Consider the following 69,377-nt stretch of genomic DNA (forward strand, 5'->3'; position numbering starts at 1 on the left):
TCCTGCTGGTGGAAAACGAGTACTGCAGGCGGCCGTGGGGCCGTGCATGCGCGTTGCTTATTACGTCGTTGTTTTTTTTGATGTGTAATTTCCTACGCTCCTAGGTTTTTCTTCATATGTAAATCACACAGAATCACAGATCTTCTAGGTTGGAAGAGACCTCAAGATCATTGAGTCCAGCCTCTGACCTAACACTAAAGTTTGAGCTAATTCCCGTGGAAAATATTTCATTTACTTTCTTGGTTGTATTGTCCTTTCTATGTTCAAAGCTGAGGCATAAATACGGTAAATTTTGCTTCTAGAAACACCCCAGTTCTTTTGTCTGCACTCTGCATGCTGTAAACTAGGGATAGGCACAAAAAAAACCCAAATAAATAAATAAATAAAAGAACACAGCTGCTGCTGCTCCTGCTCTCTTTCTTGTGGTTTGCCCCCTCCCCTTTCCCAGGTGATTGGGTTTGGGTGCTGGGCGGGGCCAAATGGTATAGGAGCCCCAGGCACGGCATCAGAGAGCTCCTTCTGCCTGGGCTGCTCTTTGGGGTCAGTGCTTTGTTGATGCTTCTGTTAGCTACATGCAGGGTTCTGTTGGTGGGTCAGGGTCTGGTACGATCTTTTAGAGGAAACCGATCTAGTAGTATGTGCATTTATTGCTTGAAGCTCTTTGGAGGTGATTAATTGTTATAGCACATTTATGGATAGGATGTCAATGTTATTTTGTGCGTTTGCTTTGTTGTTCTAGGTCCCTCGTGATTTTTGCAGGGTTACAGGGCAGATGCCACCAGATCTACCCCTTTTGTTGTTTTTGTTTTGTTTGATTTTTCTTTTTCTTGATTTTTCTTTTTCTTTTTTGGAAGGGGGTTTGGGATTTGAGCGTCCTATTTTTTTGGGTTTGGGATTTGAGCATCTCAATTTTGCGGGTTTGGGATTTGAGCGTCTCAATTTATTGGGTTAGGGGTTTTAGGCATAGGACTTCAGGGGTTTAGTGTGGTAAATAATTTGGGTTAGGTCTGTAGGGGTTTCGAGGATGTTTAGGGCTTGAGGCTTTTTTGTGTAAGGGCGGGAAGGGCTAGGGTTACAGTGAGTGCTGTTAAATGTAGTTCTCGAAAACTCGGCCTCTGATTGGCCGTGCTGGCTGTCCAGGGAATTCTGGTAGGTGTAGTTTTCCGGCACCAGGCTTCCGGTAGGCCGTCTTGACTGCCCAGAGCATGCCGGGAGATGTAGTTCTGGGACTCCGAACTTCCGAGAGGCCATGTTGGGTGCCCAGAGCATGCCGGGAAATGTAGTTCTGGGACTCCGGACCTCCGGGAGGCCATGTTGAGCGCCCAGAGCATGCCTGGAAATGAAGTTCTCGGGAACTAGGGTTGGGGTTAGGGACTAGGGCTGGGGCTAGGGTTAGAGTTTAGGGTGCGGGTTGGGGTTAGGGTTAGGGCTAGTGAATGCTGGTTCTCTGTGTTTGCAGATGACGGTGAGCGTGTTTAAACTAATTCCAGTTGAAGAAGTTTCAGTTACTTGCTTGGTGCCGCTATCAGTTCAACATTAAAAGCTGCAGCAAAAGCAAAAGGGGATTTTTGCTTCTAGAAACACCACAGGTCTCTTGTCTGCTCTCTGAATGTTTTTGAGATAAAACAGATTTTAAAAAACAAAGGAAAAAACAAAACACAGCTGCTTCTTTTGCTCTCTTCCTACTTTCATGTGCTTTGCCCCTCCCCTTTCCCAGGTGATTGGGTTTGGGTGCTGGGCGGGGCTAAATGCTATATGAGCCCCAGGCATGCCATCAGAGAGCTCCTTCTGCCTGGGCTGCTCTTTGGGGGCAGTGCTTTGTTTTTCCTTCTGTCCGTTGCAGGGTTGTTTAGGCAGGCTGGAGTCTATGGATTTCTGGATTTTAAGTGCTTGGAATTCACTTAGTAGAGGGATGTTTAGTAGGGGCTGCTGGCTCAGTTTGGGGCGCGGTTGTCACTGCAGTTATTTTCCTACAGCCAATAGAGTAAAATTCCAGTTTGCCTTTTAGAGGTGCTATAAGTGGGTAAAGAGAACAGATGGAAGCGTGTGCCACGTGGGGTAGGCAAGCGGCTGAGGTACAGGAGGGGATGAGAGTATGTGATTTTTTTTCTGGGGATGAAATGGACTCAATTTTGTTGGTGTATAATCTGTTCTGCTCCTAGATTTTTCTTTCAATGTGAAGAAAAGTTTGAGCTAATTCCAGGTAAGAAAGTTCCAGTTACTTGCTGGGTCGTATTGTCCTTTTAATATTCAAAGCTACAGCAAAAGCGTGGGGATTGTTGCTTCAAGAAACACCCCAGTTTTCTTGTCTGCCCTCTGCATGCCGTTGAGCTAAAGCAGACTAAAAAATAAATAAATACAGGAAACACACACACAAAAAACAACAATAACAAAAACAACAACAACAAAAAAAAAACACCATTGGGTGATGTGTTGTGAACGCAACGATCGTTTAATCCCTTTGTTTTCCCAGGTGGTGTGGATGATACTGGTTGCACTGTTGGAGCTTGGATTTGGAGAGGAACAGGTGAGCATAGTTGTATGTTGCATCAGCAGTAGTCAGCGTTGTGGAGAAGGTTGGGCATCATGACCGGCATGCTAGTGAGTGCTGGTACTCTGTTTTTGCAGCTGATGATGAGCCTGGCAATTGCCTAAGATGACGACCAGTGCCTGTGTATTTCTTGAGGCGGAGGGAATTTACCATGCAGCAACCTGAGAGCTAAGTTGGGGGGCACCTGGTATTTGCATATCTGGGGTGGCTAATGGGAGCTGGGAGCCAGAGGAGCATGGTGCCTGCTGGCTGACTAGACTTGGTGCCACGGAGAGGGTGGTTCAGGCTGGGTCACGTTCAGGCTGCTTGTGGCTGGGTCACCAGGCTAATAGAAGCAGCGGGATTATTTTGTAGCGTGAGTGCGTGCGCCAGGCAGGACGGTTTCCTTCTGTTCGTCTGTCCTGTAGTGTTGCTTCTGCAGCGTCTGTTCTGTGCTTCTCGGGTCTTGATATCCTTCTAGCTTTTTACACTGGACTGACCAGACAGGGGACTTGGTAGCGGTGCTGAAGGGCCTCAGTGCTTGTTTTGTCATCGTGGCTCTGATCCGAGCACTTCTTGTCTTGCAGTCGCTGCTTGAAATGCAGTTCTGTTTCAGGTCTCGTGCATCGTATTCGGTTTGAGATGGCGTCTGTTTCCATCCTCACTCTTGCGGAAGTCATCTGGGCCGCATCAGGAGCTCTTGCTTGGAAATTGATTTCCTAAGCGTCGTCTTATGTGATTAAGGAGGTATTGGGGAGGCAAGGGCAGTCCCCTGACAAGGACTGTATATCTCGAAACAAGACACCGGAACTCACGATAAGGAAGCGGCAGACGGACAGAGAAACAAATGTAAGGACTATAAATCTCAAAACTGGACGTTGGAATTCATTATAAAGACACAACAAAGGGAAGAATTAGCAACAGCCAGCTCTTGCGATTAAGAAACATGCCAACTCAGCGGATTCCTGACCAAAGGTGAAAAGTACACTGTGAGGAAGACTCGGGGTCTTCCTCCCAAAGACCCCTGCCCATGTCCCAAAGGCCCCTGCCCACAATTCTTGGGAGGCTCTACGCAGGCGCAAGGTGCCAAAAGGCTAATTAGCATGAGAAGCGAGGGAAGGCGGGGGTAGGTAATGAATATGTATAGGCGCCGGTAGAATATTGATTGATTGTATAAATTCAAGACTGCTTTCTGCTTTGGGTATGCACGATAGGTGGAGAGATCCCCTGTGCATCCAGCGCTGCAATAAAGAATATACCGCTTAAAGGAATTTCGGCTTCAATCTTTGAATCATATGGGGTTTTCAGTCCCCATCCTTCTGGTCTCTTGCCTTGAAGGCAGGCTTTTTAGGCCTCCATCACCCCAGTTCTGGCAGTGTCTTCCAGTTGCGTGTCGTGACATTTGCGTCTCTCCTTGGGTCTGGTGCAGAGCACCTGTTCTGACTTGCTGTTGCCATAGGGCTTCCCTCCGGGGCTCACTTTTTCTTGCGCCTTGTGTTGTGTGTTTTGTTTGTAGTGTTTGCGGCGTGCCTGTGTGTGTATGTGTTTGGTCTGGAGCTGTCCTGCCTGGCAGTTAGTGATGACAGCTAACGTGGCAGTGCATGGGTGTGCTAATACATTGTCCGGACTGTGTTGGCGAAGACATCTGGTCTGCCTCTGCGCACGTACTGAAGGGCAGCAGGCACAGTCATCTCTGTGGTGTTTGTCAGATGTGTGTGTGGGGGGGAGAGTTGAGCTGCTTGTGAGCAGCTGCTCGCATAGTGCTTGAACGGTGTGCTTGAGGAGGAGGTCTGTCGAATCTTGAAAGCTTACAGATATGGGGTTTTGAAAGTTTTATTTTTATTTCTATCCTGTTCCCAGTACAGTGTAAACCTTTGGAGGAACCTGTCACAGGAAAGAGCTCCTTCCGGAACTGTTCAGCGCTCCGTAGGCAGCTCGGTGACTGGCTTGGTCTACTTCTGAGGTGTGCTGAGGCAAGGGGGCTGCTGTTTTGAAATGATAATATTGTAAACGGGGTCCCTTTGTGTTGTTGAGGGATGGGTGCTAATGCTGGCAGCTGAATGATTATCTTGTGACCGTTTTCATTTGTTAAAGCTGAAACACAGTGTACAACGCGGGACTTGACCGGAGCTGCTTTTGGCAAGGTGAGCGATGAACAGATGTAGCAGGTACTTTAGGGGTGCAGTTGTCACTGCAGTTACTTAACTGCACAAAGTACAGTAAAAATCCTGTTTATATTTCAGGGGTGTTGTAGCTGGCCTAAGAGAGCAGATGGAAGCATCTGCCTCGAGGGCAGGTGAGGGAGCAGAGGTTAGGGAGCAGATGAGAGTAACTGTCCCAGCTGTGCTGTGGCTTTGGATGCTGCTTCAGCCTATGCTTTTCTTTTTGTTTCACAGGTGTGTCGCACAGGCTGAGTGGGGCCAAGCTGCACTCTGAAGAGCAGCACGGGAAGGGCGGGCTGTTTGTGAGCTGGATTGGAGCAGAACTGCCAAGTAGCACGAGGTGACTGTGAAGGGTCTTGCTTTGCAGGTGCCATGGCAGGCTCTCCACAGAAGCGGTTGAGGATTTGAGAAGAGGTTGCAGATCATCGAGGAGCGACACGTGCAGGGACGGCTTGAAAACGGTATGGCTGCTTTCTCTTCTGTTTATCAGGTGTCCCAGGCAACGTGGGCTGTGATGTTAGCCTTTAGGATCGGAACAAAGCAGGCGCTGATGGCGGTCTTCTTTGGTAGGCAAAGAGGTGCCCGAAGCCCCCTCCTGTGCAGCCTGAGCACGCCTCGCTGAGGATGAAGCCTGCTTTCCAGCAGTTCTGGAAACTGTGTTGAGGCTGAAATGCTGCGTCTGTGTTCGGGTTGGGGTTGCACCTTGGTGAGTGTAGGGATGGGTTTTAAGTGGGTGCAGCGGAGGGCCCGGCCCCAGTGTCCTGTAGTGTGTTTTGACCCATCAGCATAGCCTTTTGGTTCTCAGGTAGCCTGCTGAAGTAAGTGATTTTTGCTGCGAGTGGAACGGAATTGATTTTGTTGGCGTATAATCTGTTCTGCTCCTAGATTTTTCTTTCTGCGTAAATAAAAGTTTGAGCTAATTCGAGCTGAAAAAGCTTCAGTTACTTGCTTGGTTGTGTTGTCCTTTCAATATTCAAAGCTGCAGCGAAAGCGTGGGGATTGTTGCTTCTAGAAACACCCCAGTTCTCTTGTCTGCCCTCTGCATGCTGTTGAGCTAAGCCTTATAAATAAGTAAATAAACCACAGCTGCTGCTCCTCCTCTTTCTACTTTCTTGTGCTTTGCCCCTCCCCTTTCCCAGGTGATTGGGTTTGGGTGCTGGGTGGGACCAAAAGGTATATGAGCCCCAAGTATGCCGTCAGAGAGCTCCTTCTGCCTGGGCTGCTCTTTGGGGGTAAGTGCTTTGTTTTTCCTTCAGTCAGTTGCCGGGTTCTCTAGGCAGGCTGGAGTCTATGGATTTCTGGAATTCTAAGGGCTTGGAATTCACTTCATAGAGGGATATTTAGCAGAGGTTGCTGGCTCACTTTTTTTTTGGGATGGTGGGATACGCTCCTGTGTTTGATCTGTATTTTAATCTCTAGATGAATCAACCCACTTGTGTAACTCTCCAGAGGACTAAAACCAGCTTGATGACATGCTACAAGAGGCTTGACCGCGTTGGTGCAGTATTACCAAGAGACTGAGCAGGGTCACCTTTTTCATCTGCAGAGGGTATGTCTGTCATTACCCCTGCCGGGGCTGCTATGCATTCATGGCCTTGTGGCATTTGTGGACTTCAGTTTGTTTGTTTGTTTGTTTGTTTTTATTTGTCTGGCTCTGGTCTCTGTGTTTGAGTCCTCTGCATGTGCGGCACTGTTTGCGTATCCATTGTGGATGTGACCTTCTCTCTTTGTTTCTTGTAGCTCAGGGCGTAGGCACGGAAGCTTGAACGAAGCATGAGGGTGAGTGGACAGCAGTGGGGGCCCCGAGTTGGTCGGTGGACTGTGTGAGTCTGCTTCAGCTGTCGGGCCGGCTTTGCAAGTGCCTTGCGACAGCAGAGTACGTCTCCTGCCACGTTTCTGACACGTGCCAGACGTCAGCGGTTCCAGGGTTCCAGTTCCTGAAATGCTGGAGATGCTCGGAGCACGAGAGGAGCTGGGGCGGCTTCGGGGGGCTGGGGGAGAGGGGACAGGGGAGAGGGGGGCGGCTGTGGCGGCGGGGGGGGGCAGAGAGGGCAGCAGGAGGAGGTGCCGTTGCGTGCGTGTGGCCGACGCCCCTCTGGGTTGGCTGGACTGCTCCGTCCCGAGGCATGCTGGGAGCTGTAGTTCTGCGCTGCCGGGCGGCCACGTGGGCTCCGGGCTGCGCGGCCGGGCCGGGGCCGGGGCCGGGGCCGGGCCGTGCGCGCCGGGGGGCGCAGGTTGCCGCTGGCGGCGAGCGCGGTTGCCGGCGGTGAGGCGAGCGAGAGCCTCCGGGGGTGCCTCCTCGGACCGTCGGGCCGGGAGGGGCGGGGGGTGTTGAGGCCGGGCACGGGTCCTCGCTGCGCTTGATCGTTGGGCTGCGCCGCGCCGCGCCTCGGAGGCTTTCCTCTCCCTGCGTCCTGACAGCCGGCTCTCTCCTTGTGCTGCGGTTCACCGGGGCAGAAGCAGCTCCCCGCCGCTAGGACCCCTGCGGGGTTTGTTGCCGAGCGAAGGTGGCGCACCGGGTAAAGCGAGGAAAGCCGCAGCTGGCGTGCTGCGGTCGCAGGGTTCTCAGGAGAGAGAGCAGCCCGTCCGTCCCGACTGTCCAGGTAAGTCGCAGCGACCTCGGGGTGGAATCAAGGCGTGCTCGTAAGCTTCCTGCAGCCCCGGCTCAAAGGCTTCATTGAATTTGCGGAAGCGCGAGCTGCTCGGCGCTGGGAAGCGCAAAGGGAAGGAAGGCACGTAGTGCCTGCCGAGTCGTAGTAGCCTCTTAGACCTAGAATGAATTGGCCTGTCAGGCTCTGTCTGTTGCTCAGTCTTTGGTACGAGAGGCTAAACTTTGTCCCGCCTCAGCTTTCGGAGTTGTCCTAGGAATAGACTGGTGCTTGCGGGGCTTTCCAGGACGCTGGTTGCGGTCAGTGAGGACAGACGTGAGAGGCAATTTCAGTCTGTCTGTCTGTCTATTGGTTATGTCCCAAGAGTTTTGCTTGAACTGTGTGCAATAAAGGAGGCCTTGGGCCTGTACTGAGCAGCGAGAGAGAGCAAAACTCTGCGTAAGCACTGGCCGTGGCAACGTTGCTTGGGAGTTGAGCGGCTGGGGGTCTTTCCAGAGGTGGGGGGTCTTCCCAGCGGAGCTCGGTACGCAGGCAGAAACGTGACCTTCGAGGTCTTTGTTTGTCTTGCGCTGCAGCTGTGGTATTTGACCCATAACTGTATGGAGTTGCTGAATTCTAGAGGGGATGATAGAGACGTCCCTGGTTCAGCCTTTTTTTTGCCGCAGTCCTTGCAGAAGTTCTGGAAAAATGAGTAGTATCCTTCTCTTTAAGTTCACCTTTTAAAGAGTTCTTCCTGCAGACTCCTGTCTCCGTGGTTTAGGTACGTGATTTGTGTGAAACAGAGCCAGACTTTCCTGTTAACGAGTGCCCTGACTGAAATTCCCTGTTGTTGGAGAACAAGAACCATCAGTGGTGCTTGGCAGTTTAAAACCTCTTGGCTTACGCAAAGGCTAACTTGCCAAAGCGAATGGGAAGTAGCCTAAAGTTCAGTAAATGCGCTGAATAGAAAAGGCCGTCTTCTTGACGGGAAAAGAGCTTTGCAGAACGTGAGCTTTGTTTCCCGTAGGGCTCCCTGCTTGCCCACCTGTTCAGCGATTACTGCAGGCTTTGACTGGTCCCCTCAGGCCCAATATCGCACACGTGCTGTGCTGCAGACGGTGCCTTAGCTTCCTTGCCGTCTCGTGCTGCGTTACTTGTACCTGCAGAAAACTTACTTCAGTGTCACAGAAACCCCGTGGGAAGCGTTCCCGACTCACGCTGGTAGGACCATCCCGTCGTGGCTGGTAAAATCCAGGAGCAGGACGATGCTTGGAAGAACGTCACCTATGGAGGAGAAAACAACAGTCTCCTTCCTGTTAGGCAACAGGTTTCCAAGACTGGTTTCCCCACCCCCCTGTGCGTTTTGAAGGAGGCAGTCCCTAAGCTGATGCAATCCAACTATCCAACTGCATCTAAGATGCTGGTTGTTACTTCCATAAGCTATAAAGGAACTTAATGTGTTCTGTGTGGTTTTTTTTTTTTGTTTGTTTGTTTTTTTTTGTTTTTTTTTTTTTTTTAGGTCGAGGCTTGTGTGCGTGAGTTTGGCTTGTCGCGATGGCCGGTGTAGATGATCGCTCACGTGCCCCAAAGCTCCTTGTGCTGATGCTGGATCTGCCCCACGGTAAAGGACCGCATGCTGTGTGTTCAGCTTTTCTTCCTTACCGTGTCATCCGTATGTATGTATTTAGTTCTCTGAAGGAAAGGGTGGATTTTTCGTGGGTCCCTCTGTGCGCGTGTCGAACCAGGCTGCAGTAAATACGCGTAAGCGAGTAGGCTGCTGCAGCGCGTCCTGGACAGTATCAGGGTGCTACTCTGCTAGCAGTGGAGAGCTGGGTGAAGGTGCCCAGGGTAAGGGCTTGTTCTGCCTCAAGTTGAACAGAAAGTTTCAGGAGTTGAGCATCCCAGGGGATGTTTGTAGGACTGCTGTTAGACGATAAAGGTTCAGATGGCTGTCGACGAAGGGGATTTTGTTGGTTCTTTCTCGATAGCTGTTCCTGCCAAAGATCGCGTCGGTCACAAAAGGTAGTAGTAACCTTGCGGTTTCTATGTTCTGTAGCGTTTGTACTAAAATACACTGGCAGATGAATAAATGAGCAGGTACAAATACACGTGACTCTATAGCTGAGACTAAATAATGTGCAGTTTCTTCTGTGTTTTATCTTTCAAAGCACGTTGTTGCTGAGCGCCTGAGCTTTTTGCTCGCATTACCGAGGAAAGGGAATGGCAGTGCTTCTTCCCCCCTCATCTCTCTTTTTTTTTTTTTTTTTTTTTCCTCCCCCCCCCTCTCCTCTTCTTCCTCGATGACAGGGACTCGAAATGTTTTCCTTGGATGTCCACGTGAAAAACGAAATAAATAAATAAATGCTGATGGTGAAGACACTGACAGAATTGGGTGACATTTTCAAGGTAGAGGAGGGGCGAAGAATGTGGAAATTCCTGGTACATTAGTGGTGCTCTGTTAACAAAACTGACGTATACGCCACTTGCTGTTCCTAGTTTTTTGGTTTGGTTTTCCTTTCAGTAGTCTCCCCGAAGGCTTTTGCGGACACACGGTGTATCTTTTCTGTTCTTCCAGTATTCGTTTGTCAGGAAAGACGACCATGCAATCCGAGGGCTGTGGACAACCATCTACCAGGTGGTTGTTGCAGCCTCCATCGGTCATGTTATTTGTGCTTTTAGCTCGCCCTCTCCTATATCTTGAGTTGAATTTTTTTTTTTTTTTTTTTTTTTGGCAACGCTATGTTTGCAGTGATAGCATTGCTGCCGAGGTATTTTTTGACTAAAAATGATCTTAACTGTAGTAGTGAATTCACAGAGTGTGGCTTTGTGTAACGACTCCCGCGATCACAACTTTTTTTTTTTTTTTTTTCCCTTTGTCACAGATAGGAGGAAAGCTCTTTCCAGAGAGATGGAAAGAAAGTTGTTTCAGAATACGTTCAGAATGTCTGAAGTTGTTTTGGAATTTTTTTTTTTTTTTTTTTTTTAGTAGTTAACGGTAGTACAGCCCACAGAGCAATTTCTTTGTGCGTGAGAACTCGCGGGTTAACTGAAAGTTACTTGTTTTATTATAAAACTAGGATTTGAAGCCACGGGCATTCAGAAATGCATATGATATGTCTTGTCACAGTCTTCTAGATCAGCTAACCGGAATGAGAACCAATCTTCTGAAAACACACAGGGATATCGTGGGGCAGGATGAAGGTAAATGGACACAATTATTTATTAATATTCTGGTACAGCTATTTAATTCACCTAAGTAGTGTTTCTGTCCTCGGTGTGGGAGAGGAAGTAGACTTTGCACCGTTTCTTGGGTCAGTCGTCCTTCCCTAGATTCTGAAGGAAAAGAATGAAATTTCTGCCTTCTGTCACAAAACATGTTGTGCGTGCTTGGAATTTGAAAATTAAGTTTCATGGGTGAGCTTTCCTGTGCAACAGGATGCAGTAGATGTTCTTATAGTGATGGTGAAAGGAAAGAGGGGCTTTATTTGCCTTTTGCTTTTCCTTTGTTTTGTAGAGGGAGGAAATAGTGATTTCTAGTTCTTAAATGCTAACACTGGAAATGGAAGCATGCGAGGCTTGTATTTCCTTAGTCTTAAGGTAGACTAAATTTAGATACCTTGTTCTGCTGCAGACTGCCTTCACGGCGTTCCTGTTGCTCAAAGGGGAAATCATCAGGAGTAGTTGAAAATGATGCCTTCACCCCTTCGGGAGATTGATCCAGATCAACCAAAAAGGCTTCTTCATACACTTGGCAGTCTGTTCAAACAGGATGAGAAGGTAGGAGAAGTCTTGCTATCTGCTGTATCATTATTTGAAAAGTAACTGAATTGTAACACGGAGGCAAATACTCTGGTAGTGAATTGACGAAGCAATTGTATTTTACTTATATTAAAAAAAAAAAAAAAAAGTCTTTTCAGGGTATGATGATAGATGAAGCAGATAAATTTGTTGCTGGGCCTCAGAATTAAGATCAAGCGTCCTGGAGAGCCCAATACTCCAGCATCACTAAAGAGAGAAGGCGTAGCATGTCGCCGCTATTGCGACGGCCACAATCACTGTTGTGACAAACCATGTTGGTGGGAAAGGGCCACCCTGTGCTGCTGGATCTCCGTCACCATATCTGAACCTCAAAGGCATGCCAACAAATAAAGGTATGTTGGAGTTGTTGTAGTACAGGAACTTGTGTGGTCATAAATGGACATAGTGTGCAGAAAAAAAAAAAAAAGTCTCAGTGCTTTCTGTGTTAATTCAAAAGGACACGTAAGTTTTAGAGTTAATTGGGACTGAATTTCTTTGGTCGGCTTAGACAAACAGGCTGTTGCTATAGGTAACGAAGTCCTGAATGAGCAATAATTTTGAACTGTTTCTAAAAAGTGCTGAAACCTTTCACCACGATGGTTTGGCGGTAGCAAGGATTTCATTTCAGCTTTTAATTCTCATTTGTGTATTCTGTAGTGGGGAAGGGAGAAGTGGGGAAGGAAAGTGTGTTTAAAAAAAAAAAAAAAAAATTAAAATTTCTCACAAATAGTAATTTACCCACCTGTTGCAGCAGAGTCGAAAGAAAAATTTGCTGGAACTGGGGGAAGGAGGGGAAACTTTAGTTTACTTTAGTCACTGAAATGGGAATACAGCAAATAACTTAACGACAGTCATATGAGACGGTAGCAGCCCAAAAGGAGGTATTCCTGTGGTTGCGTCAAAGGGTGAATAAAACTACTGAAGTGATCTGACAGTGCTGAGTAACTCTCTACACAGTACTTTCAACAAGAAGGGATGCAGAATAATGTCCTTCTGTGTTTTTTGATCCTGCAGTTATATGCACTACTAAGCTCCTTCTTAATTTTCAGACACTGGTATCAGTACTGTCCAAGATGGTAATGGAGAGAAGAAAGCAGAAAACTGTCAGTTGCTGGAAAAGCAAATTGATGGCTTGTCTGTGCAAATGGCTTCTTCGGTTCCAGCTGTTAAGGGAGAGGATGAAATGTCACCTGGTGACTTAGACTCTCTACATGATGAGTTCAATTGCTTAAATGATGCGAAGATGGCTTGGATCATAAGCCTGGTACCAATGCACTTGTTCGAGGGCCTCTAAATTACAGCGTGGCTGGAGATGACCAAAAACGAGTGATGGAGTCTACTTCTGAATCTGTGCCAAATTGATTTAAAATAACACCTACAATGTTGGAGGGAAGCGATGCTGGTATTAAAATCAGAGTGGTGAAAGAGGTTCGCAAACGTGGAAGAAGTAAGTTCTTTATTAGTGTATTAAAAATAGGCTAGGGGTACAGAAGACTTTTTCTTGAAATGAGGATCTATTTTGAAAATAAAACCTCAGATTTGGAATGATTTTTGATTACTCGTGTACAAGTAGTGGAAGAACAAGAAAGTAAGTACACGTATTCACAGTCCAACTTTATATCCTCACCGTCCTTACTGCAGCACTCTTAAGCAGGCTTAATCACAGCACCATTCGTGTTTTCATAGTTGGTTCAGAGAAGAAAACACAGAAACCAATGAAAAAATACTGTTGTTTCACATCTAAGGTGTCCGGTTCATTCTTTTGCGCTACTTTTTTTTTTTTTTTTTTTTGTTAAACTTTATACGAGACAATCGTGCTCATGCTCCGCATAGATCGGTCATCTTGTAAAGAGTAGTTATCTTAAACCTCTGCTTTCAAAAATGACAGCTCTAGGTTGAAACATGGCTTGGTATCCCTTTGTTTCTATTAACTGCTGATCATGGCAGCGTGTTCGTGGAGATACAAGGCTTCTCTGCTGATTAAACCTAGTCTGCATTTTCCAAGGGCAGGTGTTTCTAGATACTGCTCTTTTAAGAGAACAAAATTCAGCGTTACATTTGAATATCAGCTAATCGATATCACTTCAAATTATTGGCATGCTGGCTTTTTTTTCTTATGTGCATTACTGTATGCAGAAATGGGAAACTCTAGGCTGTGTTGTTTTTCCTTTTGGCTGTTGAGATTTACTGAAAATGCATTTACAAGATCTGTTTCTAATATCTGTTTGGATCTCTTCTTTAAGATCGTGAAAAAAATCTTCTCTCTTCTTGAGGAGGTACGTACAAGGACGGATGGAAACTCAGAAGTATTTCATTGAATTTGCTATAAGGGAAGGAGCAAGGTTTGTATAGATACGAATGATTCAGAGTTAAACGCTAACGTTGTTCATGATAGCAAATCTCAATCTTTTTCAAAACAAGTGTTTTGTTTTGACATACTGAAATTATTACAGTTTCAGCGGTCAAACTGCCGTTGTATTTTCTGAAGTAAATGGTCGTTACCTAGAGCTGAAGTGTGAAATAGAAAGATATGGGTGGTTATGGAAGAAAGACCCAGAATTTGCGTGGGTTGGGGAAAGATGGCTGTATCAAATTAAATTTGCCATTCTGATGTCAGAAATGAGGGAAGCTCTTCCATGCTGGAAACAGAGAGCCTCTGCTAATACTGTTTGTCGTGGCAAAATAATACTGAGTTATTTAACTGCTGTTTTTGGAAGAAGAAATGAAATTACTTCCCTAGGTTTAAAAATCGTGTCTTAATACAGCACTTAGAGAGAACGCTAGAGGAGCTAGAGTTCAACAGCCTACCCAACAGAGTTAATCAGGTGAACGGTAGATAATAGTGTACCAGCCAGAGGAATACGGACCGGGAATGAGTTTGCTGTGCCGCAGAAGAGTGGAAGAGGACGTAGCTGTTGCCCTCGCCATCCTGGCGGTCAAGTGATCTTACTGTCAGAGTTTGAGAAGAAGCAGCAGAGCTTTAACTTTACGAACCTCTATCGGCAGAAGCTGGGCTGTAACCTTAAGGACGTGCTATGAAAGGTGTGGCTTTTTTCCTGTGGAGGGTGCTCTTTGCTCAACAGGCTGAAAAAAATAACCATTGCTGCCCCTCCTGCAGGTGGTGAGAATTTACTCACTTGAATACTGTCATTAGCCGTTTTACGTGCAATAGGCAGTGGATCGCACTAAAATGGGGCACTGTCAAATGCACACAGTGTCTGCATTGTGGAGAGATCCCATCTGTTGTGTGTCGTGTCTCCCCCCCCCCCCCCCCCCCCCCAATAAAAAAACAAACAAACAAAAAAAAAAAACTCCCAGAAACACCTGCACTGGTAATATTGCATGTTGCCAGCACAGAGACGAGGGTCTTGTTCCCAAGAACTGCTAGCCATGCCTTTAAACTTGAGATTCAGCGTAGATCGAGAGTAAAGAAACTGCTGTTGTGTTAATGAAAGCTAAAGACAGCCCTGTGACTGTTACCACTTGGTGGTTACTAAACAATCTACCTCAGACTCTCTTCTGTTTTTATCTGCAGACATTATGAAAGCGCACCTGAGGCTTCCCAGGTCCCTGACTTCAGTTCTCTTTCATCCCGTGAGCAGGACGGAGATTCTTCAGGTGGCCTTGCCTTGGCACACGCTGTGCTTTGGAAGCACTAAAAAGAAATGCTTTTAAAAGTGTGCATTTATTTTAATGTTCATACAAAAGAGACTGGTTTTGAACAGTGTTGTTACCGGATCACTAATTTGATATTTTAACTGTATACAGTTTTTTGAACATAGGGGTGTGTGTGTGTGTATATGTGTATATATATATATATATGTATATATGTATATATAAAATGGTTTATTTTATATATATATATATATATATAAAAAATAAACCGTTTTATTAATTCTCATTAAGTGCTGATCTGAGGAGTCTGTAATGGGCAGCGCTGAATTCCTCGAATTGTCTGTCACCAACAGACCGCTAATATTTTTTGTGAAACCAGTCTGCATATCCTGAAACCCCACTTCTGGTAATAGCTGCGGAATGTGTTTGTTACTTACCTCCCGGTAGCACGTACCCTGGAGCACCTGCCTCATCAGTCAGCTCAGCCTGTACAGGGTGTACATTTTTGCTCCAAGGCTAAAGTGTTAAAGACACCAAGTTCCAGCTTGCCAAATCCTTGGTTACCCGAGTTAATATCCTCCCTTCCGTTCCTCTTACTCTTTTGTTCAAAGGTAATGTTGTGAATCACAGAAAATGCAACGAAGAGTGGAGCACCTGCACGTAATTAATATTTTCCTTTTAAACGGTAATGTGCCAGTAGTAAGTGGCTCTTCAGATAATTTTATTTTCGGTTGTTCTCATTTAAAAACAGTCTCCTGCTCCTTTAACAGCTTTCTTTTAAAAGACAAGTTGAAGTTGTGCTGGCGTTAACAAGCTCTTCACAAGGTACTGGGGCTGTCCTGAGGATTCCACTTGACCAGCCAGCAGAAGAGGCAGGGAAACATACTTACGTTGATGGCCTGAACTTCTCTTCCTCTTCCTCTTTTTAGTACTAGCCAGCGTGTGTGAGACATCTTTTCCTTCTCCTGTGAAGCAGGGGGCTGGTCTTTCTGGAAGAGGTTGTTTGACCATTGGAATTACACCAGTGAGATTCAAGAAGGAAATTAAATCCAAAAGCAGCAGCGTATCTTTATTACTACGTTAAGTGAGAAAGTGACACGTGGAACGAACTCGTTATAAACAATTCTGAACTCTTTTTCTTATCGGGAACGTACTTATCTGTACCGTTGAACGTACTGGGGGGGGAAAAAAAACAAAACAAAAAAACAAAACAAAAAAACCAAACCACAGTAGTACCTTGGAATACATAGGGCGATTCATCCCTTCAGGATCATTACACGGCAGCTGTATGTCACCACAATACGCCTCTTTTGCTTAATGGTGGACTTCTAAGAGGGAATTTACTTGGGTCAGGTATACTGTGTGTATGTGGTTTTGTGCGTGTAGAACTGCCTGTACTACGCTATCTCTTAAATAGGTGGTGGTAAGAGGAGACAGCTTTCTTCTAGTAGATTCTTACTTAAGTTTCTTTAGTGATTCCGGGGGCACTCACTTGACCGTGATGTGCCTGAGCAGGGCCTGTGACCTGGTTAGCACCTAAACCTCCTCCTCTGATGTGGTACAGCTGTCTGCTAAATTAGTTACAGAAAGATGGTGACTTTAACTCAGACAGTTCTCTCTTACCTCGCTATTGTATTATCTGGATAATTTGAATTTGGATTAGAGCGGCGGAGGGAAAAGATGCCTTACGCTGAAACGGACGCGAGTCTGTGAGAAGAAAGCCAGGCGTCCTTGGAGACTGTGCCAATGAAAAGGCGAAGAAAAAATGAGTGGAATAAATCTCAGTGCACGTAGTCCTGCATCCCGAAGGGAGCACAGAAGGAAGGTTGCTTGCTTAGAAGAGCAGTGGATGCTTCGTGCCCGCCTTAAAGAGAATATTAACAGAGAGAATTCGTTGTAAGACAAGCTGCCCCGCGGGGTGTGGGTAGCAAACACGTTGGAAAAAATACAGCCACAAGCTCCGAATGGCACAGTAGGCGAGCTGTGATCCGCCCGACAAGGCCTCCCGCGGGCGCCCTCTACCGCCACCTGCTGGTGTCATTCGGGTACTGCAGGCGGCCGGGGGGCGCGCATAGCGCGGTGACTCCCGCGGGCGCCCTCTGCCGCCACCTGCTGGTGGGAAGCGAGTACTGCAGGCGGCCGAGGGGCGCGCATGCGCGGTGCGGTCCGGTGGCGCCCTCTGCCGCCACCTGCTGGTGGAGAACGAGTACTGCAGGCGGCCGGGGAGCGCGCATGCGCGGTGACGCCCGGGGGCGCCCTCTGCCGCCACCTGCTGGTTTTAATCGGGTATTGCAGGCGGCCGGGGGGCGCGCATGCGCGGTGACGCCCGCGGGCGCCCTCTGCCGCCACCTGCTGGTGTGAAGTGAGTACTGCAGGCGTCCGGGGAGCGCGAATGCGCGGTGGGGCCCGGGGGCGCCCTCTGCCGCCACCTGCTGGTGGAGAAAGGATACTGCAGGCGGCCGAGGGGCGCGCATGCGCGGTGGCGCCGGCGGGCGCCCTCTGCCGCCACCTGCTGCTGTTATTCGGGTACTGCAGGCGCCCGGGGGCTGCGCATGCGCCGTGACGCCGGCGGGCGCCCTCTGCCGCCACCTGCTGGTGGAGAACGAGTACTGCAGGCGGCCGGCGTGCACGCATGCGCGGTGGGGTCCGGTGGCGCCCTCTGCCGCCACCTGCTGGTGGTATTCGGGTACTGCAGGCGGCCGGGGGGCGCGCATGCGCGGTGACGCCCGCGGGCGCCCTCTGCCGCCACCTGCTGCTGTTATTCGGGTACTGCAGGCGGCCGGGGGGCGCGCATGCGCGGTGACGCCCGCGGGCGCCCTCTGCCGCCACCTGCTGGTGTGAAGTGAGTACTGCAGGCGGCCGGGGGGCGCGCATGCGCGGTGACGCCCGCGGGCGTCCTCTACCGCCACCTGCTGGTGGAGATCGAGTACTGCAGGCGGCCGAGGGGGGCGCATGCGCGGTGGGGCCCGGGGGCGCCCTCTGCCGCCTCCTGCTGGTGGAAAACGAGTACTGCAGGCGGCCGTGGGGCCGTGCATGCGCGTTGCTTATTACGTCGTTGTTTTTTTTGATGTGTAATTTCCTACGCTCCTAGGTTTTTCTTCATATGTAAATCACACAGAATCACAGATCTTCTAGGTTGGAAGAGACCTCAAGATCATTGAGTCCAGCCTCTGACCTAACACTAAAGTTTGAGCTAATTCCCGTGGAAAATATTTCATTTACTTTCTTGGTTGTATTGTCCTTTCTATGTTCAAAGCTGAGGCATAAATACGGTAAATTTTGCTTCTAGAAACACCCCAGTTCTTTTGTCTGCACTCTGCATGCTGTAAACTAGGGATAGGCACAAAAAAAAACCAAATAAATAAATAAATAAAAGAACACAGCTGCTGCTGCTCCTGCTCTCTTTCTTGTGGTTTGCCCCCTCCCCTTTCCCAGGTGATTGGGTTTGGGTGCTGGGCGGGGCCAAATGGTATATGAGCCCCAGGCACGGCATCAGAGAGCTCCTTCTGCCTGGGCTGCTCTTTGGGGTCAGTGCTTTGTTGATGCTTCTGTTAGCTACATGCAGGGTTCTGTTGGTGGGTCAGGGTCTGGTACGATCTTTTAGAGGAAACCGATCTAGTAGTATGTGCATTTATTGCTTGAAGCTCTTTGGAGGTGATTAATTGTTATAGCACATTTATGGATAGGATGTCAATGTTATTTTGTGCGTTTGCTTTGTTGTTCTAGGTCCCTCGTGATTTTTGCAGGGTTACAGGGCAGATGCCACCAGATCTACCCCTTTTGTTGTTTTTGTTTTGTTTGATTTTTCTTTTTCTTGATTTTTCTTTTTCTTTTTTGGAAGGGGGTTTGGGATTTGAGCGTCCTATTTTTTTGGGTTTGGGATTTGAGCATCTCAATTTTGCGGGTTTGGGATTTGAGCGTCTCAATTTATTGGGTTAGGGGTTTTAGGCATAGGACTTCAGGGGTTTAGTGTGGTAAATAATTTGGGTTAGGTCTGTAGGGGTTTCGAGGATGTTTAGGGCTTGAGGCTTTTTTGTGTAAGGGCGGGAAGGGCTAGGGTTACAGTGAGTGCTGTTAAATGTAGTTCTCGAAAACTCGGCCTCTGATTGGCCGTGCTGGCTGTCCAGGGAATTCTGGTAGGTGTAGTTTTCCGGCACCAGGCTTCCGGTAGGCCGTCTTGACTGCCCAGAGCATGCCGGGAGATGTAGTTCTGGGACTCCGAACTTCCGGGAGGCCATATTGGGTGCCCAGAGCATGCCGGGAAATGTAGTTCTGGGACTCCGGACCTCCGGGAGGCCATGTTGAGCGCCCAGAGCATGCCTGGAAATGAAGTTCTCGGGAACTAGGGTTGGGGTTAGGGACTAGGGCTGGGGCTAGGGTTAGAGTTTAGGGTGCGGGTTGGGGTTAGGGTTAGGGCTAGTGAATGCTGGTTCTCTGTGTTTGCAGATGACGGTGAGCGTGTTTAAACTAATTCCAGTTGAAGAAGTTTCAGTTACTTGCTTGGTGCCGCTATCAGTTCAACATTAAAAGCTGCAGCAAAAGCAAAAGGGGATTTTTGCTTCTAGAAACACCACAGGTCTCTTGTCTGCTCTCTGAATGTTTTTGAGATAAAACAGATTTTAAAAAACAAAGGAAAAAACAAAACACAGCTGCTTCTTTTGCTCTCTTCCTACTTTCATGTGCTTTGCCCCTCCCCTTTCCCAGGTGATTGGGTTTGGGTGCTGGGCGGGGCTAAATGCTATATGAGCCCCAGGCATGCCATCAGAGAGCTCCTTCTGCCTGGGCTGCTCTTTGGGGGCAGTGCTTTGTTTTTCCTTCTGTCCGTTGCAGGGTTGTTTAGGCAGGCTGGAGTCTATGGATTTCTGGATTTTAAGTGCTTGGAATTCACTTAGTAGAGGGATGTTTAGTAGGGGCTGCTGGCTCAGTTTGGGGCGCGGTTGTCACTGCAGTTATTTTCCTACAGCCAATAGAGTAAAATTCCAGTTTGCCTTTTAGAGGTGCTATAAGTGGGTAAAGAGAACAGATGGAAGCGTGTGCCACGTGGGGTAGGCAAGCGGCTGAGGTACAGGAGGGGATGAGAGTATGTGATTTTTTTTCTGGGGATGAAATGGACTCAATTTTGTTGGTGTATAATCTGTTCTGCTCCTAGATTTTTCTTTCAATGTGAAGAAAAGTTTGAGCTAATTCCAGGTAAGAAAGTTCCAGTTACTTGCTGGGTCGTATTGTCCTTTTAATATTCAAAGCTACAGCAAAAGCGTGGGGATTGTTGCTTCAAGAAACACCCCAGTTTTCTTGTCTGCCCTCTGCATGCCGTTGAGCTAAAGCAGACTAAAAAATAAATAAATACAGGAAACACACACACAAAAAACAACAATAACAAAAACAACAACAACAAAAAAAAAACACCATTGGGTGATGTGTTGTGAACGCAACGATCGTTTAATCCCTTTGTTTTCCCAGGTGGTGTGGATGATACTGGTTGCACTGTTGGAGCTTGGATTTGGAGAGGAACAGGTGAGCATAGTTGTATGTTGCATCAGCAGTAGTCAGCGTTGTGGAGAAGGTTGGGCATCATGACCGGCATGCTAGTGAGTGCTGGTACTCTGTTTTTGCAGCTGATGATGAGCCTGGCAATTGCCTAAGATGACGACCAGTGCCTGTGTATTTCTTGAGGCGGAGGGACTATACCATGCAACAACCTGAGAGCTAAGTTGGGGGGCACCTGGTATTTGCATATCTGGGGTGGCTAATGGGAGCTGGGAGCCAGAGGAGCATGGTGCCTGCTGGCTGACTAGACTTGGTGCCACGGAGAGGGTGGTTCAGGCTGGGTCACGTTCAGGCTGCTTGTGGCTGGGTCACCAGGCTAATAGAAGCAGCGGGATTATTTTGTAGTGTGAGTGCGTGCGCCAGGCAGGACGGTTTCCTTCTGTTCGTCTGTCCTGTAGTGTTGCTTCTGCAGCGTCTGTTCTGTGCTTCTCGGGTCTTGATATCCTTCTAGCTTTTTACACTGGACTGACCAGACAGGGGACTTGGTAGCGGTGCTGAAGGGCCTCAGTGCTTGTTTTGTCATCGTGGCTCTGATCCGAGCACTTCTTGTCTTGCAGTCGCTGCTTGAAATGCAGTTCTGTTTCAGGTCTCGTGCATCGTATTCGGTTTGAGATGGCGTCTGTTTCCATCCTCACTCTTGCGGAAGTCATCTGGGCCGCATCAGGAGCTCTTGCTTGGAAATTGATTTCCTAAGCGTCGTCTTATGTGATTAAGGAGGTATTGGGGAGGCAAGGGCAGTCCCCTGACAAGGACTGTATATCTCGAAACAAGACACCGGAACTCACGATAAGGAAGCGGCAGACGGACAGTGAAACAAATGTAAGGACTATAAATCTCGAAACTGGACGTTGGAATTCATTATAAAGACACAACAAAGGGAAGAATTAGCAACAGCCAGCTCTTGTGATTAAGAAACATGCCAACTCAGCGGATTCCTGACCAAAGGTGAAAAGTACACTGTGAGGAAGACTCGGGGTCTTCCTCCCAAAGACCCCTGCCCATGTCCCAAAGGCCCCTGCCCACAATTCTTGGGAGGCTCTACGCAGGCGCAAGGTGCCAAAAGGCTAATTAGCATGAGAAGCGAGGGAAGGCGGGGGTAGGTAATGAATATGTATAGGCGCCGGTAGAATATTGATTGATTGTATAAATTCAAGACTGCTTTCTGCTTTGGGTATGCACGATAGGTGGAGAGATCCCCCGTGCATCCAGCGCTGCAATAAAGAATATACCGCTTAAAGGAATTTCGGCTTCAATCTTTGAATCATATGGGGTTTTCAGTCCCCATCCTTCTGGTCTCTTGCCTTGAAGGCAGGCTTTTTAGGCCTCCATCACCCCAGTTCTGGCAGTGTCTTCCAGTTGCGTGTCGTGACATTTGCGTCTCTCCTTGGGTCTGGTGCAGAGCACCTGTTCTGACTTGCTGTTGCCATAGGGCTTCCCTCCGGGGCTCACTTTTTCTTGCGCCTTGTGTTGTGTGTTTTGTTTGTAGTGTTTGCGGCGTGCCTGTGTGTGTATGTGTTTGGTCTGGAGCTGTCCTGCCTGGCAGTTAGTGATGACAGCTAACGTGGCAGTGCATGGGTGTGCTAATACATTGTCCGGACTGTGTTGGCGAAGACATCTGGTCTGCCTCTGCGCACGTACTGAAGGGCAGCAGGCACAGTCATCTCTGTGGTGTTTGTCAGATGTGTGTGTGGGGGGGAGAGTTGAGCTGCTTGTGAGCAGCTGCTCGCATAGTGCTTGAACGGTGTGCTTGAGGAGGAGGTCTGTCGAATCTTGAAAGCTTACAGATATGGGGTTTTGAAAGTTTTATTTTTATTTCTATCCTGTTCCCAGTACAGTGTAAACCTTTGGAGGAACCTGTCACAGGAAAGAGCTCCTTCCGGAACTGTTCAGCGCTCCGTAGGCAGCTCGGTGACTGGCTTGGTCTACTTCTGAGGTGTGCTGAGGCAAGGGGGCTGCTGTTTTGAAATGATAATATTGTAAACGGGGTCCCTTTGTGTTGTTGAGGGATGGGTGCTAATGCTGGCAGCTGAATGATTATCTTGTGACCGTTTTCATTTGTTAAAGCTGAAACACAGTGTACAACGCGGGACTTGACCGGAGCTGCTTTTGGCAAGGTGAGCGATGAACAGATGTAGCAGGTACTTTAGGGGTGCAGTTGTCACTGCAGTTACTTAACTGCACAAAGTACAGTAAAAATCCTGTTTATATTTCAGGGGTGTTGTAGCTGGCCTAAGAGAGCAGATGGAAGCATCTGCCTCGAGGGCAGGTGAGGGAGCAGAGGTTAGGGAGCAGATGAGAGTAACTGTCCCAGCTGTGCTGTGGCTTTGGATGCTGCTTCAGCCTATGCTTTTCTTTTTGTTTCACAGGTGTGTCGCACAGGCTGAGTGGGGCCAAGCTGCACTCTGAAGAGCAGCACGGGAAGGGCGGGCTGTTTGTGAGCTGGATTGGAGCAGAACTGCCAAGTAGCACGAGGTGACTGTGAAGGGTCTTGCTTTGCAGGTGCCATGGCAGGCTCTCCACAGAAGCGGTTGAGGATTTGAGAAGAGGTTGCAGATCATCGAGGAGCGACACATGCAGGGACGGCTTGAAAACGGTATGGCTGCTTTCTCTTCTGTTTATCAGGTGTCCCAGGCAACGTGGGCTGTGATGTTAGCCTTTAGGATCGGAACAAAGCAGGCGCTGATGGCGGTCTTCTTTGGTAGGCAAAGAGGTGCCCGAAGCCCCCTCCTGTGCAGCCTGAGCACGCCTCGCTGAGGATGAAGCCTGCTTTCCAGCAGTTCTGGAAACTGTGTTGAGGCTGAAATGCTGCGTCTGTGTTCGGGTTGGGGTTGCACCTTGGTGAGTGTAGGGATGGGTTTTAAGTGGGTGCAGCGGAGGGCCCGGCTCCAGTGTCCTGTAGTGTGTTTTGACCCATCAGCATAGCCTTTTGGTTCTCAGATAGCCTGCTGAAGTAAGTGATTTTTGCTGCGAGTGGAACGGAATTGATTTTGTTGGCGTATAATCTGTTCTGCTCCTAGATTTTTCTTTCTGCGTAAATAAAAGTTTGAGCTAATTCGAGCTGAAAAAGCTTCAGTTACTTGCTTGGTTGTGTTGTCCTTTCAATATTCAAAGCTGCAGCGAAAGCGTGGGGATTGTTGCTTCTAGAAACACCCCAGTTCTCTTGTCTGCCCTCTGCATGCTGTTGAGCTAAGCCTTATAAATAAGTAAATAAACCACAGCTGCTGCTCCTCCTCTTTCTACTTTCTTGTGCTTTGCCCCTCCCCTTTCCCAGGTGATTGGGTTTGGGTGCTGGGTGGGACCAAAAGGTATATGAGCCCCAAGTATGCCGTCAGAGAGCTCCTTCTGCCTGGGCTGCTCTTTGGGGGTAAGTGCTTTGTTTTTCCTTCAGTCAGTTGCCGGGTTCTCTAGGCAGGCTGGAGTCTATGGATTTCTGGAATTCTAAGGGCTTGGAATTCACTTCATAGAGGGATATTTAGCAGAGGTTGCTGGCTCACTTTTTTTTTGGGATGGTGGGATACGCTCCTGTGTTTGATCTGTATTTTAATCTCTAGATGAATCAACCCACTTGTGTAACTCTCCAGAGGACTAAAACCAGCTTGATGACATGCTACAAGAGGCTTGACCGCGTTGGTGCAGTATTACCAAGAGACTGAGCAGGGTCACCTTTTTCATCTGCAGAGGGTATGTCTGTCATTACCCCTGCCGGGGCTGCTATGCATTCATGGCCTTGTGGCATTTGTGGACTTCAGTTTGTTTGTTTGTTTGTTTGTTTTTATTTGTCTGGCTCTGGTCTCTGTGTTTGAGTCCTCTGCATGTGCGGCACTGTTTGCGTATCCATTGTGGATGTGACCTTCTCTCTTTGTTTCTTGTAGCTCAGGGCGTAGGCACGGAAGCTTGAACGAAGCATGAGGGTGAGTGGACAGCAGTGGGGGCCCCGAGTTGGTCGGTGGACTGTGTGAGTCTGCTTCAGCTGTCGGGCCGGCTTTGCAAGTGCCTTGCGACAGCAGAGTACGTCTCCTGCCACGTTTCTGACACGTGCCAGACGTCAGCGGTTCCAGGGTTCCAGTTCCTGAAATGCTGGAGATGCTCGGAGCACGAGAGGAGCTGGGGCGGCTTCGGGGGGCTGGGGGAGAGGGGACAGGGGAGAGGGGGGCGGCTGTGGCGGCGGGGGGGGGGCAGAGAGGGCAGCAGGAGGAGGTGCCGTTGCGTGCGTGTGGCCGACGCCCCTCTGGGTTGGCTGGACTGCTCCGTCCCGAGGCATGCTGGGAGCTGTAGTTCTGCGCTGCCGGGCGGCCACGTGGGCTCCGGGCTGCGCGGCCGGGCCGGGGCCGGGGCCGGGGCCGGGGCCGGGGCCGGGCCGTGCGCGCCGGGGGGCGCAGGTTGCCGCTGGCGGCGAGCGCGGTTGCCGGCGGTGAGGCGAGCGAGAGCCTCCGGGGGTGCCTCCTCGGACCGTCGGGCCGGGAGGGGCGGGGGGTGTTGAGGCCGGGCACGGGTCCTCGCTGCGCTTGATCGTTGGGCTGCGCCGCGCCGCGCCTCGGAGGCTTTCCTCTCCCTGCGTCCTGACAGCCGGCTCTCTCCTTGTGCTGCGGTTCACCGGGGCAGAAGCAGCTCCCCGCCGCTAGGACCCCTGCGGGGTTTGTTGCCGAGCGAAGGTGGCGCACCGGGTAAAGCGAGGAAAGCCGCAGCTGGCGTGCTGCGGTCGCAGGGTTCTCAGGAGAGAGAGCAGCCCGTCCGTCCCGACTGTCCAGGTAAGTCGCAGCGACCTCGGGGTGGAATCAAGGCGTGCTCGTAAGCTTCCTGCAGCCCCGGCTCAAAGGCTTCATTGAATTTGCGGAAGCGCGAGCTGCTCGGCGCTGGGAAGCGCAAAGGGAAGGAAGGCACGTAGTGCCTGCCGAGTCGTAGTAGCCTCTTAGACCTAGAATGAATTGGCCTGTCAGGCTCTGTCTGTTGCTCAGTCTTTGGTACGAGAGGCTAAACTTTGTCCCGCCTCAGCTTTCGGAGTTGTCCTAGGAATAGACTGGTGCTTGCGGGGCTTTCCAGGACGCTGGTTGCGGTCAGTGAGGACAGACGTGAGAGGCAATTTCTGTCTGTCTGTCTGTCTATTGGTTATGTCCCAAGAGTTTTGCTTGAACTGTGTGCAATAAAGGAGGCCTTGGGCCTGTACTGAGCAGCGAGAGAGAGCAAAACTCTGCGTAAGCACTGGCCGTGGCAACGTTGCTTGGGAGTTGAGCGGCTGGGGGTCTTTCCAGAGGTGGGGGGTCTTCCCAGCGGAGCTCGGTACGCAGGCAGAAACGTGACCTTCGAGGTCTTTGTTTGTCTTGCGCTGCAGCTGTGGTATTTGACCCATAACTGTATGGAGTTGCTGAATTCTAGAGGGGATGATAGAGACGTCCCTGGTTCAGCCTTTTTTTTGCCGCAGTCCTTGCAGAAGTTCTGGAAAAATGAGTAGTATCCTTCTCTTTAAGTTCACCTTTTAAAGAGTTCTTCCTGCAGACTCCTGTCTCCGTGGTTTAGGTACGTGATTTGTGTGAAACAGAGCCAGACTTTCCTGTTAACGAGTGCCCTGACTGAAATTCCCTGTTGTTGGAGAACAAGAACCATCAGTGGTGCTTGGCAGTTTAAAACCTCTTGGCTTACGCAAAGGCTAACTTGCCAAAGCGAATGGGAAGTAGCCTAAAGTTCAGTAAATGCGCTGAATAGAAAAGGCCGTCTTCTTGACGGGAAAAGAGCTTTGCAGAACGTGAGCTTTGTTTCCCGTAGGGCTCCCTGCTTGCCCACCTGTTCAGCGATTACTGCAGGCTTTGACTGGTCCCCTCAGGCCCAATATCGCACACGTGCTGTGCTGCAGACGGTGCCTTAGCTTCCTTGCCGTCTCGTGCTGCGTTACTTGTACCTGCAGAAAACTTACTTCAGTGTCACAGAAACCCCGTGGGAAGCGTTCCCGACTCACGCTGGTAGGACCATCCCGTCGTGGCTGGTAAAATCCAGGAGCAGGACGATGCTTGGAAGAACGTCACCTATGGAGGAGAAAACAACAGTCTCCTTCCTGTTAGGCAACAGGTTTCCAAGACTGGTTTCCCCACCCCCCTGTGCGTTTTGAAGGAGGCAGTCCCTAAGCTGATGCAATCCAACTATCCAACTGCATCTAAGATGCTGGTTGTTACTTCCATAAGCTATAAAGGAACTTAATGTGTTCTGTGTGTTTTTTTTTTTTTGTTTGTTTGTTTTTTTTTGTTTTTTTTTTTTTTTAGGTCGAGGCTTGTGTGCGTGAGTTTGGCTTGTCGCGATGGCCGGTGTAGATGATCGCTCACGTGCCCCAAAGCTCCTTGTGCTGATGCTGGATCTGCCCCACGGTAAAGGACCGCATGCTGTGTGTTCAGCTTTTCTTCCTTACCGTGTCATCCGTATGTATGTATTTAGTTCTCTGAAGGAAAGGGTGGATTTTTCGTGGGTCCCTCTGTGCGCGTGTCGAACCAGGCTGCAGTAAATACGCGTAAGCGAGTAGGCTGCTGCAGCGCGTCCTGGACAGTATCAGGGTGCTACTCTGCTAGCAGTGGAGAGCTGGGTGAAGGTGCCCAGGGTAAGGGCTTGTTCTGCCTCAAGTTGAACAGAAAGTTTCAGGAGTTGAGCATCCCAGGGGATGTTTGTAGGACTGCTGTTAGACGATAAAGGTTCAGATGGCTGTCGACGAAGGGGATTTTGTTGGTTCTTTCTCGATAGCTGTTCCTGCCAAAGATCGCGTCGGTCACAAAAGGTAGTAGTAACCTTGCGGTTTCTATGTTCTGTAGCGTTTGTACTAAAATACACTGGCAGATGAATAAATGAGCAGGTACAAATACACGTGACTCTATAGCTGAGACTAAATAATGTGCAGTTTCTTCTGTGTTTTATCTTTCAAAGCACGTTGTTGCTGAGCGCCTGAGCTTTTTGCTCGCATTACCGAGGAAAGGGAATGGCAGTGCTTCTTCCCCCCTCATCTCTCTTTTTTTTTTTTTTTTTTTTTCCTCCCCCCCCCTCTCCTCTTCTTCCTCGATGACAGGGACTCGAAATGTTTTCCTTGGATGTCCACGTGAAAAACGAAATAAATAAATAAATGCTGATGGTGAAGACACTGACAGAATTGGGTGACATTTTCAAGGTAGAGGAGGGGCGAAGAATGTGGAAATTCCTGGTACATTAGTGGTGCTCTGTTAACAAAACTGACGTATACGCCACTTGCTGTTCCTAGTTTTTTGGTTTGGTTTTCCTTTCAGTAGTCTCCCCGAAGGCTTTTGCGGACACACGGTGTATCTTTTCTGTTCTTCCAGTATTCGTTTGTCAGGAAAGACGACCATGCAATCCGAGGGCTGTGGACAACCATCTACCAGGTGGTTGTTGCAGCCTCCATCGGTCATGTTATTTGTGCTTTTAGCTCGCCCTCTCCTATATCTTGAGTTGAATTTTTTTTTTTTTTTTTTTTTTTGGCAACGCTATGTTTGCAGTGATAGCATTGCTGCCGAGGTATTTTTTGACTAAAAATGATCTTAACTGTAGTAGTGAATTCACAGAGTGTGGCTTTGTGTAACGACTCCCGCGATCACAACTTTTTTTTTTTTTTTTTTCCCTTTGTCACAGATAGGAGGAAAGCTCTTTCCAGAGAGATGGAAAGAAAGTTGTTTCAGAATACGTTCAGAATGTCTGAAGTTGTTTTGGAATTTTTTTTTTTTTTTTTTTTTTTAGTAGTTAACGGTAGTACAGCCCACAGAGCAATTTCTTTGTGCGTGAGAACTCGCGGGTTAACTGAAAGTTACTTGTTTTATTATAAAACTAGGATTTGAAGCCACGGGCATTCAGAAATGCATATGATATGTCTTGTCACAGTCTTCTAGATCAGCTAACCGGAATGAGAACCAATCTTCTGAAAACACACAGGGATATCGTGGGGCAGGATGAAGGTAAATGGACACAATTATTTATTAATATTCTGGTACAGCTATTTAATTCACCTAAGTAGTGTTTCTGTCCTCGGTGTGGGAGAGGAAGTAGACTTTGCACCGTTTCTTGGGTCAGTCGTCCTTCCCTAGATTCTGAAGGAAAAGAATGAAATTTCTGCCTTCTGTCACAAAACATGTTGTGCGTGCTTGGAATTTGAAAATTAAGTTTCATGGGTGAGCTTTCCTGTGCAACAGGATGCAGTAGATGTTCTTATAGTGATGGTGAAAGGAAAGAGGGGCTTTATTTGCCTTTTGCTTTTCCTTTGTTTTGTAGAGGGAGGAAATAGTGATTTCTAGTTCTTAAATGCTAACACTGGAAATGGAAGCATGCGAGGCTTGTATTTCCTTAGTCTTAAGGTAGACTAAATTTAGATACCTTGTTCTGCTGCAGACTGCCTTCACGGCGTTCCTGTTGCTCAAAGGGGAAATCATCAGGAGTAGTTGAAAATGATGCCTTCACCCCTTCGGGAGATTGATCCAGATCAACCAAAAAGGCTTCTTCATACACTTGGCAGTCTGTTCAAACAGGATGAGAAGGTAGGAGAAGTCTTGCTATCTGCTGTATCATTATTTGAAAAGTAACTGAATTGTAACACGGAGGCAAATACTCTGGTAGTGAATTGACGAAGCAATTGTATTTTACTTATATTAAAAAAAAAAAAAAAAGTCTTTTCAGGGTATGATGATAGATGAAGCAGATAAATTTGTTGCTGGGCCTCAGAATTAAGATCAAGCGTCCTGGAGAGCCCAATACTCCAGCATCACTAAAGAGAGAAGGCGTAGCATGTCGCCGCTATTGCGACGGCCACAATCACTGTTGTGACAAACCATGTTGGTGGGAAAGGGCCACCCTGTGCTGCTGGATCTCCGTCACCATATCTGAACCTCAAAGGCATGCCAACAAATAAAGGTATGTTGGAGTTGTTGTAGTACAGGAACTTGTGTGGTCATAAATGGACATAGTGTGCAGAAAAAAAAAAAAAGTCTCAGTGCTTTCTGTGTTAATTCAAAAGGACACGTAAGTTTTAGAGTTAATTGGGACTGAATTTCTTTGGTCGGCTTAGACAAACAGGCTGTTGCTATAGGTAACGAAGGAAGTCCTGAATGAGCAATAATTTTGAACTGTTTCTAAAAAGTGCTGAAACCTTTCACCACGATGGTTTGGCGGTAGCAAGGATTTCATTTCAGCTTTTAATTCTCATTTGCGTATTCTGTAGTGGGGAAGGGAGAAGTGGGGAAGGAAAGTGTGTTTAAAAAAAAAAAAAAAATTAAAATTTCTCACAAATAGTAATTTACCCACCTGTTGCAGCAGAGTCGAAAGAAAAATTTGCTGGAACTGGGGGAAGGAGGGGAAACTTTAGTTTACTTTAGTCACTGAAATGGGAATACAGCAAATAACTTAACGACAGTCATATGAGACGGTAGCAGCCCAAAAGGAGGTATTCCTGTGGTTGCGTCAAAGGGTGAATAAAACTACTGAAGTGATCTGACAGTGCTGAGTAACTCTCTACACAGTACTTTCAACAAGAAGGGATGCAGAATAATGTCCTTCTGTGTTTTTTGATCCTGCAGTTATATGCACTACTAAGCTCCTTCTTAATTTTCAGACACTGGTATCAGTACTGTCCAAGATGGTAATGGAGAGAAGAAAGCAGAAAACTGTCAGTTGCTGGAAAAGCAAATTGATGGCTTGTCTGTGCAAATGGCTTCTTCGGTTCCAGCTGTTAAGGGAGAGGATGAAATGTCACCTGGTGACTTAGACTCTCTACATGATGAGTTCAATTGCTTAAATGATGCGAAGATGGCTTGGATCATAAGCCTGGTACCAATGCACTTGTTCGAGGGCCTCTAAATTACAGCGTGGCTGGAGATGACCAAAAACGAGTGATGGAGTCTACTTCTGAATCTGTGCCAAATTGATTTAAAATAACACCTACAATGTTGGAGGGAAGCGATGCTGGTATTAAAATCAGAGTGGTGAAAGAGGTTCGCAAACGTGGAAGAAGTAAGTTCTTTATTAGTGTATTAAAAATAGGCTAGGGGTACAGAAGACTTTTTCTTGAAATGAGGATCTATTTTGAAAATAAAACCTCAGATTTGGAATGATTTTTGATTACTCGTGTACAAGTAGTGGAAGAACAAGAAAGTAAGTACACGTATTCACAGTCCAACTTTATATCCTCACCGTCCTTACTGCAGCACTCTTAAGCAGGCTTAATCACAGCACCATTCGTGTTTTCATAGTTGGTTCAGAGAAGAAAACACAGAAACCAATGAAAAAATACTGTTGTTTCACATCTAAGGTGTCCGGTTCATTCTTTCGCGCTACTTTTTTTTTTTTTTTTTTTGTTAAACTTTATACGAGACAATCGTGCTCATGCTCCACATAGATCGGTCATCTTGTAAAGAGTAGTTATCTTAAACCTCTGCTTTCAAAAATGACAGCTCTAGGTTGAAACATGGCTTGGTATCCCTTTGTTTCTATTAACTGCTGATCATGCAGCGTGTTCGTGGAGATACAAGGCTTCTCTGCTGATTAAACCTAGTCTGCATTTTCCAAGGGCAGGTGTTTCTAGATACTGCTCTTTTAAGAGAACAAAATTCAGCGTTACATTTGAATATCAGCTAATCGATATCACTTCAAATTATTGGCATGCTGGCTTTTTTTTCTTATGTGCATTACTGTATGCAGAAATGGGAAACTCTAGGCTGTGTTGTTTTTCCTTTTGGCTGTTGAGATTTACTGAAAATGCATTTACAAGATCTGTTTCTAATATCTGTTTGGATCTCTTCTTTAAGATCGTGAAAAAAATCTTCTCTCTTCTTGAGGAGGTACGTACAAGGACGGATGGAAACTCAGAAGTATTTCATTGAATTTGCTATAAGGGAAGGAGCAAGGTTTGTATAGATACGAATGATTCAGAGTTAAACGCTAACGTTGTTCATGATAGCAAATCTCAATCTTTTCCAAAACAAGTGTTTTGTTTTGACATACTGAAATTATTACAGTTTCAGCGGTCAAACTGCCGTTGTATTTTCTGAAGTAAATGGTCGTTACCTAGAGCTGAAGTGTGAAATAGAAAGATATGGGTGGTTATGGAAGAAAGACCCAGAATTTGCGTGGGTTGGGGAAAGATGGCTGTATCAAATTAAATTTGCCATTCTGATGTCAGAAATGAGGGAAGCTCTTCCATGCTGGAAACAGAGAGCCTCTGCTAATACTGTTTGTCGTGGCAAAATAATACTGAGTTATTTAACTGCTGTTTTTGGAAGAAGAAATGAAATTACTTCCCTAGGTTTAAAAATCGTGTCTTAATACAGCACTTAGAGAGAACGCTAGAGGAGCTAGAGTTCAACAGCCTACCCAACAGAGTTAATCAGGTGAACGGTAGATAATAGTGTACCAGCCAGAGGAATACGGACCGGGAATGAGTTTGCTGTGCCGCAGAAGAGTGGAAGAGGACGTAGCTGTTGCCCTCGCCATCCTGGCGGTCAAGTGATCTTACTGTCAGAGTTTGAGAAGAAGCAGCAGAGCTTTAACTTTACGAACCTCTATCGGCAGAAGCTGGGCTGTAACCTTAAGGACGTGCTATGAAAGGTGTGGCTTTTTTCCTGTGGAGGGTGCTCTTTGCTCAACAGGCTGAAAAAAATAACCATTGCTGCCCCTCCTGCAGGTGGTGAGAATTTACTCACTTGAATACTGTCATTAGCCGTTTTACGTGCAATAGGCAGTGGATCGCACTAAAATGGGGCACTGTCAAATGCACACAGTGTCTGCATTGTGGAGAGATCCCATCTGTTGTGTGTCGTGTCTCCCCCCCCCCCCCCCCCCCCCCAATAAAAAAACAAACAAACAAACAAAAAAAACTCCCAGAAACACCTGCACTGGTAATATTGCATGTTGCCAGCACAGAGACGAGGGTCTTGTTCCCAAGAACTGCTAGCCATGCCTTTAAACTTGAGATTCAGCGTAGATCGAGAGTAAAGAAACTGCTGTTGTGTTAATGAAAGCTAAAGACAGCCCTGTGACTGTTACCACTTGGTGGTTACTAAACAATCTACCTCAGACTCTCTTCTGTTTTTATCTGCAGACATTATGAAAGCGCACCTGAGGCTTCCCAGGTCCCTGACTTCAGTTCTCTTTCATCCCGTGAGCAGGACGGAGATTCTTCAGGTGGCCTTGCCTTGGCACACGCTGTGCTTTGGAAGCACTAAAAAGAAATGCTTTTAAAAGTGTGCATTTATTTTAATGTTCATACAAAAGAGACTGGTTTTGAACAGTGTTGTTACCGGATCACTAATTTGATATTTTAACTGTATACAGTTTTTTGAACATAGGGGTGTGTGTGTGTGTATATGTGTATATATATATATATATGTATATATAAAATGGTTTATTTTATATATATATATATATATATATAAAATAAACCGTTTTATTAATTCTCATTAAGTGCTGATCTGAGGAGTCTGTAATGGGCAGCGCTGAATTCCTCGAATTGTCTGTCACCAACAGACCGCTAATATTTTTTGTGAAACCAGTCTGCATATCCTGAAATCCCACTTCTGGTAATAGCTGCGGAATGTGTTTGTTACTTACCTCCCGGTAGCACGTACCCTGGAGCACCTGCCTCATCAGTCAGCTCAGCCTGTACAGGGTGTACATTTTTGCTCCAAGGCTAAAGTGTTAAAGACACCAAGTTCCAGCTTGCCAAATCCTTGGTTACCCGAGTTAATATCCTCCCTTCCGTTCCTCTTACTCTTTTGTTCAAAGGTAATGTTGTGAATCACAGAAAATGCAACGAAGAGTGGAGCACCTGCACGTAATTAATATTTTCCTTTTAAACGGTAATGTGCCAGTAGTAAGTGGCTCTTCAGATAATTTTATTTTCGGTTGTTCTCATTTAAAAACAGTCTCCTGCTCCTTTAACAGCTTTCTTTTAAAAGACAAGTTGAAGTTGTGCTGGCGTTAACAAGCTCTTCACAAGGTACTGGGGCTGTCCTGAGGATTCCACTTGACCAGCCAGCAGAAGAGGCAGGGAAACATACTTACGTTGATGGCCTGAACTTCTCTTCCTCTTCCTCTTTTTAGTACTAGCCAGCGTGTGTGAGACATCTTTTCCTTCTCCTGTGAAGCAGGGGGCTGGTCTTTCTGGAAGAGGTTGTTTGACCATTGGAATTACACCAGTGAGATTCAAGAAGGAAATTAAATCCAAAAGCAGCAGCGTATCTTTATTACTACGTTAAGTGAGAAAGTGACACGTGGAACGAACTCGTTATAAACAATTCTGAACTCTTTTTCTTATCGGGAACGTACTTATCTGTACCGTTGAACGTACTGGGGGGGGAAAAAAAACAAAACAAAAAAACAAAACAAAAAAACCAAACCACAGTAGTACCTTGGAATACATAGGGCGATTCATCCCTTCAGGATCATTACACGGCAGCTGTATGTCACCACAATACGCCTCTTTTGCTTAATGGTGGACTTCTAAGAGGGAATTTACTTGGGTCAGGTATACTGTGTGTATGTGGTTTTATGCGTGTAGAACTGCCTGTACTACACTATCTCTTAAATAGGTGGTGGTAAGAGGAGACAGCTTTCTTCTAGTAGATTCTTACTTAAGTTTCTTTAGTGATTCCGGGGGCACTCACTTGACCGTGATGTGCCTGAGCAGGGCCTGTGACCTGGTTAGCACCTAAACCTCCTCCTCTGATGTGGTACAGCTGTCTGCTAAATTAGTTACAGAAAGATGGTGACTTTAACTCAGACAGTTCTCTCTTACCTCGCTATTGTTTTATCTGGATAATTTGAATTTGGATTAGAGTGGCGGAGGGAAAAGATGCCTTACGCTGAAACGGACGCGAGTCTGTGAGAAGAAAGCCAGGCGTCCTTGGAGACTGTGCCAATGAAAAGGCGAAGAAAAAATGAGTGGAATAAATCTCAGTGCACGTAGTCCTGCATCCCGAAGGGAGCACAGAAGGAAGGTTGCTTGCTTAGAAGAGCAGTGGATGCTTCGTGCCCGCCTTAAAGAGAATATTAACAGAGAGAATTCGTTGTAAGACAAGCTGCCCCGCGGGGTGTGGGTAGCAAACACGTTGGAAAAAATACAGCCACAAGCTCCGAATGGCACAGTAGGCGAGCTGTGATCCGCCCGACAAGGCCTCCCGCGGGCGCCCTCTACCGCCACCTGCTGGTGGGAAAGGGGTACTGCAGGCGGCCGAGGGGCGCGCATAGCGCGGTGACTCCCGCGGGCGCCCTCTGCCGCCACCTGCTGGTTTTAATCGGGTACTGCAGGCGGCCGGGGGGCGCGCATGCGCGGTGACGCCCGCGGGCGCCCTCTGCCGCCACCTGCTGGTTTTAATCGGGTACTGCAGGCGGCCGGGGGGCGCGCATGCGCGGTGACGCCGGCGGGCGCCCTCTGCTGCCACCTGCTGGTGTCATTCGGGTACTGCAGGCGGCCGGGGGGCGCGCATAGCGCGGTGACTCCCGCGGGCGCTCTCTGCCGCCACCTGCTGGTGGGAAGCGAGTACTGCAGGCGGCCGAGGGGCGCGCATGCGCGGTGCGGTCCGGTGGCGGCCTCTGCCGCCACCTGCTGGTGGAGAACGAGTACTGCAGGCGGCCGGGGGGCGCGCATGCGCGGTGACGCCCGCGGGCGCCCTCTGCCGCCACCTGCTGGTTTTAATTGGGTATTGCAGGCGGCCGGGGGGCGCGCATGCGCGGTGACGCCCGCGGGCGCCCTCTGCCGCCACCTGCTGCTGTTATTCGGGTACTGCAGGCGGCCGGGGGGCGCGCATGCGCGGTGACGCCCGCGGGCGCCCTCTGCCGCCACCTGCTGGTGTGAAGTGAGTACTGCAGGCGTCCGGGGGGCGCGCATGCGCGGTTGGGCCCGGGGGCGCCCTCTGCCGCCACCTGCTGGTGGAGAACGAGTACTGCAGGCGGCCGAGGGGCGCGCATGCGCGGTGGCGCCGGCGGGCGCCCTCTGCCGCCACCTGCTGCTGTTATTCGGGTACTGCAGGCGGCCGGGGGGCGCGCATGCGCGGTGACGCCCGCGGGCGTCCTCTACCGCCACCTGCTGGTGGAGATCGAGTACTGCAGGCGGCCGAGGGGGGCGCATGCGCGGTGGGGCCCGGGGGCGCCCTCTGCCGCCTCCTGCTGGTGGAAAACGAGTACTGCAGGCGGCCGTGGGGCCGTGCATGCGCGTTGCTTATTACGTCGTTGTTTTTTTTGATGTGTAATTTCCTACGCTCCTAGGTTTTTCTTCATATGTAAATCACACAGAATCACAGATCTTCTAGGTTGGAAGAGACCTCAAGATCATTGAGTCCAGCCTCTGACCTAACACTAAAGTTTGAGCTAATTCCCGTGGAAAATATTTCATTTACTTTCTTGGTTGTATTGTCCTTTCTATGTTCAAAGCTGAGGCATAAATACGGTAAATTTTGCTTCTAGAAACACCCCAGTTCTTTTGTCTGCACTCTGCATGCTGTAAACTAGGGATAGGCACAAAAAAAAACCAAATAAATAAATAAATAAAAGAACACAGCTGCTGCTGCTCCTGCTCTCTTTCTTGTGGTTTGCCCCCTCCCCTTTCCCAGGTGATTGGGTTTGGGTGCTGGGCGGGGCCAAATGGTATAGGAGCCCCAGGCACGGCATCAGAGAGCTCCTTCTGCCTGGGCTGCTCTTTGGGGTCAGTGCTTTGTTGATGCTTCTGTTAGCTACATGCAGGGTTCTGTTGGTGGGTCAGGGTCTGGTACGATCTTTTAGAGGAAACCGATCTAGTAGTATGTGCATTTATTGCTTGAAGCTCTTTGGAGGTGATTAATTGTTATAGCACATTTATGGATAGGATGTCAATGTTATTTTGTGCGTTTGCTTTGTTGTTCTAGGTCCCTCGTGATTTTTGCAGGGTTACAGGGCAGATGCCACCGGATCTACCCCTTTTGTTGTTTTTGTTTTGTTTGATTTTTTTTTTCTTGATTTTTCTTTTTCTTTTTTGGAAGGGGGTTTGGGATTTGAGCGTCCTATTTTTTTGGGTTTGGGATTTGAGCATCTCAATTTTGCGGGTTTGGGATTTGAGCGTCTCAATTTTGCGGGTTTGGGATTTGAGTGTCTCAATTTATTGGGTTAGGGGTTTTAGGCATAGGACTTCAGGGGTTTAGCGTGGTAAATAATTTGGGTTAGGTCTGTAGGGGTTTCGAGGATGTTTAGGGATAGGGCTTGAGGCTTTTTTGTGTAAGGGCAGGAAGGGCTAGGGTTACAGTGAGTGCTGTTAAATGTAGTTCTCGAAAACTCGGCCTCTGATTGGCCGTGCTGGCTGTCCAGGGAATTCTGGTAGGTGTAGTTTTCCGGCACCAGGCTTCCGGTAGGCCGTCTTGACTGCCCAGAGCATGCCGGGAGATGTAGTTCTGGGACTCCGAACTTCCGGGAGGCCATGTTGGGTGCCCAGAGCATGCCGGGAAATGTAGTTCTGGGACTCCGGACCTCCGGGAGGCCATGTTGAGCGCCCAGAGCATGCCTGGAAATGAAGTTCTCGGGAACTAGGGTTGGGGTTAGGGACTAGGGCTGGGGCTAGGGTTAGAGTTTAGGGTGCGGGTTGGGGTTAGGGTTAGGGCTAGTGAATGCTGGTTCTCTGTGTTTGCAGATGACGGTGAGCGTGTTTAAACTAATTCCAGTTGAAGAAGCTTCAGTTACTTGCTTGGTGCCGTTATCAGTTCAACATTAAAAGCTGCAGCAAAAGCAAAAGGGGATTTTTGCTTCTAGAAACACCACAGGTCTCTTGTCTGCTCTCTGAATGTTTTTGAGATAAAACAGATTTTAAAAAACAAAGGAAAAAAACAAAACACAGCTGCTTCTTTTGCTCTCTTCCTACTTTCATGTGCTTTGCCCCTCCCCTTTCCCAGGTGATTGGGTTTGGGTGCTGGGCGGGGCTAAATGCTATATGAGCCCCAGGCATGCCATCAGAGAGCTCCTTCTGCCTGGGCTGCTCTTTGGGGGTAAGTGCTTTGTTTTTCCTTCTGTCCGTTGCAGGGTTGTTTAGGCAGGCTGGAGTCTATGGATTTCTGGATTTTAAGTGCTTGGAATTCACTTAGTAGAGGGATGTTTAGTAGGGGCTGCTGGCTCAGTTTGGGGCGCGGTTGTCACTGCAGTTATTTTCCTGCAGCCAATAGAGTAAAATTCCAGTTTGCCTTTTAGAGGTGCTATAAGTGGGTAAAGAGAACAGATGGAAGCGTGTGCCACGTGGGGTAGGCAAGCAGCTGAGGTACAGGAGGGGATGAGAGTATGTGATTTTTTTTCTGGGGATGAAATGGACTCAATTTTGTTGGTGTATAATCTGTTCTGCTCCTAGATTTTTCTTTCAATGTGAAGAAAAGTTTGAGCTAATTCCAGGTAAGAAAGTTCCAGTTACTTGCTGGGTCGTATTGTCCTTTTAATATTCAAAGCTACAGCAAAAGCGTGGGGATTGTTGCTTCAAGAAACACCCCAGTTTTCTTGTCTGCCCTCTGCATGCCGTTGAGCTAAAGCAGACTAAAAAATAAATAAATACAGGAAACACACACACAAAAAACAACAATAACAAAAACAACAACAACAAAAAAAAAACACCATTGGGTGATGTGTTGTGAACGCAACGATCGTTTAATCCCTTTGTTTTCCCAGGTGGTGTGGATGATACTGGTTGCACTGTTGGAGCTTGGATTTGGAGAGGAACAGGTGAGCATAGTTGTATGTTGCATCAGCAGTAGTCAGCGTTGTGGAGAAGGTTGGGCATCATGACCGGCATGCTAGTGAGTGCTGGTACTCTGTTTTTGCAGCTGATGATGAGCCTGGCAATTGCCTAAGATGACGACCAGTGCCTGTGCATTTCTTGAGGCGGAGGGAATTTACCATGCAGCAACCTGAGAGCTAAGTTGGGGGGCACCTGGTATTTGCATATCTGGGGTGGCTAATGGGAGCTGGGAGCCAGAGGAGCATGGTGCCTGCTGGCTGACTAGACTTGGTGCCACGGAGAGGGTGGTTCAGGCTGGGTCACGTTCAGGCTGCTTGTGGCTGGGTCACCAGGCTAATAGAAGCAGCGGGATTATTTTGTAGCGTGAGTGCGTGCGCCAGGCAGGACGGTTTCCTTCTGTTCGTCTGTCCTGTAGTGTTGCTTCTGCAGCGTCTGTTCTGTGCTTCTCGGGTCTTGATATCCTTCTAGCTTTTTACACTGGACTGACCAGACAGGGGACTTGGTAGCGGTGCTGAAGGGCCTCAGTGCTTGTTTTGTCATCGTGGCTCTGATCCGAGCACTTCTTGTCTTGCAGTCGCTGCTTGAAATGCAGTTCTGTTTCAGGTCTCGTGCATCGTATTCGGTTTGAGATGGCGTCTGTTTCCATCCTCACTCTTGCGGAAGTCATCTGGGCCGCATCAGGAGCTCTTGCTTGGAAATTGATTTCCTAAGCGTCGTCTTATGTGATTAAGGAGGTATTGGGGAGGCAAGGGCAGTCCCCTGACAAGGACTGTATATCTCGAAACAAGACACCGGAACTCACGATAAGGAAGCGGCAGACGGACAGAGAAACAAATGTAAGGACTATAAATCTCAAAACTGGACGTTGGAATTCATTATAAAGACACAACAAAGGGAAGAATTAGCAACAGCCAGCTCTTGCGATTAAGAAACATGCCAACTCAGCGGATTCCTGACCAAAGGTGAAAAGTACACTGTGAGGAAGACTCGGGGTCTTCCTCCCAAAGACCCCTGCCCATGTCCCAAAGGCCCCTGCCCACAATTCTTGGGAGGCTCTACGCAGGCGCAAGGTGCCAAAAGGCTAATTAGCATGAGAAGCGAGGGAAGGCGGGGGTAGGTAATGAATATGTATAGGCGCCGGTAGAATATTGATTGATTGTATAAATTCAAGACTGCTTTCTGCTTTGGGTATGCACGATAGGTGGAGAGATCCCCCGTGCATCCAGCGCTGCAATAAAGAATATACCGCTTAAAGGAATTTCGGCTTCAATCTTTGAATCATATGGGGTTTTCAGTCCCCATCCTTCTGGTCTCTTGCCTTGAAGGCAGGCTTTTTAGGCCTCCATCACCCCAGTTCTGGCAGTGTCTTCCAGTTGCGTGTCGTGACATTTGCGTCTCTCCTTGGGTCTGGTGCAGAGCACCTGTTCTGACTTGCTGTTGCCATAGGGCTTCCCTCCGGGGCTCACTTTTTCTTGCGCCTTGTGTTGTGTGTTTTGTTTGTAGTGTTTGCGGCGTGCCTGTGTGTGTATGTGTTTGGTCTGGAGCTGTCCTGCCTGGCAGTTAGTGATGACAGCTAACGTGGCAGTGCATGGGTGTGCTAATACATTGTCCGGACTGTGTTGGCGAAGACATCTGGTCTGCCTCTGCGCACGTACTGAAGGGCAGCAGGCACAGTCATCTCTGTGGTGTTTGTCAGATGTGTGTGTGGGGGGGAGAGTTGAGCTGCTTGTGAGCAGCTGCTCGCATAGTGCTTGAACGGTGTGCTTGAGGAGGAGGTCTGTCGAATCTTGAAAGCTTACAGATATGGGGTTTTGAAAGTTTTATTTTTATTTCTATCCTGTTCCCAGTACAGTGTAAACCTTTGGAGGAACCTGTCACAGGAAAGAGCTCCTTCCGGAACTGTTCAGCGCTCCGTAGGCAGCTCGGTGACTGGCTTGGTCTACTTCTGAGGTGTGCTGAGGCAAGGGGGCTGCTGTTTTGAAATGATAATATTGTAAACGGGGTCCCTTTGTGTTGTTGAGGGATGGGTGCTAATGCTGGCAGCTGAATGATTATCTTGTGACCGTTTTCATTTGTTAAAGCTGAAACACAGTGTACAACGCGGGACTTGACCGGAGCTGCTTTTGGCAAGGTGAGCGATGAACAGATGTAGCAGGTACTTTAGGGGTGCAGTTGTCACTGCAGTTACTTAACTGCACAAAGTACAGTAAAAATCCTGTTTATATTTCAGGGGTGTTGTAGCTGGCCTAAGAGAGCAGATGGAAGCATCTGCCTCGAGGGCAGGTGAGGGAGCAGAGGTTAGGGAGCAGATGAGAGTAACTGTCCCAGCTGTGCTGTGGCTTTGGATGCTGCTTCAGCCTATGCTTTTCTTTTTGTTTCACAGGTGTGTCGCACAGGCTGAGTGGGGCCAAGCTGCACTCTGAAGAGCAGCACGGGAAGGGCGGGCTGTTTGTGAGCTGGATTGGAGCAGAACTGCCAAGTAGCACGAGGTGACTGTGAAGGGTCTTGCTTTGCAGGTGCCATGGCAGGCTCTCCACAGAAGCGGTTGAGGATTTGAGAAGAGGTTGCAGATCATCGAGGAGCGACACATGCAGGGACGGCTTGAAAACGGTATGGCTGCTTTCTCTTCTGTTTATCAGGTGTCCCAGGCAACGTGGGCTGTGATGTTAGCCTTTAGGATCGGAACAAAGCAGGCGCTGATGGCGGTCTTCTTTGGTAGGCAAAGAGGTGCCCGAAGCCCCCTCCTGTGCAGCCTGAGCACGCCTCGCTGAGGATGAAGCCTGCTTTCCAGCAGTTCTGGAAACTGTGTTGAGGCTGAAATGCTGCGTCTGTGTTCGGGTTGGGGTTGCACCTTGGTGAGTGTAGGGATGGGTTTTAAGTGGGTGCAGCGGAGGGCCCGGCCCCAGTGTCCTGTAGTGTGTTTTGACCCATCAGCATAGCCTTTTGGTTCTCAGATAGCCTGCTGAAGTAAGTGATTTTTCCTGCGAGTGGAACGGAATTGATTTTGTTGGCGTATAATCTGTTCTGCTCCTAGATTTTTCTTTCTACGTAAATAAAAGTTTGAGCTAATTCCAGCTGAAAAAGCTTCAGTTACTTGCTTGGTCATATCGTCCTTCTAACACTCAAAGCTGCAGCGAAAGCGTGGGGATTGTTGCTTCTAGAAACACCCCAGTTCTCTTGTCTGCATTCTGCATGCTGTTGAGGTAAGCCTTACAAATAAGTAAATAAACCACAGCTGCTGCTCCTCCTCTTTCTACTTTCTTGTGCTTTGCCCCTCCCCTTTCCAGGTGATCTGGTTTGGGTGCTGGGTGGGACCAAAAGGTATATGAGCCCCGGGTATGCCGTCAGAGTTCATTCTGCCTGGGCTGCTCTTTGGGGTAAGTGTTTTGTTTTTCCTTCAGTCAGTTGCATGGTTCTTTAGGAAGGCTGGAGTCTATGGATTTCAGGATTTTAAGTGCTTGGAATTCACTTAATAGAGGGATATTAAGTAGAGGCTGCTGGCTCACTGTTTTTGGGATGGTGGCTTATGCTCCTCTGTTTGATCTGTATTTTAATCTCTAGATGAATCAACCCACTTGTGTAACTCTCCAGAGGACTAAAACCAGCTTGATGACATGCTAGAAGAGGCTTGACCGCGTTGGTGCAGTATTACCAAGAGACTGAGCAGGGTCACCTTTTTCATCTGCAAAGGGTATGTCTGTCATTACCCCTGCCGGGGCTGCTATGCATTCATGGCCTTGTGGCAGTTGTGGACTTCTTTTTTTTTTTTTTTTTTTTATTTGTCTGGCTCTGGTCTCTGTGTTTGATTCCTCTGCATGTGCCGCACTGTTTGCGTATCCATTGTGGATGTGACCTTCTCTCTTTGTTTCTTGTAGCTCAGGGCGTAGGCACAGAAGCTTGAACGAAGCATGAGGGTGAGTGGACAGCAGTGGGGGCCCCGAGTTGGTCGGTGGACTGTGTGAGTCTGCTTCAGCTGTCGGGCCGGCTTTGCAAGTGCCTTGCGACAGCAGAGTACGTTTCCTGCCACGTTTCTGACACGTGCCAGACGTCAGCGGTTCCCGTTCCTGAAATGCTGGAGATGCTCAGAGCACAAGAGGAGCTGGGAGCATGATGCATCTCCTTGGGATGTTAGGTGAGCGAAGCGGTGGTACTGGGTTGGAGCACGTGGCTCTGGGGCTTCTTGGCTGTTGCAGCAGGGGAGGAAAGGAGTGGGTATAGACTGTTTTGTGGATTGTCATGTGTGTCTGTTCTTTCTCCCTGGTCTAAGCCCTGTGACCTTGGTTCGGCACACTGAATGGAAGTGCTAAGCCTGGATCGGGAAGGTGAGTGGAGAAAAGTTGGAAAACGGGTATTGTTTTTGGTGTAGAAGTCTCTTGATGTATCTCTGGGTGACTCCTCTCTTTCAGGGACGAAGAAGGTCCTGGGAACATCCTAGCTGGCCTCTGTGGTCCACGTTGATGGTTGATTCTGAGCCCTGAGAATTAAGTCCAGGGGCAAATACTGCATGTTGGGGAGTTGTTTAAAGGGCGTCTATCTGATTTCAGTAGCGGAGCAGGTCAGTTGACTACTGTTTTGTTTCTGAGGAGGTTGTTTCACTGGAAGAAATTTGGCTGGTGTGCTGGCGCCTGATGGCACTTCATTTCTGCAGGTGAAGAGGAGCCTTGTGCCTGAAGCAATGTCCTGGCTAGTCTTTGTGTTCCTTGGTGAGGATGGAACCTGCCTCCCAGCATTCCCAAGCTAAGTTGGGGGGAGGGGCAAGTGCTGTGTTTGAGTTGGGGTTGTGAATGCACCCATAGGGCGAGGGTCTGTGCTTTTAAGTCATTGCTTTGGATGGGGCCTTTCAGGATTGATCAGATCAGGCAGAGAGATTATGTGTGGGGAGTTCTGTCACGTACAGTGTGAACACATTGCAGGCAGGGCAGTCCCAGCTTGTCATCTGTGTTCTGTGTTGTCTGTGCTGTACTGTGCTGTTGCTCTTGGTGCTCAGCAGGCCCTGGCTAAGTCATCCTGAGGGTACTGAACACTTGACATCATTGGAATATTGCTGATGTTCAACTGGGAGCTGAGCACCTCTCGTCTTGCAGTGGGAGCTTAAAGGAATCCCTTCTGTGTGTGTAATACTTGTTTGTATCGAACGTTTCTTGATATGATCAACATATATTTCATGCTCCTCAGGTCTTGATATCCACATTTCCTTCTTCCACTGGACAGATTAGATGGGCAACTTGGTAGCCACACCAAAGTTCCTAAATGCTTGTTTCATCATTGTAGGGCTGGTGCAAGCACTTGTCTTGCAGTCACTGCTTGAAGTGCAGATCTGTTTCAGGTCTCGTGCATCATATTTGGTTTGAGATGGCGTCTGTTTCCATCCTCACTCTTGCAGAAGACATCGGGGCCGCATCAGGAGCTCTTGCTTGGGAATTGATTTCCTAAGTGTCGTCTTATGGGGTTTTCAGTCCCCCATCCTTCTGGTGTGTTGTCTTGAAGGCAGGCTTTTTAGGCCTCCATCATCCCAGTTCTGGCAGTTGCTTGCAGTTTCATGTCGTGACATTTGAGTCTCCTCTAGGGTCTGGTGCAGAGCACCTGTTCTGACTTGCTGTTGCCATAGGGCTTCCCTCCGGGGCTCACTTTTTCTTGCGCCTTGTGTTGTGTGCTTTGTTTGTAGTGTTTGTGGCGTGCCTGTGTGTGTATGTGTTTGGTCTGGAGCTGTCCTGCCTGGCAGTTAGTGATGACAGCTAACGTGGTAGTGCATGGGTGTGCTAATACATTGTCTGGACTGTTTTGGCGAAGACATCCGGTCTGCCTCTGGGCACGTACTGAAGGGCAGCAGGCACAGTCATCTCAGTGTTGTTTGTCACATGTTGGGGGGGGGGAGAGTATATCTGCTTGTGAGCAGCTGTTTGCATAGTGCTTGAATGGTGTGCTTGAGGAGGTCTGTCGAATCTTGAAAGCTTACAGATAAGGGGTTTTTGAAAGTTTTATTTTTATTTCTCTCCTGTCCCCAGTAGAGTGTAAACCTTTGGAGGAACCTGTCGCAGGAAAGAGCTCCTTCCGGAACTGTTCAGCGCTCCGTAGGCAGCTCGGTGACTGGCTTGATGTACTTCTGAGGTGCTGAGGCAAGGGGGCTTCTGTTTAGAAATGATAACGTTGTAAATGGGGTTCCTTGTGTTGTTGAGGGATGGGTACTAATGCTGGTAGCTGAATCGTTATCTTGTGACTGTTCTCATTTGTTTAAGGTGAAACAGTGTACAACACAGGACTTGACCAGAGCTGCTTTTGGCAAGGTGAGCGATGAACAGATGTAGCAGGCACTTTAGGGGTGCAGTTGTCACTGCAGTTACTTAACTGCACAAAATACAGTAAAAATCCTGTTTATATTTCAGCGGTGTTGTAGCTGGCCTAAGAGAGCAGATGGAAGCACCTGCCTCGAGGGCAGGTGAGGGAGCAGAGGTAAGGGAGCAGATGAGAGTAACTGTCCTAGCTGTGCTGTGTCTTTGGATGCTGCTTCAGCCTATGCTTTTCGTTTTGTTTCACAGGTGTGTCGCACAGGTTCAGAGGGGCCAAGCTGCACTCTGAAGAGCAGCACGGGAAGGGCGGGCTGTTTGTGAGCTGGATTGGAGCAGAACTGCCAAGTAGCACGAGGTGACTGCGAAGGGTATCCATCTTGCTTTGCAGGTGCCATGGCAGGCTCTCCACAGAAGCAGTTGAGGATTTGAGAAGAAGTTGCAGATCATCGAGGAGTGACATGTGCAGGGATGGCTTGAAAATGGTATGGTCGCTTTCTCTTCTGTTTATCAGGTGTCCCAGGCAATGTGGGCTGTGATGTTAGCCTTTAGAATCTGAACAAAGCAGGTGCTGATGGCGGTCGTCTTTGGTAGGCAAAGAGTTGCCCGAAGCCCTGTCCTGTGTAGCTTGAGCATGCCTCCATGAGGATGAGGCGTCCTTTCTATCAGTTCCCAAAACTGTGTTGAGGCTGAAATGCTGCGTCTGTGTTTGGGTTGGGGTTGCACCTTGGTGAGTGTAGGGATGGGTTTTAAGTGGGTGCAGCGGAGGTCCCGGCCCCAGTGTCCTGTAGTGTGTTTTGACCCATCAGCATAGCCTTTTAGTTCTCAGATAGCCTGCTGATGTAAGTGATTTTTCCTGTGAGTGGAATGGAATTGACTTTTTTTTTTGGCGTGTAATCTATTCTGCTCCTAGATTTTTCTTTCTACATAAATAAAAGTTTGAGTTAATTCCAGCAGGAAAAGCTTCGGTTACTTGCTTGGTGGTAATGTCCTTCCAACATTCAAAGCTGCAGCGAAAGCATGGGGATTGTTGCTTCTAGAAACACCCCAGTTCTCCTGTCTGCCCTCTGCATGCTGTTGAGCTAAGCCTTATAAGTAAGTTAATAAAACGACAGCTGCTGCTCCTCCTCTTTCTGCTTTTTTTTGTGCTTTCCCCCTGCACTTTCCCAGGTGATTGGCTTCAGGTTCCAGGTTGGACCTAATAGTAACCGAGTTGCAGGTATACCAACAGAGAGCTCCTTCTGCCTGGGCTGCTCTTTGGGGTAAGCGCTTTGTTTTTCCTTCAGTCAGTTGCAGGGTTCTTTAGGTGGGTCAGAGTCTATGGACTGATGCATTTTCAAGTAGAAACCGGTATGCATGTCTTTTTGAGGTGGCAACTGGCAGGATCTGTCATTGTAAAGCAATCTAGTAGTAGGTGCCTGTATTGCATGCAGCTCTTCCTCAGGTGAGTAATCGTTATATCAGTGTTACGGATAGTATGGTGATGTTATTTTGTGTGTTTGCTTTGTGTTTCTGGGTCCCTTATGATTTTTGCAGAATTACGGGGCTTTTTTTGAGACTTTGCCTTTATGTCAAATCTTATGAAAGTCACAACCTTGGTGGCAAAGTGATGGAGCGTGGTTTAGGAGAAATGTATCATGGAGGCTCCCTGTGTGAGCATGTATCTGAAAATGGCAGCATTGGGCATATAAGCAGTGGTCTTTCTCAGGGTTAGGGGCGGTTTGTTATATTTCTGGAGCTTTTGCCTGTGTGTTTGCTGTCTGTCGAGTCTTTAGACCATAAAGCCTTCTAGGCTTTATGTGCATGGAATTCACATATTTGAGGTATGTTTATGAGGGGTTGCCAGGTACGTTGTTTTTGGGAAACCGTGGGGTAATGTTTCTTGACCGCATAAGTGCAGTAGTGCCTAGAGAGTGAGCAGGGTCACCTGCTTCATGTCTAAAGAATAAGTCTGTTGGGGCACATTTCGGCGCGGCGCCGCCCGGGCACATTTCGGCGCGGCGCCGCCCGGGCACATTTCGGCGCGGCGCCGCCCGGGCACATTTCGGCGCGGCGCCGCCCGGGCACATTTCGGCGCGGCGCCGCCCGGGCACATTTCGGCGCGGCGCCGCCCGGGCACATTTCGGCGCGGCGCCGCCCGGGCACATTTCGGCGCGGCGCCGCCCGGGCACATTTCGGCGCGGCGCCGCCCGGGCACATTTCGGCGCGGCGCCGCCCGGGCACATTTCGGCGCGGCGCCGCCCGGGCACATTTCGGCGCGGCGCCGCCCGGGCACATTTCGGCGCGGCGCCGCCCGGGCACATTTCGGCGCGGCGCCGCCCGGGCACATTTCGGCGCGGCGCCGCCCGGGCACATTTCGGCGCGGCGCCGCCCGGGCACATTTCGGCGCGGCGCCGCCCGGGCACATTTCGGCGCGGCGCCGCCCGGGCACATTTCGGCGCGGCGCCGCCCGGGCACATTTCGGCGCGGCGCCGCCCGGGCACATTTCGGCGCGGCGCCGCCCGGGCACATTTCGGCGCGGCGCCGCCCGGGCACATTTCGGCGCGGCGCCGCCCGGGCACATTTCGGCGCGGCGCCGCCCGGGCACATTTTTCTCAGGTGGAGCTACTGAGCAGGTGAGATAAAGGAGTTGGGAACAGAGAGGTATTGCACAACTGTATGTTGCATTAGTAGTAGCGAGCGTTGTGCAGGAGGTGTGTATTAGCTCTGGTGTAGAGGGATGGTTAACTGAGATAGGTCACATAGACATAAAACGGCTGAATCTTCACGAGTTGGACAAACATTGCACACAACTTGTCTGAGCCAATCAGACACAAGGACACAATATTCGTTTGCAGTTTGGGAAAGTAGCGACTGTGTTATTTCGGTCGAAAGGATGAGGAAGAAGCTGATAAGATAAGGACGTAGGGGGACCAATCATGAGCTTAACTTTTGTAATATGTATGAGCTAATTATATGTTAAGGAATAAAAGGCGTCTGAGCTATCCAATAAATCGAAGCTTGCTGATCACTCATATTGAGTATCCCTGTCTTCCTTCCGTCGACAACAAATGGCGCCCGAACACGGACCCCGCTGGCGGTGAACCTGCGAGCCACGGATCGACGGAATAAGGGAAGGAAACAGGTCCTGCAATGCAGCTCAGGAGGTGGAAGGGACGAAAATGCTAAATCCTCGCACCCGGGAGCACCTATAGAGGGTCCCGCCGGCCACGCGTCGCCGAGGTCTTGCAAAGGCTGCAACAGTGCTGACGTAAACAAAGGTATGGAGAGACAAGCGACGTATGATCTGCTCAGGTGTTTTTTAGAAAAGCGGAGCATGCAGGGTATAGACTGTAAAAAGGAATTGCGGAGGGATGCGGAAAAAGGAATTGCGGAGGGACACGGGAAATTGAAGTAATCGCGGTGCGATGCGGGACATCCGAGATCAGGTTGCTACAGTAGACCAGAGGCATCAGTGGACAACGGCAGCCGACCCTCACTGTGTGGCGAGTCGGCACAGAGCAGAGGGGTGGACATCAGGACCCTGCAGACTGTCTGACGTAACCATGGAAGCAGCGGCGGCTGTGCTGCTTCTCTCTGGCATTCATTTTATAAGAGGTTTATCTTGCAATGCAAAAAAGACTATTCGTCCCCAGATCGGTGTTATAACTATGTTTCTGGATAAGATTCCGTGGGGTTGCCACATTCTATGGATTAGTAATGACGACTTAGCTCTATTGCGGGGCAGGAGTGCAGAGATGCAGATTACACTGCCAAATGACCACCGGCAGACTTGAGGAGACACTGCTCGGCTGCGGGGATCGGCTGCGGCGTGGACGCCCCTAGGTGCACCCTGAGCGTTTTTGCTCGGAGGGGACTCCACTCTCAGCTGCTCACCACAGGAGCAAAGATCTCCTGAAGCTGCAGACAAACAGTATGTTTTCAGCTGCTGGAGGCATACTAACTGGAGTGTTAATAATTGTATGTGTTATTCTTAAATGTCCAGGTATTTTGTGTTGAAAGTATTTGTGTAAGGGTAAGGTTTTAAAACCAGGTGTTGCAAGTCACTTCACGAGGAACACAATGAGAGACAATACTTGTTTGTTTGGTTATGATTCTAAATTATATTGGCCACACGTATTGTTTGCTTATCATTCTAAATTATATTCTTGTGGTATGATTGAGGTTGTGGTATGATTGAGATTGAGATGTGCCAGAGGCCTCTGGGTGTGCAATTGTGCTGTGTGTGTGCGAGTGTGCTATGTACTGTGTTAGTGAGAGCGTGCTCACTGCCATAGTGCAGGTTGCCATAGTGCAGGCTGAAATCATAGGAAATTAGTGCCGGCAAAAAAATCATAGGAAAATGAAGGACGAAGTAGCCCTAGATTCATTACAGTGCTTTTTAGAAAAATGGGGAGTCGATTGTAAGCAACTAGCAGGACTAGTTGCGATCGGTCGAGCAAAATCATATTTCACAAGTATGGAGTCAAGGACTGGGGGCTTTGGGAGCTGAAGCAAAATCTAATAACAATCCGATGTGGAATAACGACACTGCAAAGGCTCTGCCACCTGGCATGTTTTTGATTTGCGGGGATCGTGCATGGCAAGGAATACCTGCCAATGCGTTTGGGGGTCCATGTTATCTAGGGCGACTCACATTGTTCGCCCCGGACTTACACAGTCTCCGGAACCAGAGCTTGTCGCAGAGATCCAAACGAGCTCTTAAGACTTTAGGTTCTGACTGTGACGATGGTGTAGAATTATGGGGCGCTGCTGAGAGAATATTTGCTTCATTAGTTCCAGCAGTGGGAACTGCACGTGCTTTGGCTAGCATTAATAAGCTTGCTTGTTGGGCTGTTTAGCAATCAAATGTAACAACTGAAATTATTACTGAAATGGCACAAGATATGGATAGTCTTAGGCATGTTGTGTTACAAAATAGGGCTGCAATTGATTTTTTGCTTTTAGCGTAAGGACATGGGTGTGAAGATTTTGAAGGAATGTGTTGTTTCAATCTTTCAGATCATGGTCAATCGATTCATGACCAGTTGAAATGGTTGATGGAGCGCACAAGGAAAATTACAGTACAACCTAGTTGGCTTGACAATTAGTTGCAGCCCATCTTTGGGGGTCTGTCTAACTGGTTAGTGAGTCTAATCAAAGAGGGATTTCGCTTTCTGCTTATAGTTATATTGATAAAAATAGCTGCGCGAATAATTTTTGGTTGCTTAACTAAGAAGCTTGAACAAGTCACAGAAAAGGTATTAGTAGTCCAAAATAAAAACGGGGGAATTGTAGAGGGATGGTTAACTGAGATAGGTCACGCAGACATAAAACAGCTGAATCTTTACGAGTTGGACAAACATCGCACACAACTTGTCTGAGCCAATCAGACACAAGGACACAATATCCGTTGGCGGTTTGGGAAAGTACCGACTGTGTTATTTCGGTCGAAAGGATGAGGAAGAAGCTGATAAGATAAGGACGTAGGGGGACCAATCATGAGCTTAACTTTTGTAATATGTATGAGCTAATTATATGTTAAGGAATAAAAGGCGTCTGAGCTATCCAATAAATCGAAGCTTGCTGATCATATCACTCATATTGAGTGTCCCTGTCTTCCTTCCGTCGACAACACTCTGGCATGCTAGTGATTGCTAGTTCTCTGTTTTTGCAAGTGATAATGAACGTGTTTGACGTAATTCCATTTGAAAAAGTTCCAGTTACTTGACTGGTCGTGTTGTTATTTCAATATTAAAAGCTGTAGCAAAAGCATGGGGATTGTTGCTTCTAGAAACACCCCAGGTCTCTTGTCTGTTCTCTGCATGATGTTCAGGTAAAGCAGATTTAAAAAAAAAAACACAAATAAACAAACAAAACAAAACAAACAAAAAAAAAAACCAGCTACTGCTCCTCCTGCTCTGCTCCTACTTCCTTGTGCTTTGTCCCTCCCCTTTTCCAGGTGATAGGGTTTGGATATTGGGCGGGGCCAAATGGTATATGAGCCCCAGGCATGACATCAGAGAGCTCCTTCTGCCTGGGCTGCTCTTTGGGGTAAGTGTTTTGTTTTCCTTCAGTCAGTTGCAGGATTCTCTAGGCAGGCTGGAGTCTATGGATTTCTGGATTTCTAAGTGCTTGGAATTCACTTAACAGAGGAATATTTAGTAGAGGTTGCTGGCTCTTTTTTTTTTTTTTTTTTTTGATGGTGGGATGCTCTTCTTTTTTTTGAGCTATATTTTAATCTCTAGATGTATAAACCTACTTGTGTAATTTTCCAGAGGACTAAAACCAGCTTCATTTCATGCTACATGTGGCTTGGCAGTGTAGATGCAGCATTACTAAGAGCCTGAGCAGGGTTGTATCAGAGTCTGCTCTTTCCTCTGCAAAGGGTATGTCTGTGATTACCTCTGCAGGGGCTGCTGTGCGTGCACGTCTTTTTGGCATTTATGGATCTCAGATAGTGTTTTTTTTTGTGTGTGTGTGTATATTCTAAGCTTTTATTTTTTGAGGGGCAAATAGTGTGTGTGCTGAGCGTGGTTGGCAGGAGGAGGTGGGGAGCTGCTCAGGACTGGTAGGTTTGGTTTCTCAGAGTGTGCGGCAGCCTTCCTGTGCGATGCGACTGATTGTTGGGCAGGAATGTTCCAGTTTGTGTGTCTTAGCCATTGTAGCTTGTGTAGTGTGTGTTGTGTGGCCCGGGCAGAGTTTGCTGTGGTGCTGTGAGCGAAGAATCTGAGTTAGAGCTGTTGAGCAGCTGAACTACAGGAGCTGGGAAGAGAGAGGTATTGCAGTAGGTACGCTGTGGCTCTGAGGTGCCTCAGAGTGTGCGTTTCTCTTGTGTCTGCAGGTGCTTTGTGCAGTCGTGGACAGGAAAGGGAAATCCTCATGTCACGAAGCTCTGAGGGAAGGTGAGTGTTGTCAGCCTGGTCATCCCTTATCTGAAGCGAAGGGAAGACGCTCAGGTGTTTCCCTGTGAGGGTCCGAGGTGAGGCTGTGTGGGATAGAGGAGCAGTGTGGCAGGTGTGTGCTTGCAAGAAGAGTGGTCATTTTGTCCTTTTGTTTTCCCAGGTGGTGTAGGTGATGCTGGCTGCTCCTTTCAAGCTTGGACCTAATTTGCAGGTACCGAGGCAAGTGGCCTGCTGTTTTGAAAGGATAAAACTAAAGATGGGGTCCCTTTTGTTGTTGAGGGATGGGTGCTACTGCTGTCAGCTGAATGTTTATCTTCTGCCTGTGTTTTGCCTTTGTTCAGGGTGAAACGCAGTGCGCAGTGCAGGACGTCTTGACCCGAGCTGCCTCTGCAGTGACTCTGGTGCGCGATGAGCAGAGGTAACTGTTGTTTTTGGGGCGCGGTTGTCACTGCAGTTATTTTCCTACATCCAATAGAGTAAAATTCCAGTTTGCCTTCTAAAGGTGCTATAAGTGGGTAAAGGGAACAGATGGAAGCATCTGCCACGTGGGGCAGGCAAGCGGCTGAGGTACAGGAGGGGATGAGAGTATGTGATTTATTTCTGGGGATGAAATGGAATTAATTTTGTTGGTGTATAATGTGTTCTGCTCCTAGATTTTTCTTTCAACGTGAAGAAAAGTTTGAGCTAATTCCAGGTAAGAAAGTTCCAGTTACTTGCTGGGTCGTATGGTCCTTTTAATATTCAAAGCTGCAGCAAAAGCGTGGGGATTGTTGCTTCTAGATACACCCCGGTTCTCTTGTTTGCACTCTGCATGCTGTTGAGCTAAAGCAGACTAAAAAAATAAATAAATACAGGAAACACACACACAAAAAACAACAATAACAAAAAAAACCACAATTGGGTGATGTGTTGTGAACGCAACGATCATTTAATCCCTTTGTTTTCCCAGGTGGTGTGGATGACTCTGGCTGCACTGTTGGAGCTTGGACTCGGAGAGGAACACGTGAGCACAATCATATGTTGCATCAGTAGTGGTCAGCATTGTGGAGAAGGTGAGCAATGGGGCCGGCGTCCTAGTGAATGCTGGTACTCTGTTTTTGCAGCTGATGATGAGCCTGGCAATTGCCTAAGATGACGATCAGTGCCTGTGCATTTCTTGAGGCGGAGGGACTATACCATGCAACAACCTGAGAGCTAAGTTGGGGGGCACCTGGTATTTGCATATCTGGGGTGGCTAATGGGAGCTGGGAGCCAGAGGAGCATGGTGCCTGCTGGCTGACTAGACTTGGTTCCACGGTGAGGGTGGCTCAGGCTGGGTCACGTTCAGGCTGCTTGTGGCTGGGTCACCAGGCTAATAGAAGCAGCGGGATTATTTTGTAGAGTGAGTGCGTGTGCCAGGCAGGACAGTTTCCTTCTGTTTGTCTGTCTTGTGTTGCTTCTGCGATGTCTGTTCTGTGCTTCTCGGGTCTTGATATCCTCCTAGCTTTTGACACTGGACTGACTAGACAGGCGACTTGGTAGTGGTGCTGAAGGGCCTCAATGCATGTTTTGTCATCATGACTCTGATCGGAGCACTTCTTGTGTTGCAGTCACTGCTTAAAGAGCAGGTCTGTTTCAGGTCTTGTGCATCATATTCGGTTTGAGATCGCGTCTGTTTCCATCCTCACTCTTGCAGAAGTCATCTGGGCCGCATCAGGAGCTCTTGTTGGGAATTGAATTCCTAAGTGTCGTCTTACGGGGTTTTCAGTCCCCATCCTTCTGGTCTGTTGTCTTGAAGGCAGGCTTTTTAGGCCTCCATCATCCCAGTTCTGGCAGTTGCTTCCAGTCGCGTGTCGTGACATTTGAGTCTCTCCTTGGGTCTGGTGCAGAGCACCTATTCTGACTTGCTGTTGCCATAGAGCTTCCCTATGGGGGGTCACCTTTTCTTGCGCCTTGTGTTGTGTGTTTTGTAGTGTTTGTGGTGTGCCTGTGTGTGTATGTGTTTGGTCTGGAGCTGTCCTGCCTGGCAGTTAGTGATTAATGTGGCAGTGCATGGGTGTACTAATACATTGTCTGGACTGTTTTGGCAAAGGCATCCGGTCTGCCTCTGGGCACGTACTGAAAGGCAGCTGGCACAGTCATCTCCGTGGTGTTTGGCAGATGTGGAGGTGGGAGAGTATATCTGCTTGTGAGCAGCTGCTCGCATAAGTGCTTGAACGGTGTGCTTGAGGAGGTCTGTTGAATCTTGAAAGGTTACAGATATGGGGTTTTGAAATGTTTATTCTTATTTCTTTCCTGTCCCCAGTAGAGTGTAAACCTTTGGAACCTGTCACAGGAAAGAGCTCCATCTGGAACTGTTCAGCACTGGGTAGGCAGCTCAGTGACAGGCTTGATCTACTTCTGAGGTGCTGAGGTAATGGGGCTGCTGTTTTGAAACGATAATTTGTAAATGGGGTCCCTGCTGTTGTTGAGGGATGGGTTCTAATGCTGGCCGCTGAATGATTATATTGTGACTGTTTTCATTTGTTAAAGCTGCAACACAGTGTACAACGTGGGACTTGAGCATAGCTGCTTTAGGCAAGGTGAGCGATGAACAGATGTAGCAGGTACTTTAGGGGTGCAGTTGTCACTGCAGTTAGTTAACTACACAAAATACAGTAAAAATCCTGTTTATATTTCAGAGGCGTGTTGTAGCTGGCTTAAGAGAGCAGATGAAGCATCTGCCTCGAGGGCAGGTGAGGGGGCCGAGGTAAGGGAGCAGATGAGAGTAACTGTCCTAGCTGTGCTGTGGCTTTGGATGCTGCTTAGGCCTATGCTTTTCTTTTTGTTTCACAGGTGTGTCGCACAGGCTCAGAGGGGCTAAGCTGCACTCTAAAGAGCAGCACGAGAAGGGCGGGCTGTTTGTGAGCTGGATTGGAGCAGAACTGCCAAGTAGCACAAGGTGACTGCGAAGGGTATCCATCTTGCTTTGCAGGTGCCATGGCAGGCTCTCCACAGAAGCAGTTGAGGATTTGAGAAGAGGTTGCAGATCATCAAGGAGCAACACGTGCAGGGATGGCTTGAAAACGGTATGGCTGCTTTCTCTTCTGTTTATCAGGTGTCCCAGGCAATGTGGGCTGTGATGTTAGTCTTTAGAATCTGAACAAAGCAGGTGCTGATGGCGGTCGTCTTTGGTAGGCAAAGAGTTGCCCGAAGCCCTGTCCTGTGTAGCTTGAGCATGCCTCCCTGAGGATGAGGCGTCCTTTCTATCAGTTCCCAAAACTGTGTTGAGGCTGAAATGCTGCGTCTGTGTTTGGGTTGGGGTTGCACCTTGGTGAGTGTAGGGATGGGTTTTAAGTGGGTGCAGCGGAGGTCCCGGCCCCAGTGTCCTGTAGTGTGTTTTGACCCATCAGCATAGCCTTTTAGTTCTCAGATAGCCTGCTGATGTAAGTGATTTCTCCTGCGAGTGGAATGGAATTGAATTCTTCTTTTGGCATGTAATCTATTCTGCTCCTAGATTTTTCTTTGTAAATGAAAGATTGAGGTAATTCCAGGTGGAAAAAAAAAAGAGTTAGTTGTTTGTTTGTATTTTCCTTTCAATATTCAAAGCTGCAGCGAAAGCATGGGGATTTTTGTTTCTAGAAACACCCCGGTTTTCTTGTCTGCACTCTGCATGCTGTTGAGCTAAAGCAGACTAAAAAATAAATAAAGGAAACACACACACACACACAAAAAACAACAATAACAAAAAAAACTACAATTGGGTGATGTGTTGTGAACGCAACGATCATTTAATCCCTTTGTTTTCCCAGGTGGTGTGGATGATACTGGTTGCACTGTTGGAGCTTGGATTTGGAGAGGAACAGGTGAGCAGAACCGTATGTTGCATCAGCAGTAGTCAGCATTGTGGAGAAGGTGAGCAATGGGGCCAGCGTGCTAGTGAATGCTGTTACTCTGTTTTTGCAGCTGATGATGAGCCTGGCAATTGCCTAAGATGACGATCAGTGCCTGTGCATTTCTTGAGGCGGAGGGACTATACCATGCAACAACCTGAGAGCTAAGTTGGGGGGCACCTGGTATTTGCATATCTGGGGTGGCTAATGGGAGCTGGGAGCCAGAGGAGCATGGTGCCTGCTGGCTGACTAGACTTGGTTCCACGGTGAGGGTGGTTCAGGCTGGGTCACGTTCAGGCTGCTTGTGGCTGGGTCACCAGGCTAATAGAAGCAGCGGGATTATTTTGTAGCGTGAGTGGGTGAGCCAGGCAGGACAGTTTCCTTCTGTTCGTCTGTCCTGTAGTGCTGCTTCTGCAATGTCTGTTCTGTGCTTCTTAGGTCTTGATATCCTCCTAGCTTTTGACACTGGACTGACCAGACAGGGGACTTGGTAGCGGTGCTGAAGGGCCTCAGTGCTTGTTTTGTCATCGTGGCTCTGATCCGAGCACTTCTTGTCTTGCAGTCGCTGCTTGAAGTGCAGATCTGTTTCAGGTCTCGTGCATCATATTCGGTTTGAGATGGCGTCTGTTTCCATCCTCACTCTTGCAGAAGTCATCTGGGCCGCATCAGGAGCTCTTGCTTGGGAATTGAATTCCTAAGCGTCATCTTATGGGGTTTTCAGTCCCCATCCTTCTGGTGTGTTGTCTTGAAGGCAGGCTTTTTAGGCCTCCATCATCCCAGTTCTGGCAGTTGCTTCCAGTCGCGTGTCGTGAAATTTGAGTCTCTCCCTGGGTCTGGTGCAAAGCACCTGTTCTGACTTGCTGTTGCCATAGGGCTTCCCTCCGGGGCTCACTTTTTCTTGCGCCTTGTGTTGTGTGTTTTGTTTGTAGTGTTTGTGGCGTGCCTGTGTGTGTATGTGTTTGGTCTGGAGCTGTCCTGCTTGGCAGTTAGTGATGACAGCTAACGTGGCAGTGCATGGGTGTGCTAATACATTGTCTGGACTGTTTTGGCGAAGACATCCGGTCTGCCTCTGGGCACGTACTGAAGGGCAGCTGGCACAGTGACCTCTGTGGTGTTTGGCAGATGTTGGGGGTGGGAGAGTATATCTGCTTGCGAGCAGCTGCTCGCATAGTGCTTGAGCAGTGTGGTTGAGGAGGTCTGTCGAATCTTGAAAGCTTATAGATAAGGGGTTTTGAAATGTTTATTCTTATTTCTTTCCTGTCCCCAGTAGAGTGTAAAACCTAGGAGGAACCTGTCACAGGAAAGAGCTCCTCCTGGAACTGTTCAGCACTCCGTAGGCAGCTCGGTGACTGGCTTGATGTACTTCTGAGGTGCTGAGGTAAGGGGGCTTCTGTTTTGAAGTGATAACGTTGTAAATGGGGTCCCTTTGTGTGGTTGAGGGATAGGTGCTAATGCTGGCAGCTGAATGATTATCTTGTGACTGTGTTTTCCTTTATTCAGGCTGAAAGGCAGTGTGCAGTCCAGGACGTCATGACCCGAGGTGCCTCTGGAGTGGCTGGTGCGTGATGAGCAGAAGTAGCTGTTATTTTTGGGGTGCGGTTGTCACTGCAGTTATTTTCTTACATCCAATAGAGTAAAAATCCAGTTTGCCTTTTAGAGGTGCTATAAGTGAGTAAAGAGAACAGATGGAAGCATCTGCCATGTGGGGAAGGCCAGCGGCTGAGGTACGGGAGGGGATGAGAGTAACTGTCCAAAGGGTGTTGTGGCTTTTGCTGCTACAGTTGCTTTCTCTCCAGTTTATGAGGTGCCACAGACAAGGTGGGCTGAGATATCCTTTAGAGTAGGAGGAAAGCAGGTCACTGGAATGCTGTGTGGTTCCTGAGAAAGGTGTTGTAGATGAAAACGGTTGTCTGGTGTGGCAGTTCCTGATGGTGGTCTTCTTCGGTAGGCAAAGAGGTGCCCGAAGCCCCCTCTTGTGCAGCCTGAGCACGCCTTGCTGAGGATGAAGCCTGCTTTCCAGCAGTTCCGAAAACTGTGTTGAAGCTGAAATGCTGCGTCTGTGTTTGGGTTGGGGTTGCACCTTGGTGAGTGTAGGGATGGGTTTTAAGTTGGTGCAGCGGAGGGCCTGGCCCCAGTGTCCTGTAGTGTGTTTTGACCCATGAGCATAGCCTTTTGGTTCTCAGATAGCCTACTGAAGTAAGTGATTTTTCCTGCGAGTGGAACGGAATTGATTTTGTTGGTGTATAATCTGTTCTGCTCCTAGATTTTTCTTTCTACGTAAATAAAAGTTTGAGCTAATTCCAGCTGAAAAAGCTTCAGTTACTTGCTTGGTCATATCGTCCTTCTAACACTCAAAGCTGCAGCGAAAGCGTGGGGATTGTTGCTTCTAGAAACACCCCAGTTCTCTTGTCTGCATTCTGCATGCTGTTGAGGTAAGCCTTACAAATAAGTAAATAAACCACAGCTGCTGCTCCTCCTCTTTCTACTTTCTTGTGCTTTGCCCCTCCCCTTTCCAGGTGATCTGGTTTGGGTGCTGGGTGGGACCAAAAGGTATATGAGCCCCGGGTATGCCGTCAGAGTTCATTCTGCCTGGGCTGCTCTTTGGGGTAAGTGTTTTGTTTTTCCTTCAGTCAGTTGCATGGTTCTTTAGGAAGGCTGGAGTCTATGGATTTCAGGATTTTAAGTGCTTGGAATTCACTTAATAGAGGGATATTAAGTAGAGGCTGCTGGCTCACTGTTTTTGGGATGGTGGCTTATGCTCCTCTGTTTGATCTGTATTTTAATCTCTAGATGAATCAACCCACTTGTGTAACTCTCCAGAGGACTAAAACCAGCTTGATGACATGCTAGAAGAGGCTTGACCGCGTTGGTGCAGTATTACCAAGAGACTGAGCAGGGTCACCTTTTTCATCTGCAAAGGGTATGTCTGTCATTACCCCTGCCGGGGCTGCTATGCATTCATGGCCTTGTGGCAGTTGTGGACTTCTTTTTTTTTTTTTTTTTTTTATTTGTCTGGCTCTGGTCTCTGTGTTTGATTCCTCTGCATGTGCCGCACTGTTTGCGTATCCATTGTGGATGTGACCTTCTCTCTTTGTTTCTTGTAGCTCAGGGCGTAGGCACAGAAGCTTGAACGAAGCATGAGGGTGAGTGGACAGCAGTGGGGGCCCCGAGTTGGTCGGTGGACTGTGTGAGTCTGCTTCAGCTGTCGGGCCGGCTTTGCAAGTGCCTTGCGACAGCAGAGTACGTTTCCTGCCACGTTTCTGACACGTGCCAGACGTCAGCGGTTCCCGTTCCTGAAATGCTGGAGATGCTCAGAGCACAAGAGGAGCTGGGAGCATGATGCATCTCCTTGGGATGTTAGGTGAGCGAAGCGGTGGTACTGGGTTGGAGCACGTGGCTCTGGGGCTTCTTGGCTGTTGCAGCAGGGGAGGAAAGGAGTGGGTATAGACTGTTTTGTGGATTGTCATGTGTGTCTGTTCTTTCTCCCTGGTCTAAGCCCTGTGACCTTGGTTCGGCACACTGAATGGAAGTGCTAAGCCTGGATCGGGAAGGTGAGTGGAGAAAAGTTGGAAAACGGGTATTGTTTTTGGTGTAGAAGTCTCTTGATGTATCTCTGGGTGACTCCTCTCTTTCAGGGACGAAGAAGGTCCTGGGAACATCCTAGCTGGCCTCTGTGGTCCACGTTGATGGTTGATTCTGAGCCCTGAGAATTAAGTCCAGGGGCAAATACTGCATGTTGGGGAGTTGTTTAAAGGGCGTCTATCTGATTTCAGTAGCGGAGCAGGTCAGTTGACTACTGTTTTGTTTCTGAGGAGGTTGTTTCACTGGAAGAAATTTGGCTGGTGTGCTGGCGCCTGATGGCACTTCATTTCTGCAGGTGAAGAGGAGCCTTGTGCCTGAAGCAATGTCCTGGCTAGTCTTTGTGTTCCTTGGTGAGGATGGAACCTGCCTCCCAGCATTCCCAAGCTAAGTTGGGGGGAGGGGCAAGTGCTGTGTTTGAGTTGGGGTTGTGAATGCACCCATAGGGCGAGGGTCTGTGCTTTTAAGTCATTGCTTTGGATGGGGCCTTTCAGGATTGATCAGATCAGGCAGAGAGATTATGTGTGGGGAGTTCTGTCACGTACAGTGTGAACACATTGCAGGCAGGGCAGTCCCAGCTTGTCATCTGTGTTCTGTGTTGTCTGTGCTGTACTGTGCTGTTGCTCTTGGTGCTCAGCAGGCCCTGGCTAAGTCATCCTGAGGGTACTGAACACTTGACATCATTGGAATATTGCTGATGTTCAACTGGGAGCTGAGCACCTCTCGTCTTGCAGTGGGAGCTTAAAGGAATCCCTTCTGTGTGTGTAATACTTGTTTGTATCGAACGTTTCTTGATATGATCAACATATATTTCATGCTCCTCAGGTCTTGATATCCACATTTCCTTCTTCCACTGGACAGATTAGATGGGCAACTTGGTAGCCACACCAAAGTTCCTAAATGCTTGTTTCATCATTGTAGGGCTGGTGCAAGCACTTGTCTTGCAGTCACTGCTTGAAGTGCAGATCTGTTTCAGGTCTCGTGCATCATATTTGGTTTGAGATGGCGTCTGTTTCCATCCTCACTCTTGCAGAAGACATCGGGGCCGCATCAGGAGCTCTTGCTTGGGAATTGATTTCCTAAGTGTCGTCTTATGGGGTTTTCAGTCCCCCATCCTTCTGGTGTGTTGTCTTGAAGGCAGGCTTTTTAGGCCTCCATCATCCCAGTTCTGGCAGTTGCTTGCAGTTTCATGTCGTGACATTTGAGTCTCCTCTAGGGTCTGGTGCAGAGCACCTGTTCTGACTTGCTGTTGCCATAGGGCTTCCCTCCGGGGCTCACTTTTTCTTGCGCCTTGTGTTGTGTGCTTTGTTTGTAGTGTTTGTGGCGTGCCTGTGTGTGTATGTGTTTGGTCTGGAGCTGTCCTGCCTGGCAGTTAGTGATGACAGCTAACGTGGTAGTGCATGGGTGTGCTAATACATTGTCTGGACTGTTTTGGCGAAGACATCCGGTCTGCCTCTGGGCACGTACTGAAGGGCAGCAGGCACAGTCATCTCAGTGTTGTTTGTCACATGTTGGGGGGGGGGAGAGTATATCTGCTTGTGAGCAGCTGTTTGCATAGTGCTTGAATGGTGTGCTTGAGGAGGTCTGTCGAATCTTGAAAGCTTACAGATAAGGGGTTTTTGAAAGTTTTATTTTTATTTCTCTCCTGTCCCCAGTAGAGTGTAAACCTTTGGAGGAACCTGTCGCAGGAAAGAGCTCCTTCCGGAACTGTTCAGCGCTCCGTAGGCAGCTCGGTGACTGGCTTGATGTACTTCTGAGGTGCTGAGGCAAGGGGGCTTCTGTTTAGAAATGATAACGTTGTAAATGGGGTTCCTTGTGTTGTTGAGGGATGGGTACTAATGCTGGTAGCTGAATCGTTATCTTGTGACTGTTCTCATTTGTTTAAGGTGAAACAGTGTACAACACAGGACTTGACCAGAGCTGCTTTTGGCAAGGTGAGCGATGAACAGATGTAGCAGGCACTTTAGGGGTGCAGTTGTCACTGCAGTTACTTAACTGCACAAAATACAGTAAAAATCCTGTTTATATTTCAGCGGTGTTGTAGCTGGCCTAAGAGAGCAGATGGAAGCACCTGCCTCGAGGGCAGGTGAGGGAGCAGAGGTAAGGGAGCAGATGAGAGTAACTGTCCTAGCTGTGCTGTGTCTTTGGATGCTGCTTCAGCCTATGCTTTTCGTTTTGTTTCACAGGTGTGTCGCACAGGTTCAGAGGGGCCAAGCTGCACTCTGAAGAGCAGCACGGGAAGGGCGGGCTGTTTGTGAGCTGGATTGGAGCAGAACTGCCAAGTAGCACGAGGTGACTGCGAAGGGTATCCATCTTGCTTTGCAGGTGCCATGGCAGGCTCTCCACAGAAGCAGTTGAGGATTTGAGAAGAAGTTGCAGATCATCGAGGAGTGACATGTGCAGGGATGGCTTGAAAATGGTATGGTCGCTTTCTCTTCTGTTTATCAGGTGTCCCAGGCAATGTGGGCTGTGATGTTAGCCTTTAGAATCTGAACAAAGCAGGTGCTGATGGCGGTCGTCTTTGGTAGGCAAAGAGTTGCCCGAAGCCCTGTCCTGTGTAGCTTGAGCATGCCTCCATGAGGATGAGGCGTCCTTTCTATCAGTTCCCAAAACTGTGTTGAGGCTGAAATGCTGCGTCTGTGTTTGGGTTGGGGTTGCACCTTGGTGAGTGTAGGGATGGGTTTTAAGTGGGTGCAGCGGAGGTCCCGGCCCCAGTGTCCTGTAGTGTGTTTTGACCCATCAGCATAGCCTTTTAGTTCTCAGATAGCCTGCTGATGTAAGTGATTTTTCCTGTGAGTGGAATGGAATTGACTTTTTTTTTTGGCGTGTAATCTATTCTGCTCCTAGATTTTTCTTTCTACATAAATAAAAGTTTGAGTTAATTCCAGCAGGAAAAGCTTCGGTTACTTGCTTGGTGGTAATGTCCTTCCAACATTCAAAGCTGCAGCGAAAGCATGGGGATTGTTGCTTCTAGAAACACCCCAGTTCTCCTGTCTGCCCTCTGCATGCTGTTGAGCTAAGCCTTATAAGTAAGTTAATAAAACGACAGCTGCTGCTCCTCCTCTTTCTGCTTTTTTTTGTGCTTTCCCCCTGCACTTTCCCAGGTGATTGGCTTCAGGTTCCAGGTTGGACCTAATAGTAACCGAGTTGCAGGTATACCAACAGAGAGCTCCTTCTGCCTGGGCTGCTCTTTGGGGTAAGCGCTTTGTTTTTCCTTCAGTCAGTTGCAGGGTTCTTTAGGTGGGTCAGAGTCTATGGACTGATGCATTTTCAAGTAGAAACCGGTATGCATGTCTTTTTGAGGTGGCAACTGGCAGGATCTGTCATTGTAAAGCAATCTAGTAGTAGGTGCCTGTATTGCATGCAGCTCTTCCTCAGGTGAGTAATCGTTATATCAGTGTTACGGATAGTATGGTGATGTTATTTTGTGTGTTTGCTTTGTGTTTCTGGGTCCCTTATGATTTTTGCAGAATTACGGGGCTTTTTTTGAGACTTTGCCTTTATGTCAAATCTTATGAAAGTCACAACCTTGGTGGCAAAGTGATGGAGCGTGGTTTAGGAGAAATGTATCATGGAGGCTCCCTGTGTGAGCATGTATCTGAAAATGGCAGCATTGGGCATATAAGCAGTGGTCTTTCTCAGGGTTAGGGGCGGTTTGTTATATTTCTGGAGCTTTTGCCTGTGTGTTTGCTGTCTGTCGAGTCTTTAGACCATAAAGCCTTCTAGGCTTTATGTGCATGGAATTCACATATTTGAGGTATGTTTATGAGGGGTTGCCAGGTACGTTGTTTTTGGGAAACCGTGGGGTAATGTTTCTTGACCGCATAAGTGCAGTAGTGCCTAGAGAGTGAGCAGGGTCACCTGCTTCATGTCTAAAGAATAAGTCTGTTGGGGCACATTTCGGCGCGGCGCCGCCCGGGCACATTTCGGCGCGGCGCCGCCCGGGCACATTTCGGCGCGGCGCCGCCCGGGCACATTTCGGCGCGGCGCCGCCCGGGCACATTTCGGCGCGGCGCCGCCCGGGCACATTTCGGCGCGGCGCCGCCCGGGCACATTTCGGCGCGGCGCCGCCCGGGCACATTTCGGCGCGGCGCCGCCCGGGCACATTTCGGCGCGGCGCCGCCCGGGCACATTTCGGCGCGGCGCCGCCCGGGCACATTTCGGCGCGGCGCCGCCCGGGCACATTTCGGCGCGGCGCCGCCCGGGCACATTTCGGCGCGGCGCCGCCCGGGCACATTTCGGCGCGGCGCCGCCCGGGCACATTTTTCTCAGGTGGAGCTACTGAGCAGGTGAGATAAAGGAGTTGGGAACAGAGAGGTATTGCACAACTGTATGTTGCATTAGTAGTAGCGAGCGTTGTGCAGGAGGTGTGTATTAGCTCTGGTGTAGAGGGATGGTTAACTGAGATAGGTCACATAGACATAAAACGGCTGAATCTTCACGAGTTGGACAAACATTGCACACAACTTGTCTGAGCCAATCAGACACAAGGACACAATATTCGTTTGCAGTTTGGGAAAGTAGCGACTGTGTTATTTCGGTCGAAAGGATGAGGAAGAAGCTGATAAGATAAGGACGTAGGGGGACCAATCATGAGCTTAACTTTTGTAATATGTATGAGCTAATTATATGTTAAGGAATAAAAGGCGTCTGAGCTATCCAATAAATCGAAGCTTGCTGATCACTCATATTGAGTATCCCTGTCTTCCTTCCGTCGACAACAAATGGCGCCCGAACACGGACCCCGCTGGCGGTGAACCTGCGAGCCACGGATCGACGGAATAAGGGAAGGAAACAGGTCCTGCAATGCAGCTCAGGAGGTGGAAGGGACGAAAATGCTAAATCCTCGCACCCGGGAGCACCTATAGAGGGTCCCGCCGGCCACGCGTCGCCGAGGTCTTGCAAAGGCTGCAACAGTGCTGACGTAAACAAAGGTATGGAGAGACAAGCGACGTATGATCTGCTCAGGTGTTTTTTAGAAAAGCGGAGCATGCAGGGTATAGACTGTAAAAAGGAATTGCGGAGGGATGCGGAAAAAGGAATTGCGGAGGGACACGGGAAATTGAAGTAATCGCGGTGCGATGCGGGACATCCGAGATCAGGTTGCTACAGTAGACCAGAGGCATCAGTGGACAACGGCAGCCGACCCTCACTGTGTGGCGAGTCGGCACAGAGCAGAGGGGTGGACATCAGGACCCTGCAGACTGTCTGACGTAACCATGGAAGCAGCGGCGGCTGTGCTGCTTCTCTCTGGCATTCATTTTATAAGAGGTTTATCTTGCAATGCAAAAAAGACTATTCGTCCCCAGATCGGTGTTATAACTATGTTTCTGGATAAGATTCCGTGGGGTTGCCACATTCTATGGATTAGTAATGACGACTTAGCTCTATTGCGGGGCAGGAGTGCAGAGATGCAGATTACACTGCCAAATGACCACCGGCAGACTTGAGGAGACACTGCTCGGCTGCGGGGATCGGCTGCGGCGTGGACGCCCCTAGGTGCACCCTGAGCGTTTTTGCTCGGAGGGGACTCCACTCTCAGCTGCTCACCACAGGAGCAAAGATCTCCTGAAGCTGCAGACAAACAGTATGTTTTCAGCTGCTGGAGGCATACTAACTGGAGTGTTAATAATTGTATGTGTTATTCTTAAATGTCCAGGTATTTTGTGTTGAAAGTATTTGTGTAAGGGTAAGGTTTTAAAACCAGGTGTTGCAAGTCACTTCACGAGGAACACAATGAGAGACAATACTTGTTTGTTTGGTTATGATTCTAAATTATATTGGCCACACGTATTGTTTGCTTATCATTCTAAATTATATTCTTGTGGTATGATTGAGGTTGTGGTATGATTGAGATTGAGATGTGCCAGAGGCCTCTGGGTGTGCAATTGTGCTGTGTGTGTGCGAGTGTGCTATGTACTGTGTTAGTGAGAGCGTGCTCACTGCCATAGTGCAGGTTGCCATAGTGCAGGCTGAAATCATAGGAAATTAGTGCCGGCAAAAAAATCATAGGAAAATGAAGGACGAAGTAGCCCTAGATTCATTACAGTGCTTTTTAGAAAAATGGGGAGTCGATTGTAAGCAACTAGCAGGACTAGTTGCGATCGGTCGAGCAAAATCATATTTCACAAGTATGGAGTCAAGGACTGGGGGCTTTGGGAGCTGAAGCAAAATCTAATAACAATCCGATGTGGAATAACGACACTGCAAAGGCTCTGCCACCTGGCATGTTTTTGATTTGCGGGGATCGTGCATGGCAAGGAATACCTGCCAATGCGTTTGGGGGTCCATGTTATCTAGGGCGACTCACATTGTTCGCCCCGGACTTACACAGTCTCCGGAACCAGAGCTTGTCGCAGAGATCCAAACGAGCTCTTAAGACTTTAGGTTCTGACTGTGACGATGGTGTAGAATTATGGGGCGCTGCTGAGAGAATATTTGCTTCATTAGTTCCAGCAGTGGGAACTGCACGTGCTTTGGCTAGCATTAATAAGCTTGCTTGTTGGGCTGTTTAGCAATCAAATGTAACAACTGAAATTATTACTGAAATGGCACAAGATATGGATAGTCTTAGGCATGTTGTGTTACAAAATAGGGCTGCAATTGATTTTTTGCTTTTAGCGTAAGGACATGGGTGTGAAGATTTTGAAGGAATGTGTTGTTTCAATCTTTCAGATCATGGTCAATCGATTCATGACCAGTTGAAATGGTTGATGGAGCGCACAAGGAAAATTACAGTACAACCTAGTTGGCTTGACAATTAGTTGCAGCCCATCTTTGGGGGTCTGTCTAACTGGTTAGTGAGTCTAATCAAAGAGGGATTTCGCTTTCTGCTTATAGTTATATTGATAAAAATAGCTGCGCGAATAATTTTTGGTTGCTTAACTAAGAAGCTTGAACAAGTCACAGAAAAGGTATTAGTAGTCCAAAATAAAAACGGGGGAATTGTAGAGGGATGGTTAACTGAGATAGGTCACGCAGACATAAAACAGCTGAATCTTTACGAGTTGGACAAACATCGCACACAACTTGTCTGAGCCAATCAGACACAAGGACACAATATCCGTTGGCGGTTTGGGAAAGTACCGACTGTGTTATTTCGGTCGAAAGGATGAGGAAGAAGCTGATAAGATAAGGACGTAGGGGGACCAATCATGAGCTTAACTTTTGTAATATGTATGAGCTAATTATATGTTAAGGAATAAAAGGCGTCTGAGCTATCCAATAAATCGAAGCTTGCTGATCATATCACTCATATTGAGTGTCCCTGTCTTCCTTCCGTCGACAACACTCTGGCATGCTAGTGATTGCTAGTTCTCTGTTTTTGCAAGTGATAATGAACGTGTTTGACGTAATTCCATTTGAAAAAGTTCCAGTTACTTGACTGGTCGTGTTGTTATTTCAATATTAAAAGCTGTAGCAAAAGCATGGGGATTGTTGCTTCTAGAAACACCCCAGGTCTCTTGTCTGTTCTCTGCATGATGTTCAGGTAAAGCAGATTTAAAAAAAAAAACACAAATAAACAAACAAAACAAAACAAACAAAAAAAAAAACCAGCTACTGCTCCTCCTGCTCTGCTCCTACTTCCTTGTGCTTTGTCCCTCCCCTTTTCCAGGTGATAGGGTTTGGATATTGGGCGGGGCCAAATGGTATATGAGCCCCAGGCATGACATCAGAGAGCTCCTTCTGCCTGGGCTGCTCTTTGGGGTAAGTGTTTTGTTTTCCTTCAGTCAGTTGCAGGATTCTCTAGGCAGGCTGGAGTCTATGGATTTCTGGATTTCTAAGTGCTTGGAATTCACTTAACAGAGGAATATTTAGTAGAGGTTGCTGGCTCTTTTTTTTTTTTTTTTTTTTGATGGTGGGATGCTCTTCTTTTTTTTGAGCTATATTTTAATCTCTAGATGTATAAACCTACTTGTGTAATTTTCCAGAGGACTAAAACCAGCTTCATTTCATGCTACATGTGGCTTGGCAGTGTAGATGCAGCATTACTAAGAGCCTGAGCAGGGTTGTATCAGAGTCTGCTCTTTCCTCTGCAAAGGGTATGTCTGTGATTACCTCTGCAGGGGCTGCTGTGCGTGCACGTCTTTTTGGCATTTATGGATCTCAGATAGTGTTTTTTTTTGTGTGTGTGTGTATATTCTAAGCTTTTATTTTTTGAGGGGCAAATAGTGTGTGTGCTGAGCGTGGTTGGCAGGAGGAGGTGGGGAGCTGCTCAGGACTGGTAGGTTTGGTTTCTCAGAGTGTGCGGCAGCCTTCCTGTGCGATGCGACTGATTGTTGGGCAGGAATGTTCCAGTTTGTGTGTCTTAGCCATTGTAGCTTGTGTAGTGTGTGTTGTGTGGCCCGGGCAGAGTTTGCTGTGGTGCTGTGAGCGAAGAATCTGAGTTAGAGCTGTTGAGCAGCTGAACTACAGGAGCTGGGAAGAGAGAGGTATTGCAGTAGGTACGCTGTGGCTCTGAGGTGCCTCAGAGTGTGCGTTTCTCTTGTGTCTGCAGGTGCTTTGTGCAGTCGTGGACAGGAAAGGGAAATCCTCATGTCACGAAGCTCTGAGGGAAGGTGAGTGTTGTCAGCCTGGTCATCCCTTATCTGAAGCGAAGGGAAGACGCTCAGGTGTTTCCCTGTGAGGGTCCGAGGTGAGGCTGTGTGGGATAGAGGAGCAGTGTGGCAGGTGTGTGCTTGCAAGAAGAGTGGTCATTTTGTCCTTTTGTTTTCCCAGGTGGTGTAGGTGATGCTGGCTGCTCCTTTCAAGCTTGGACCTAATTTGCAGGTACCGAGGCAAGTGGCCTGCTGTTTTGAAAGGATAAAACTAAAGATGGGGTCCCTTTTGTTGTTGAGGGATGGGTGCTACTGCTGTCAGCTGAATGTTTATCTTCTGCCTGTGTTTTGCCTTTGTTCAGGGTGAAACGCAGTGCGCAGTGCAGGACGTCTTGACCCGAGCTGCCTCTGCAGTGACTCTGGTGCGCGATGAGCAGAGGTAACTGTTGTTTTTGGGGCGCGGTTGTCACTGCAGTTATTTTCCTACATCCAATAGAGTAAAATTCCAGTTTGCCTTCTAAAGGTGCTATAAGTGGGTAAAGGGAACAGATGGAAGCATCTGCCACGTGGGGCAGGCAAGCGGCTGAGGTACAGGAGGGGATGAGAGTATGTGATTTATTTCTGGGGATGAAATGGAATTAATTTTGTTGGTGTATAATGTGTTCTGCTCCTAGATTTTTCTTTCAACGTGAAGAAAAGTTTGAGCTAATTCCAGGTAAGAAAGTTCCAGTTACTTGCTGGGTCGTATGGTCCTTTTAATATTCAAAGCTGCAGCAAAAGCGTGGGGATTGTTGCTTCTAGATACACCCCGGTTCTCTTGTTTGCACTCTGCATGCTGTTGAGCTAAAGCAGACTAAAAAAATAAATAAATACAGGAAACACACACACAAAAAACAACAATAACAAAAAAAACCACAATTGGGTGATGTGTTGTGAACGCAACGATCATTTAATCCCTTTGTTTTCCCAGGTGGTGTGGATGACTCTGGCTGCACTGTTGGAGCTTGGACTCGGAGAGGAACACGTGAGCACAATCATATGTTGCATCAGTAGTGGTCAGCATTGTGGAGAAGGTGAGCAATGGGGCCGGCGTCCTAGTGAATGCTGGTACTCTGTTTTTGCAGCTGATGATGAGCCTGGCAATTGCCTAAGATGACGATCAGTGCCTGTGCATTTCTTGAGGCGGAGGGACTATACCATGCAACAACCTGAGAGCTAAGTTGGGGGGCACCTGGTATTTGCATATCTGGGGTGGCTAATGGGAGCTGGGAGCCAGAGGAGCATGGTGCCTGCTGGCTGACTAGACTTGGTTCCACGGTGAGGGTGGCTCAGGCTGGGTCACGTTCAGGCTGCTTGTGGCTGGGTCACCAGGCTAATAGAAGCAGCGGGATTATTTTGTAGAGTGAGTGCGTGTGCCAGGCAGGACAGTTTCCTTCTGTTTGTCTGTCTTGTGTTGCTTCTGCGATGTCTGTTCTGTGCTTCTCGGGTCTTGATATCCTCCTAGCTTTTGACACTGGACTGACTAGACAGGCGACTTGGTAGTGGTGCTGAAGGGCCTCAATGCATGTTTTGTCATCATGACTCTGATCGGAGCACTTCTTGTGTTGCAGTCACTGCTTAAAGAGCAGGTCTGTTTCAGGTCTTGTGCATCATATTCGGTTTGAGATCGCGTCTGTTTCCATCCTCACTCTTGCAGAAGTCATCTGGGCCGCATCAGGAGCTCTTGTTGGGAATTGAATTCCTAAGTGTCGTCTTACGGGGTTTTCAGTCCCCATCCTTCTGGTCTGTTGTCTTGAAGGCAGGCTTTTTAGGCCTCCATCATCCCAGTTCTGGCAGTTGCTTCCAGTCGCGTGTCGTGACATTTGAGTCTCTCCTTGGGTCTGGTGCAGAGCACCTATTCTGACTTGCTGTTGCCATAGAGCTTCCCTATGGGGGGTCACCTTTTCTTGCGCCTTGTGTTGTGTGTTTTGTAGTGTTTGTGGTGTGCCTGTGTGTGTATGTGTTTGGTCTGGAGCTGTCCTGCCTGGCAGTTAGTGATTAATGTGGCAGTGCATGGGTGTACTAATACATTGTCTGGACTGTTTTGGCAAAGGCATCCGGTCTGCCTCTGGGCACGTACTGAAAGGCAGCTGGCACAGTCATCTCCGTGGTGTTTGGCAGATGTGGAGGTGGGAGAGTATATCTGCTTGTGAGCAGCTGCTCGCATAAGTGCTTGAACGGTGTGCTTGAGGAGGTCTGTTGAATCTTGAAAGGTTACAGATATGGGGTTTTGAAATGTTTATTCTTATTTCTTTCCTG

At 48.4% G+C, this 69,377-nt stretch overlaps 4 long non-coding RNA genes across 12 annotated transcripts in view; all 4 read left to right on the forward strand.

Moving 5' to 3' along the window:
- Window positions 1–6,765: 6,765 nt before the first annotated feature.
- LOC311209911 lies at window positions 6,766–14,828 on the forward strand. Of its 4 annotated transcripts, none has more exons than XR_014618467.1 (11): window positions 6,766–7,295; window positions 8,447–8,636; window positions 8,800–8,901; window positions 9,588–9,686; window positions 10,408–10,481; window positions 10,912–11,057; window positions 11,189–11,431; window positions 12,128–12,525; window positions 13,322–13,420; window positions 13,844–14,120; window positions 14,614–14,828. It is a non-coding gene; the product is annotated as an uncharacterized lncRNA (long non-coding RNA). The 4 variants fall into 4 exon arrangements; XR_014618468.1 differs by having other exon boundaries at window positions 8,469–8,636; XR_014618469.1 differs by lacking the exon at window positions 9,588–9,686 and having other exon boundaries at window positions 6,767–7,295; window positions 8,469–8,636.
- Window positions 14,829–24,550: 9,722 nt separating this feature from the next.
- On the forward strand, window positions 24,551–32,519 carry LOC311209582. Of its 6 annotated transcripts, none has more exons than XR_014618430.1 (11): window positions 24,551–24,988; window positions 26,140–26,329; window positions 26,492–26,593; window positions 27,280–27,378; window positions 28,101–28,174; window positions 28,605–28,750; window positions 28,881–29,123; window positions 29,821–30,218; window positions 31,013–31,111; window positions 31,535–31,811; window positions 32,305–32,519. It is a non-coding gene; the product is annotated as an uncharacterized lncRNA (long non-coding RNA). The 6 variants fall into 6 exon arrangements; XR_014618431.1 differs by having other exon boundaries at window positions 26,162–26,329; XR_014618432.1 differs by lacking the exon at window positions 26,140–26,329.
- Window positions 32,520–53,254: 20,735 nt separating this feature from the next.
- On the forward strand, window positions 53,255–54,146 carry LOC311209662. The gene is made up of 3 exons (XR_014618448.1): window positions 53,255–53,504; window positions 53,624–53,673; window positions 54,066–54,146. It is a non-coding gene; the product is annotated as an uncharacterized lncRNA (long non-coding RNA).
- A 15,096-nt stretch (window positions 54,147–69,242) lies between these two features.
- LOC311209617 overlaps window positions 69,243–69,377 on the forward strand; it is an 891-nt gene continuing 756 nt past the window's right edge. The window contains exon 1 of the long non-coding RNA XR_014618438.1: window positions 69,243–69,377. This exon is cut by the window's right edge and continues 115 nt beyond it. This is a non-coding gene — a long non-coding RNA (uncharacterized lncRNA).

The sequence above is a fragment of the Netta rufina genome, assembly GCF_964035555.1.
Source record: "Netta rufina genome assembly, chromosome: 5".
NCBI classification, from domain to species: Eukaryota; Metazoa; Chordata; class Aves; order Anseriformes; family Anatidae; genus Netta; species Netta rufina.